We start from the raw sequence: 72089 nt of genomic DNA on the forward strand, positions 1-72089 counted from the left end.
CAATAGAATACAATATGGATAATGGATGGATGGATTCAATACAATTTATTTTTGTATGCCCAAAATCACACAAGAAGTGCCACAATGGGCTTTAACAAGCCCGGCCTCTTAACATCCCCCCAGCCTTGACTCTCTAGGAAGACAAGGAAAAACTCCCCGAAAATACCCTAGTAGGAAAAAAAAATGGAAGAAACCTTGGGAAAGGCAGTTCAAAGAGAGACCCCTTTCCAGGTAGGTTGGGTGTGCTGTGGGTGTCAAAAAGAAGGGGGTCAATACAATACAATACACAGAACAAAACACAAGTAATCCTCAATACAGTATAACAGTAAAATAAAATTATTACAAGTACAGAGCAGAACTTAACAGTAGATGATATCACATAATATGATTTGGATTTGTTTAGAGTCCTGGAGACCTCAGACATCAAGCTGCCTCCCCCAGTTGGCCATTCCACAGCTGGGATTGTGCTGGGCCAGCCAATCTGATGAAAGGACCCCTCTTCCCAATGATTCACTTGATCCTCCATCAGGGATGACTTTACCTTAGTAAAGCAACTTGGCAGGTTGGCCATGGCATCAAGTGACACATTTGAGTACCGAGAAAAGAAACAGAATAGGTGAGGGTTAGTAAAAAATTCTATTTTATTACTTATGTTTTAGTGCTAATGACCAGCAACAGAGATGCAGTCTGTACAGTTAATCAGCAGCTCTAGTTAGGATGTGCTAAACTGAAGTAGTGAGTCTTTAGCCGGGATTTGAAAGGCAATGCTGAAGGGACATCTCTTATAGTAGCAGGCAGACCATTTCACAATTTAGGGGCCCTGTAACTAAAAGCTCGACCTCCCATTGTTATTTTATTAATCCTTGGAATCATAAGCAGACCGACATCTTGAGATCTTAATGTGTGCTCTGGTTTGTAAATCATGATAAGTTCAGACAAGTAAGCCGGACCTTGGCCATTTAATGCTTTATATGTTAAAATGAGGATTTTGAAATTTGCCCTAAGCTTAACTGGGAACCAATGTAAGGATTTAAGAACTGGAGTTATGTGTTCATATTTTCTTGTTCTTGTAATAATTCTTGCAGCAGCATTTTGGATTAACTGGAGGCTGTATAAAGAACAATTTGAACATCCAGTGAACACAGCATTGCAGTAGTCAATCCTACTAGAAATGAATGCATGAATTAATTTCTCAGAATCCAGTTTATTTAGAAAAGCCTTAATTTCCTAATATCTTTAAGATGGAAGAAACATGATTTGGACAACTTTCTAATGTGCACTTTAAATGACATGATAGAGTCAAAGATAACTGGAGAAACTTCATTTGATCTAAAAGAAAGATATAACTGGGTGTCTTCTGCATACGTGTGAAAATTAACATTATGTTTCCTAATGATAAATCCCAGTGGAAGCATATAAAGTGAAAACAGTAAAGGTCCCAGTACTGAGCCTTACGGGACACCATATCTCACTTCTGTGTATAATGATGGAGTACTGTTAGCACATTTCTGTACGCATTGGAATCGATTTGATAAATAAGAACTAAACCAAGCGAGCACAGTGCCTGTAAGCCCAACATCATTTTCTAGCCTGTGCAGTAAAATAGAATGGTCAGTGGTGTCAAATGCTGAGCTTAAGTCTAACAACATAATTACAGTGAAGTTTCCTTCATCAGAGTATATCAGAATATCAGTTTACAACGTGCGTTGTGGCATTTCTGTACTATGACCAGTGTGGAAACCAGACTGGAATTCCTCAAATAAATTGTTATGCGTAAGATGTGACTAAAGCTGATTGGTGACTACTTGGTAAATTTGAAATGGGTCTATAGTTATTAAGAATGTGTGGGTCTAGGTATGCCTTTTTAAGTATTAGTTTAATGACTGACACTTTTAGTGCATCAGGTACTGTGTCATGCAATAATGAACTATCGATAATGTTAAGAATAGGCGCTTCAAGAACACCCATTTCACTTTTTATTAGTTTTGTTGCCACTGGATCTAGTGAACAAATAGTAGGTTTCATTTTAGAAATTAAAGTTAAGACTTCCTGCTCAGTTACAAGATTAAAATTTCAAAAGTGCTGAATGCAATGTGAGACAGGGTCTGCCTAGCTAGTATGTGGTTTGCACTGTGATGATCATGTTTCTAGAAAATCACATGATTATGTCTTGGGCTCACAGATTTAAATTATTCACAGGGATATGCAGAAAATATTTTTATCCTGAAACGGGAGGTTGGGAGCAAAGAATAAATCTTTTTAAAAATTAAATCTATGGGGCAGCAGGTTATTGCAATAGAAAGTATATTAGGACAGTGTTGGCAATATAGTGTCTCAAAATGCTTATCTGAATTTTAAAAATGTGTTGGACTTTTGGATATTATTTGTTCTTCCTGAGTCTTTGCTCCACACTCCAGCTCAGTAGGTGGCGGTAATGCAACTTTTACGTCGGTCAGCCAACTGCCATAATAATCCAGAAGAAGCCATCAATATTTAAACTCTATGGTACGGACATTTACCTCATCCGTGTCTTCCGCTTCCTTCTGCGCCATATTATAGTGAGACAGCAGATACACGGTCGCAGTGATTATTTCTTGTCAGTTTATCACAAAATTCTGTAACATCAAAGATCGCAATGCTGTCCAGTGCTTATTATGGTGAGAATGAGCGAATGAAGGAATTTCATTACGCTGGCCCCACTGAGCACAAGTTTTCACCCTATGCTTTTAACGGAGGGTAAGCATTACATTAATGTTTTCTTTTTAACTTAGTTTTAAATTAATTAAGCATCGTCATTTTTCTAATTATTTTTGTCAGTTTTAAATTCAGTAAGCCTCGTCATTTTTTCTGGTTAATTTTGTAAGTTTCGTTTTGTTTTAATTGTTCCATCTTAAAATTGACAAGTAGTTTCGATTTCCTTATTGCTTTAATCTAAATTGTCTTCTTTCAGTTTTTATTTAAATAAGTTGTGTTTTGCTATTAGGTTTTTTGTCCATTATTCAAGAGGGTTTCACTAGATTACTGCTATTTTCAGTATGAACATTTTAATTTCTTAATGTGTGTTGTATGTGCTCTCAGTTGTTGAAGTGTCAGGGTATACAGACAATCGCAAAACAAAAATAACGAAAATTTGAAGCAGTTTTAAAGTGTAATATTTGTGGCAGTCGGATGTTTATTATCTCCGGCATTCCTTACTTATATTTATGAAGAAAAATGTTTGTGTGCTTTCCTCCGAATCCCTAAAGACGTGTAGGTGCAATTACTAGTGATATGCGGAGTGAAGCCTCACGAAATCGTATCGAAGCTTCGAAGCATTTGACCTCCTGACCATTTTCATTAACGTTACACAAACTCATGATCGATCCACTTCAGTGACGTCTGTTAAAACTCTTACTGCTTTTACTTTTTCGCTGCTACAGACTGGCAACGAAGAGAAAGGGTTCGTCAGCAGCTTCTAGTGTGTGTGTGTGTGTGTGTGTATATGTATATATATATATATATATATATATATATATATATATATAATAACTAACTCCGACAGGCAGAATGTACTATACGATGGCAAGCGTTAAACAAAATAACACGCCACACTCTTGGATACCCGGCTCTTTCAATGAATATTCACTTTTGCACTGTATCATTATTATCGCTCCTGTTATTAGTATTATAATTAACCCTCATCTTTTCTTGACATCACATTTACCAGCCTTTAAATGTTTTCTTTGTTCTGACTTAATTAAAACGAAGTAGACGGAAAATAAAGGTTTATCCCAGCACTTTGCCATGATATAAGTAAGCACATTTGAGAAAGAAAGGGTTAAATCTTTAAATCACAGATGTTGTCATTCGATCAAGTATTAAGATATTTCATTTTCTAATACTGTACTTTACAATATTTTGTGGAGCACAAAAGTAACGAGTTTGCTACGAAGAAACGACGCCGTCATTGGCTCAATTGACTAAAGTGGTTGCTTTTCAAATTTTGAGCATAGTGCAAGCCCGAGTTCGATCTGAATTAAAGACTTCTCAAAATTAATAATAATAAAACGCTCAGAAGTGAAATCTTTATAACCAATTTGAACTAAATAATTTTGAGAGATACTGTGGAAGGATCGCATAAGAGAGTGGGAAATCATCCCCACTTAGAATAGCCATAAAAATGTGATGACTAATTGCGTAAGGCAGCACACATACTTACATTAATCCATGTTCTATTCATTGCCATTTGACGTCCATGAATCCTGCCATTGAATAAGGTGATGATAAACCCACTGTGGTAGATCAGGTTGAATTTGCTCTGCTGCACCAAATATTCAATCCGGAGCACATCAGAGTGGCTGAGAGACATGGTGCAGATCAGTCACCAGCACACTGACACACACAGGACACTCCAAGGTGAGCAGTGCATGTATCAAATGAGCATTGTATGTATCAAGGTCGGCATTAAAGATCCTCTTGAGTGCTGAGGCAACAAAAAGCAGCGGGATAAACACATCTGGACCTGAAATTGAAAAAGAATTTGCCTTTACCAGCAGCATCCCTCCCCTGTGAACACATTGTTCAAGGTCCTGATAGGCGATCAGTAAAAAGTTGTCTTAGTCACAGCACAGTGCAATAATGAAACATTTCCTAAAACACATATGATAGTTGTCCAGTCTGTATCATTCCTAAGCAATCTTCCAGTTAGAGAGGCACAATCCCAGTCAACTAACACATTTACCGTGTAGCCCTCCCCCCAACACTCAAAGTAAGAACACATTCCACCTGATTAGTTTAATAATTAAAAATTTAAACCGCTAAACCCGCCATCAACAACTACAATAACAGTTGAAATTGTCACTCAAATAATTTGTTTTGTTATAAACATAAAGCAAGATGCTCATTGATAGATATATATATATACACACGTTTGATATATCTTTACTAGGGTTGTGTGCAACTTGGCCGCCTGTGGCAATCCAACCCAACTTTGATAGCTCGCCTTGCTCGCTATCGGTCCACGGTGGAGTTTGCTGTTAAATGAAGAAAAAAAAAAAAAAGAGAGAGAAAGAAAAACAGACTCTTTTGGGTAACAACTCACACTGGGTGGATGTGGGACCCGAACCCATGTATGCTTATTATGGGGTGGCAACGCTACCGCTGCACCACCACTGTTTTTAGCAGAGTGGATGTATATAATGTATGTTTTTTTTATGTATGTATGTAATGAAGACGAAAACAATTATATGTAGATGTATACTATATAACGTACATTCAGTGTTGCATGAAAACATTGCATGAGGCAAAGAATGGATGAGAGTATTATAGTGAGAGAGGCGTTGTCACCTGTATTACTAAAGCTCTTCTTTGCAGCATTATGCATTCTACAAGTCGCCATTTGTATGATGTATAACGTATTTTTTGCACCATAAGACGCACCTGACCATTAGACGCACCTAGGTTTAGAGGAGGAAAACAAGAAAAAAAAATATTCTGAACCAAATGGTGCACTAATATGTTTAATAAAATATAGCAGAATAATATTTCAACCATGTAAATTCAACACTGGTATTAAGAAACATCATCACTGTCATTAACAAATAAGGAGAGACTTTAAGGTTCAAGCACTCTTCTAGTTTTATGGAAACCCCAAGAACTCCATCGCTAGTTTCAGAATTTCTGAAGCTCAGTTGCTCACAATCACTTTGCAGGAGCATGTACCTATCATCACCCGGCATAACCTGTCCAAAGCCACCAGGGGACAAAGCACGTTTGGACCAATGCTCCCTGAAGTTATATCACCAGTCTAGTCCCATCTATATTTGTAATTCCACAAAGCCCTTCATTTCGTATTTTGTTGTGGGTTTCCAGTTTGAAAAACGAGAATGCGGTGCAAGCACAGCCCTCGATTCAAAAAATTGCTCTGCATACCTGTTTGTCTCGTCTGACACTAGCTGAAAGGCAGCTTCAGGAAAGAACAGCCTGAAGTAGTCCAGCGGCTGGTAATCTGTCGAGTCCAGAGTCCGACTCAGTGATAATGCGCAAAACATCATCTGCTGAGTATTTTGTTTTCTGCACTCGCTTTGCTCCCTCATGAGATGTAGATGCTATCTTGCCTTTGTTTATATTTGTTTACATTTCGCAACTCACGCACACGCAAGGATTAGATGCCGAGTCAATGAGTCTAACATTCCTCCAAGCACAGAGGGAATGCCTGTAACGTAACAGTGAGTTTTGTCGCCCTCTACCCGTGGATGTCGACTTTTGTCAGGTAATACACATCATGGTCTGTGACGCAATATTCGCTCCATAAGACGCACAGACATTTCCAACCTTCTTTTGGGGGAAAAAAAGTGCGTCTTATGGTGCGAAAAATACGGTAATTTATAGTTTTATTTTTTGCCTCTAAGTATTATCGGGCACAATCATTTAAAATGTATTGATCATCCACAAACATTCATTTCACCTGGCAATTCTGTTGAGTTTTTGAACTCTGCTGATGCCATATGTACTTCAAATGGGAGCTCGATGAATAATGATTCAAAGCACTGGAATCGTCAAGCTTAGTTCGAAGCACTGAGCAGACATGCGCACTGGGATTGCATCATGAAGCGTGGTTCGTTTGAAGCACCGAGCAGACATGCGCACAGGGATTGCATCATCAGGACATGCGCTTCGAAGCACCGAGCAGACATGCGTACTGGTTACTGAATCGTCAAGGCAGTCGAAGCACTGAGTAGACATGAGCAGTTAAAGGAGGCTCTGGGAAGCCTCAACACACTCAAAGGCATTGACCTCTATATTTTTGAGAGTCTACAGTGGGGCAAAAAAGTATTTAGTCAGCCACCAATTGTGCAAGTTCTCCCACTTAAAAAGATGAGAGGCCTGTAATTTTCATCATAGGTATACCTCAACTATGAGAGACAAAATGAGAAAAAAAAAATCCAGAAAATCACATTGTCTGATTTTTGAAGAATTTATTTGCAAATTATGGTGGAAAAAAAGTATTTGGTCAATAATAAAAGTTCATCTCAATACTTTGTTATTAATCCTTTGTTGGCAATGACAGAGGTCAAACGTTTTCTGTAAGTCTTCACAAGGTTTTCACACACTGTTGCTGGTATTTTGGCCCATTCCTCCATGCAGATCTCCTCTAGAGCAGTGATGTTTTGGGGCTGTTGGAGGGAATTGAAAGTCCGTGTTGCCCAGCAAAGATTTTCTATGGGGTTGAGATCTGGAGACTGGCTAGGCCACTCCAGGACCTTGAAATGCTTCTTACAAAGGCACTCCTTTGTTACCCGGGCGGTGTATTTGGGATCATTGACATGCTGAAAGACCCAGCCACGTTTCATCTTCAATGCCCTTACTGATGGAAGGAGGTTTTCACTCAAAATCTGACGATACATGGCCCCATTCATTCTTTCCTTTACAGTAATCCCTCCTCCATCGCGGGGGTTGCGTTCCAGAGCCACCCGCGAAATAAGAAAATCCGCGAAGTAGAAACCATATGTTTATATGGTTATTTTTATATTGTCATGCTTGGGTCACAGATTTGCGCAGAAACACAGGAGGTTGTAGAGAGACAGGAACGTTATTCAAACACTGCAAACAAACATTTGTCTCTTTTTCAAAAGTTTAAACTGTGCTCCATGACAAGACAGAGATGACAGTTCCGTCTCACAAATAAAAGAATGCAAACATATTTTCCTCTTCAAAGGAGTGTGCGTCAGGAGCAGAGACTGTCAGAAAGACAGAGGAAAGCAAACAAATCAATAGGGCTGTTTGCTTTTAAGTATGCGAAGCACCGCGGCACAAAGCTGTTGAAGGCGGCAGCTCTCACCCCCTCCATCAGGAGCAGGAAGAGAGAGACAGAGTTTGTTTTTCAATCAAAAATCAGTACGTGCCCTTCGAGCTTTTAAGTATGCGAAGCACCGTGCAGCATGTCATTTCAGGAAGCAGCTGCACAAAACATAGCAACGTGATGATAATCTTTCAGCATTTTTAGACGAGCGTCCGTATCGTCTAGGTGTGCGAACAGCCCCCCTGCTCAATCCCCCTACGTCAGGATCAGAGAAAGTCAGTGCAAGAGAGACAGAAAAGTAAGCCAGGTAGCTTCTCAGCCATCTGCCAATAGCGTCCCTTGTATGAAATCAACTGGGCAAACCAACTGAGGAAGCATGTACCAGAAATTAAAAGACCCATTGTCCGCAGAAATCCGCGAACCAGCAAAAAATCTGCGATATATATTTAAATATGCTTACATATAAAATCCGCGATAGAGTGAAGCCGCGAAAGGCGAAGCGCGATATAGCGAGGGATTACTGTACACGGATCAGTCGTCCTGGTCCCTTTGCAGAAAAACGGCCCCAAAGCGTGATGTTTCCACCCCCATGCTTTACAGTAGGTATGGTGTTCTTTGGATGCAACTCAGCATTCTTTCTCCTCCAAACACGACGAGTAGAGTTTTTACCAAAACGTTCTATTTTGGTTTCATTCCTGTTCTGGATCATCCAAATGCTCTCTAGCAAACTTCAGACGGGCCTGCACATGTACTGGCTTAAGCAGGGGGACACGTCTGGCACTGCAGGATTTGAGTCCCTGGCGGCGTAGTGTGTTACTGATGGTAGCCTTTGTTACTTTGGTCCCAGCTCTCTGCAAGTCATTCATTAGGTCCCCCCGTGTGGTTCTGGGATTTTTGCTCACAGTTCTTGTGATTATTTTGAACCCACGGGGTGAGATCTTGTGTGGAGCCCCAGATCGAGGGAGATTATCAGTGGTCTTGTATGTCTTCCATTTTCTAATAATTGCTCCCACAGTTGATTTCTTCACACCAAGCTGCTTACCTATTGCAGATTCAGTCATTCCAGCCTGGTGCAGGTCTACAATTTTGTTTCTGGTGTCCTTTGACAGCTCTTTGGTCTTGGCCATAGTGGAGTTTGGAGTGTGACTGTTTGAGGTTGTGGACAGGTGTCTTTTATATTGATAACGAGTTCAAACAGGTGCCATTAATACACGTAACGAGTGGAGGACAGAGGAGCCTCTTACAGAAGTTGTTACAGGTCTGTGAGAGCCAGAAATCTTGCTTGTTTGTAGGTGACCAAATACTTATTTTCCACCATAATTTGCAAATAAATTCTTTAAAAATCAGACAATGTGATTTTTTTTTTTTTTTTTTTTTCTCATTTGTCTCTCAAAGTTGAGGTATACCTATGATGAAAATTACAGGCCTCTCTCATCTTTTTAAATGGGAGAACTTGCACAATTGGTGGCTGGGTGGCTGACTAAATACTTTTTTGCCCCACTGTATCTGACACTTAACTCTCCAGTTATATTTTGTAATTTGCATTGACACTACACACTTCAGTTGATATAGTTAAGTGACGGTCTGAAACGACAATTCAGGTAGTTGCTGAGAATTCATTATTGTTATTGCGGATTGCTGTGATTTCCTTTGTCTGATACATAGTGTCAAAGATATATTGTTATATATATATATATATGTATATATAGATATAGATATATAAATAAAAAGATTAGGTAAATTGTGCAACCTTTTTATGCAACGCTTAATTCAATTTTCAATTCAATTTTCTTGAAAACCATACGTCATATAGTATCCATATTACTAACCGAGAATGGTAAACCGGATATGGACGCAGGAGACATAGTGCGCAGGCGCCACACAAAAACGAGGAATCAGCCCCCCGCCCCAGAGTGAAACGGGACAGACTACGGAGTCCACAAAGGTTCACAAATCAAACCCGAGAGAGTACGGAAAGCAGTAACGACACAGCCACACAAAAAAGAGGATACAGCCCCCCGCCCCAGAGTAAAACGGGACAGACTACAGAGTCCACAAAGGTCCACAACACACAGCATAATCAAACCTGAGATGGTACGGAAAGCACAGGCGCCTACAACGCGCTATACACCGCCAACAACGAAAGAGCTCAACTAACAGAAATAAAGCAACAAGCCCAGAGAATACGGAACCCTAAACGTTCACACCACACAGCAGAGGCAAACCTGACATAGTACGGAAGGTGCAGGCGCCTACATACGAAAGGCAAAGGCGCCTACACAGCATAGTGAAACCCGGCATAGTACGGAAGGCGCAGGCGTCACCGCCATATTGTGAGTGGCACTACTGCGGAGTGAAGGCACAGGCGTCACCGCCATATTGTGAGTGGCACTACTGTGGAGTGAAGTTAGGAATAATGTGCTGCTTGGGATTGTACAAACTGCTGAATGCTTTACACCAAATTCAAACACAATACAGCTCAACGATACAAACACGAGCCCACCTGGATAAGATCAATGAACGCAGGCGCCTACAATGCACGTCTGAAACTGCGGAAGCAAAGCAGGCATGGGTTCAAAACGAACAAGCTCGACTGACGGATATACAAACATGAGCCTGGCTGGATAAACTCAATGAACGCAGGCGCCTACAACGCGCGTCTGAAATGCCGCGGGCAAAGCGGGCACGGCTCCAAAACGAACGAGCTCGACTAATGTATTTCAGGATACCCAATGCCGGGGGTAGGCGAGCGAAGCGAGCAGGGGACGGAGCCCCCTTGTACATCTATAAATATTTTTTCATCTTCATTAGGAGAATACAACAATGATACTCTCGTGTCAATTAAACCAATTTAACGTGCATATATCAAACAACATATATTGTCTACATCTGTTGCGTAAGAACAGTAGTAGTAGTTCAGTTGTGCAGAGCTCGTTAATTATCCCAATTAGGTAGATCAATGGTATTGCAACTGACTGTCAGTAAAAACACCAGGGGTTCGCATCGTTGATTCTCCTCTTGTGAAAAGCTTTTTTTTTTTTCAATTCCTCCATTTAACAAAAATTTCCAACTTGGACGGATAGCGAGCAAATTGAGCTGTCAAGGGAAGGTTGGGCCTCTGTAGTCGGCCAGGGGGTACACGTCCCTAATTCTATTGTGTATGTAAAGAGTTTCACTGTAAAACATAATAAGCTTCATATTTGTGTGTTTGGAGACCCTGGTGTCGTACTGAATTTGTATTGTAGAAAAACAAACTATTGTCCAGCATACCTAAATGTGTCTTCATTTCTGATCGCTATACGGCACTTCCAACTTGGGACAATTCACTATAAGCAGTTTCAGCCAATCGGCGCCTTATAAACATGCAGAATGACAGTGCGAACCTTTATTGTTGCGGCGCAAGCATCTTCGTTTCAGTCAGTCATTTTCTTGTTAGACTATTTCCTGTTAAGTCCTGCTTGAGCTACCATTTACAGTAATCCCTCCTCCATCGCGGGGGTTGCGTTCCAGAGCCACCCGCGAAATAAGAAAATCCGTGAAGTAGAAACCATATGTTTATATGGTTATTTTTATATTGTCATGCTTGGGTCACAGAGTTGCGCAGAAACACAGGAGGTTGTAGAGAGACAGGAACGTTATTCAAACACTGCAAACAAACATTTGTCTCTTTTTCAAAAGTTTAAACTGTGCTCCATGACAAGACAGAGATGACAGTTCTGTCTCACAATTAAAAGAATGCAAACATATCTTCCTCTTCAAAGGAGTGCGTGTCAGGAGCACAGAATGTCACATAGATAGAGAAAACAATCTCTAGCAAACAGATCAATAGGGCTGTTTGGCTTTTAATTATGCGAAGCACCGCGGCACAAAGCTGTTGAAGGCGGCAGCTCACAACCCCTCCGTCAGGAGCAGAGAGAGAGAGTGAGAGACAGAGTTTGTTTTTCAGTGAAAAATCAATACGTGCCCTTCGAGCTTTTAAGTATGCGAAGCACCGTGCAGCATGTCGTTTCAGGAAGCAGCTGCACAAAAAGTTGGCAACGTGAAGATAATCTTTCAGCATTTTTAGACGAGCGTCCGTATCGTCTAGGTGTGTGAACAGCCCCCCTGCTCAATCCCCCTACATCAGGATCAGAGAAAGTCAGCGCAAGACAGAGAGAAAAGTAAGCAATCTAGCTTCTCAGCCATCTGCCAATAGCGTCCCTTGTATGAAATCAACTGGGCAAACCAACTGAGGAAGCATGTACCAGAAATTAAAAGACCCATTGTCCGCAGAAATCCGCGAACCAGCAAAAAATCTGCGATATATATTTAAATATGCTTACATATAAAATCCGCGATGGAGTGAAGCCGCGAAAGGCGAAGCGCAATATAGCGAGGAATCACTGTATAGTACAACAGGTGGCCTACCTAGTTCTGAAATCGATATTGAAATGCACACACAAGCCTCCTAAATTATTTATTGAAATGCCTATGTTTACAGTGTCTGTTTTAGGAAATCGTAGTTTCTACTTGTTCCTGTTATTAGGAATTATAATTTTTCTGTGTCACATATTATTCGTAACCACTCGCAAGTCCCGCATCATTGAAATTCTGTTTTATATTCTGTATATGCAACCTTTTTAAAAGGAGCGTTAAATTGAACTGACTATAGCAGAATTGTCATCTTCTTAAAATTACTTTATTTATTTGATATTGACAATTAATCATAAGATCAAAAATCAAGGAGGATATGAGTTTGTATGGACTGTGCTGTTTCTTTTTTTTTTCGTGATGTCATGTCAGTAGAGAGTGAGTGACGTTAACAATGCATTCTGTCCTAAATGACAGTGCACACGCTTTTTTTTATATTTCCTAAAGGCCAAAGTGTCTCAATTTGCTTATTAATATAATTTGACAGTGTATTTTAATGAGTGAATATAAACATATTACCCATGTTAATTTCCCATGTAGATATGTAACATTTGGTGAGAATAAATAAAAAAGTAACAACACATATAATAGTTATGTTGCATTGTTTATGATTAACAAAACTCATTGTTTACCTGAAATGTTCTACTTATACAGTCTATTTATTCCACTTCTGAAGGTGTACATTGTCAGTATTCTCCTTTGCATTTGCCCCAAGTGTAACGTGTTCCAGTGCAACTGAGGGGCGGCAGACAAGCTCACGTAATGGGAGACACAGCACCTCCTCACCCTGATGCCCAGGCTCTTGTCATGAATATTCCCATCTTGTGCTTTTTCTCATTCCTGCCAGTTTACAATAATTATTGGACATGTATGTAGAGGAAATGTGTGTCTTATTTTATGTATATGAAAGGAAGGACGGTAAAACCTTGAATGAAACTGAGTGTTGATGCTTTGGGTAACAACAGGTTAAGGAGCAGGGAACGTTAAATGTGACAGTGACTGCGGGGGATTGTGTAACTTGAAGATGGTGTAAGAATACAGAAACGACAAAAGCTTAGTCTTTCAATAATTCTATTTACATCAGTGATTTACTGTATTGTGCTGCAGTTCAGAAGATTACTTATTTACCCCCCACCGCAGCCTTTGATAAGATGCCTTCACAAGGAAAGGATGTTGCTGACAAAGTCAGGTGCTTTTTTGAAAGTTTGGCTCCAGATGTGCATATCCAGCTGTTCATTCTTGTCGGTACTTGAGTGATCTTTAAGTCCACCTCTGGATGAATTCGCAAAGTTTCTTTACAACTTTTTTGTCTCATTAATGCAGAAATCCCAAGGCTTTCCTTAAATTGCAGAAGACACCGTTGATGGCGCTGATTCTGTTTTAAAGACAGTTGTGATTAGTTATGCAGCACACGCTTTTACTGACATTGCTTTTTGGAAATCAATAATATATATCAGCTACAGATCTGGGAATCACTGAATAGTAAAAACATTTAATGAAGAGTTTCTTGCGCATATACTGTCTCATTAATGCAGAAATCCCAAGGCTTTCCTTAAATTGCAGAAGACACCGTTGATGGCGCTGATTCTGTTTTAAAGACAGTTGTGATTAGTTATGCAGCACACGCTTTTACTGACATTGCTTTTTGGAAATCAATAATATATATCAGCTACAGATCTGGGAATCACTGAATAGTAAAAACATTTAATGATGAGTTTCTTGCGCATATACTGGTGTAATGACCACGTCTGCTTTAGTGAAGCGTTTCTTAGCCTATCTGATATGATCGACATGGGGTAGAATAGATTCTGAATTGTTATAATATGTGCTACCTTGCGCAAAATATGCTCATCAATTTGTTAAAGATTCTAGGTGGACACGATTCCACACCAAGGAAAAAGGTGCCCCATGTAAATCGTTCATAATGTCTCCAAAATATATTTGTTAACTTACAGACTAGTACTACATAACTGTTTTTTTTTTTTACAAAGGCCTTATTTTAACTTCAGGCAATAACCATATGCGAGCCCCAATTAGGATTGGAACTCGTGTCAGCACACCTTACCGCTGCAGTAGGGACAACTGCTTTTACACTTTACGCCAAAGCAGATCAGCAGACGAGTGAGTGACCAAATTGGCTGCTGACTGCACAGATATCAATGATGTAATTACGCTAGCGCGCCTCAAAATCATGTGACGGGTGCATTTGAAACAAGCCTCGAAGCGGCACATTGAGCTCCAGTGCTTCAAAAGCTCGACACAGTGTCGAAACCTCAGTATCGAGCAGCCCATCACTAGCAATTAATTACATTGTGAACTTGAGAGGATCTTGCAATGAACTTGTCAGCATCCGGGCTGAATACGTTTTGGTTTGACAATACTGTATTATGTTGTAAATAAATGTCTTCTAAACTGAATTAGTTCTGTGGTAGCTTTTAAAAGATGCAGACATTTTGACTGCAATTGTGAAAATTTTCAGTCTTGTGTTATTATTAATGTCCTTGTCTGCCCTAGAAGTTTACACTATAAAATTACATACAAGGTAGGTAGAAGAAATGGCATGGATTAATAAATCATTCAGTTACCCAAGGTTGCATTGTTGCAATGATATGATTTTGGTAAGGCTAGTAGGGTATTTTTTTGATTTACATCTGATATAAAAAGTCTACACACCACTGCCAAAATCACAGATTTTGTGTAATAATAAACCAAGATTAATCCTGTCCAAACTTATTCCACCTCTATTACAAAATTGCAGTCAATACAAAGAAGGTGAAAACAAATCAGAATCTGTTTAGTGTAAAAAAAACCAAAAAAAAACCTTGTTGCATTAGTGTGCACAATGCCTAAACTAATATTTAGTTGAAGCACCTTTTAATTTTTATTACAGCACTCTGTCTTTTTGAATAAGTCTTATCAGTTTGCTCATCTGGACTTAGCGACTTTAGCCCACTCATCCTTGCAAAAAAAATTCTAGATCTGTCAAATTATGAGGGCATCTCCTGTGTACAGCTCTCTTCAGGTCACTCCACAGACTATCAGTTTGATTAAGGTCTTGGCTCAGGCTGGACCATTCCAGAACATTGATCCTCCTTTGATGAAGCCATTGCTTTATTGATTTTGATGTATGCTTTGGGTTGTTGTCTTCCTGAAAGGTGAAGTTCCTGTTCATCTTCACCTTCCTAGCAGATGCTTGAAGGTTTTGTGCTAAAATAGACTGATACTTGGAGCTATTCATGATTCTATCCACTGAAAGCATGATGCTGCCTCCACCATGCTTCACTCTGGGTATGGTGTTTTTTTTAATGGTGTGCTCTGTTGTTTTTGCGCCAAACTTGCCTTTTGGAATTATTTTATTACATTCTGTAGTTCAACCTTGGTTTCACCGGACCATAGTACATTTTCTACATGGTTGTGGGAGACTGGGTATACCTTTTTGCAAAGTCTAGTCAGGATTGAATGTTTTTCTTTGTGAGAAAGGGCTTTCATCTTGCTACCCTTCCCCATAACCCACACATATGAAGATATATATGCATATATTTGAAACAGTGGGTTTTTTACAGATTACTTAGTCTTTCATAGAGAACATTAATATAATGTGACAAATTTCAGTAGCACTTTATTTGAAAGGTGTCAAGCATGGAATGACATTTAAGAAGATATAGCTTAATTAGAAATGAACACTTTACATCCGTACTTACAAGATGTGTATCAAAATACAATTGGTCTTTTTTTAAACTTTTTCACAGCACTGCACACATTCAGAATTCACCATAATTTCACTAACATATGTATTGCCACATCAGAGTCCACACATATTATTGGGGGCTCCTTGTTTTAATACAATACAATGGCATATACTTTATAAAACATCTATACAGTAGACCCCCACGAAGCTGCAGTTCAGAGTTCGCGGCCTCAGTCATTCGCATATTTTTCCTTATAACCTAATCTAATTGTTTGCGGAAACCGCAAATATCTTCTGCGATTTTTATGGCTTTTTTTGTGGAAATACTGTACTGTAGAGTGAACAGGAAGAAACTGTAGAGGAAAACGCACCTTGGGATGGTGAAAGTAGCCAATAGAATTTGAAACTCCCAGCAGTGGCTCTGATTGGTCTTGTGCTGAGGGTGCTGGGGCTGTTGGGGTCAAAGGATGTCAGCGTGGCTTTTAAAAAGGGGGCCAGTGACCAAAAGCAAAAAAAAAGTTTTTGTAATGTGTGTTTCAAGGTCCTGTCTGTCTGCCTTCTGTTGGGTTACCTGTACTTATTCGTTTTGTCCTGGATCGTTTTGTTTTTGCCGTCTGGATTTTCTGCCGTCTGCCTGTGTACATGAGGACTGTTAGTGGATTCATGGCCATCCTGCAAAGAAAGGAGCGCTCCTGAACCTGTTCACCCGTCTTCACCATTTCAGGAATCAGCGGTAGGACTATCTTTACATTCCCATTCAACGTACGGATCTCTGGACTATCTATTTTCATCATTACATTTCATGTGTTGCCGTTTTTTCATGATTGTTTTTCACGATTTACTGTGTGTGTTTTGTTTGTGCATTGTTGTATTTAATGTGTAATCGCCGTAAAGGGAACAGAGGTGGTATCGTTCATTTATTTCATTTGTTTTCATTACATTCTTTATTTGCTGTTTGATTACTGGTTTGCTTTGTTTTTGTCTCTGTTTGTGAGTGCGTGTGGGTCGGGCCAAGGCTGGATGGGTCCCTTGAATCTTCACCATAAAAATAAATAAATTGCCATCTTCTCAATGGTGTAAATCTTAGCGGCACCGAACCGCTACAGCGTTATTCATTTCTCTTTGCTGCTGATTGGCTGTGATGCATCTCCAGCTGAGTGTTCTTTTATTTTCCGTTTGGTTCCTCTTAACCCTTAAATCGCCACAACTGGCTATAGTCTGATCAGCTCCTGCGTGCACTGGGAAACGTCAGTGCCGTACATTCGTTGAGCAGCCAGCTCATGACCACTGCCTGCCCCCTGTGAGCAGGGGGGCTGAAAGGACCCCTAGAAGATACGGACGCTCCTCAAAAAACCCCTCTTAAAAAAACGCTGATAAGACTACTTTCACATTGCTCCCTTACTTGCTGGGTTTACTTGTGGCTGCTCTGTCGCGTGATATGCTTCTCTCGCGACGTTACACATACTTAAAATCCTGAACATCACCTGTCCTTTTTTGGCTGATTGCTTTGTTTCTCTCTACTCCCCCAGACATCTTCGTTCCTGTTGGGGGTCTCTCTCCCCTATGATGTTTGTCTATTCTTTAATTGAGAACTAACTGCATGCTGAGCTCGTTTTAACTTCTGAAAGAGACATGTTTGTTTGAAGGGTTTGAATAAAGTTCCTGTCTGTACAGTCTCCTGTGTTTCTGTGCAATTCTGTGACCCAAGTGTGACACCCTGCAGCACTGCAGCCTCACTGTTTCTGAGATTGAGCCGCTGCACTAGACTAGCCTGCAAGCAACAGCGCTTACCTCTGTGTGCTTGAGTGCAGCCAGTTCAAGTGCAGTTGGCTCGGTGATTTACTGAATTTCATCCATTGCATCAGTTGCACCTTGTACATATTGTTCCAGTAGTTTTTTAAATAGTTTTTACAGTTCATTAGCAGTGTGTAAAATGATAAGTGTTGCTGTAATTGTGATGCTCTTTGCATGAAAAAAAGTGTTCCATTAAAATTTCACTTTTTCTTTATTAATTGTGACGTTTACTTAAAGTACAGCAAAAAAGTATTTGGCATCCAGGGATGCATTAACCCCCAAGTATGTGGCAGTTTAAGAGTTAAATCCCCAAGATGCCGCTGAAAGGCCCTGCCTGCACCTTCTAAGGCTTCTGGCAATGAAAACGCACTTGCATGAATTACAGTACATCTAGCGGTAACATCGGTATTTTACATTCTATCACTCCGGGAGACATAGCAGTACAGTATACAGGTTTACCTTTACATTCTCTATTTTTAGATAATGTATTAAGCTGCGTTTGAAATTAAAGTGTTTTGGGGGCATATTTAGGATTTAAATTATAAATAAGCATTTTTTTAACCATATCCAAAATTCGCTGTTTTTCACAATTTGCAGGTGCTTTAGGAACGTAACCCCCGCGAATTTTGGGGGTGTATTGTATATTCTTGTGCATACTATTATAAAAAATCTAAATATTGTTTCCTAAATAATGTTATTCAATAACCTATTCATGTGTTATGACTGTCCATGTCGTCATCTTTCAACTAAACTGTTTCCCAAATTTATTCCTCTATTGGGCATTTAAAATCCTGAATTAGTCAAAATTAAAGATACAGCGGGAAGGCTTGTATCTTTCTATAATTCTACAAATTAAATATTTTTAGTAGCTCATGTCACAATTCCTCCTTGGACTAAAAGTAAGCATTTTAAAACAAGGATCTAGAGCTGGTGATTGTTGACAGCAGGTTTAGATGAATCTAATGTGACTGATAACGGCGGTAATATGATTCGTACGGTGCAATTTATGCACTTACTTCACGTCGAGTGCTTTTTGCACAAGTTTACAGTATACTCTCCTCGATTGCGGGGGTTGCGTTCCAGAACCCCCCGCGAAAGTTGAAAATCCGCGAAGTAAAAACCATATGTTCATATGGTTATTTTTATATATTTTAAGCCCTTATAAACTCTCCCACACTCATAAACATTTCTCGCACAGTTATACAGCATAAACCCTTCGTAATCTCTTAGATATTAGGTAAGATTCGTTGAAATTATGTATGTAAACACAGTTTATATACAGTAAAACCTAAATATTATTTTAAAGATATCGAGCATCTCCGATATCACATATGTTACAGCCATTACGATAGACAGGCCACCAGCAATAAATACATACAATGCAAGAAAAATTGTATACAGTACAGTAAAATGTGTGTACAGTGACACTAAACATACGTACATGTACTAAGTACTGTACATAGAAAATTAATTATGGTTACTCACCAATAATGACATGATGACTTGTCCGATAATGATGAGTTTAATTTTACTGCACAACAAAGGACAGCGTTACAGCTCTTCTAAAGGAGCCTCTTCAGGCGACTGTGTAGCACTGCCGTTGTTCTTCTTCCAGCAGTCTTCAATCCAAATCCCTAAAGCAGATTCTGTACGGACTACTGCCTTATTATGTCCACTTACAACTCATTTTGCGCCCTGGTTAAAGGACACTGCGGCCGTAGATCTTATATTCTTTTCCTCCTTTTTTAATAAAAAGAATCGTGGACTCATTGATGCCGTAATGGTGTCCTACAGCGGTGTAGCTGTTCCCTTCCTTCAACATATCCAAAACTTTTACCTTTTTGGCAATTGTTAGCATCTTCCATTGCTGCTTGGGCACGGCCCCTGAAGCAGTAGCAGGAGCAGATCGATTTGGAGCCATAATGAAGGGCTTGACTATGCACAATGATAAATACAAAAGAACACAGAAGTTAACTCTTTACACAGCGTAACACGTTGATGCTGAATGAGCGAGACGAGACTTCCTGGTTAACGCAGCGGAATCGAATTTGGCGCTCCGTCGCTGAGCCAATCAGCACACAGGAACTTAACTGCGTGCTCTGATTGGGTAGCTTCTCTCCGTAGAAAGCTTTAACAGGGGTATTAGTGACATCTACTGGATCGGATGCAAAAAATGAATTTAAGCAAAAATCTATGTATATTAACTGAACAGGATAGAGATTCACAATATTGATCTTGATATTGAATCATTTAAATGAATAATAGCAATTAATTGGAAAATCGATATTTTTACCATGTCCTAGTGTGCACACATTTGCAACCAGGGTTTTGTGTGTGTATTTTTTCCTTATTTTTCACTATACAGTTTGTGGTTTGTTTTCAATTTTTTTGTATAAATTGCAGTTTTGCACTAAAGGTGGAAATGATAGGTTTTATAACAGTTTCATTTTTTTATTACAGAAAATCTGTGATTTTTGTGGGATTCTGTAGACTTTTTATATATTACTGTAGCTACATTAACATTTTGCTTTGCTTAAGTCATCAACCCTTGGCTAAAATTATGGAATTGCTACTCTTGGAGGATGTTCATTCAGCTGTTTTACTTTGTTGCAAAAAACAAATCCAGATATGACACAAAACTATTTTATTTAATAGTTGAAAATTATGGCATTGTAAAAAAAAAAAAAATTTAATAATTGTTGTAATTAATGGTACATTTTTAGTTCAGACCAAGTGGAGGAAAAAATATTGGATCACCTGGTAATTTGCATTTCTAAAGCAAATTACCTGCACAAGTCTAAATAGGCCAGTTACTCTGTAGTTGTAGTGTAGACAGGAAACATGGCCCCAAGAAGAGAACTGTCAAGTGAAACAATGGAAAGGATTATAAAACTCTTTTAACACTACAATTACCAAAACCTATGAAAAAAACTCGTAAACCCGGCCCACCTTAAATCCGATTATAAAACTCTTTTAACACTACAATTACCAAAACCTATGAAAAAACTCGTAAACCCGGCCCACCTTAAATCCGTTCACACCTCTCCATTCAGCGTCTTTTGTCTTGTAAATGTGTCAGTAAGCTCAAGCAGCCTGCAATACCATCCTCCCACCGCCGCAGAAACAGCAAAAAGCTGTCCCAGCTCATGCCTTATCAGGGAGTGAGGTAATACCCAGAGCTGTATAGGTTAACAAATATACATATAGTTATTTGGAACTCGTGCCTTTCATGTGTGTTCCGTGTCTACAAAGATCTATGTAAGTGTAGGATGACAGGAAATGCAAGAAATGTTGAACACATACCTAACTGTGCCTTAAAACTCGTTGAAGACTGGTTGAAGTACATTCTTGTGTTCAAATCAATACACAAATTCAGCAAATTGATTTTGATTGTTTAGTGAATTCATATTCAGTTTTGCTGCTTTTTATTTGAACTGACTTGCTGCTAATTGATGGCTGCATTGTGCTTAAATTTGCAGACACTAGTAATCAGCTTTTCTTGAAAATGTCTGTGGTGTACTGACTGCCCTTAAACCGCAGTCAGAAAAGTAAAATCGGTGACACACACAAAGATGCACAATGCTCAAGGATAATAAAAAAAAAAAAAAAAAAAAAGACTTTGGTATCGGCTACCATCTCTCCATCTCTGAAAAGAAGGACATTACAGAATAAAAGTGAGAACCTTTTATAGGATGCTTTATCTTATGATAATACAATTCACCTTTACATTCTTTTATGGTCTTTTATAAATGACCTGCACTAGCAAATGAATAAAGACAGTCATTCTGAAACCTGCTTACTCCAATTTAGATATCCTATTTTGCCAGTACTGGATACAATGTAGGAAAAGGTCTTGGACAGGATACCTGTCCATCCCTGTTATGAACACACTTGCACTCATGGTTGGGACTATTTTACCAAACATACAAGGCTTTGAGATTGTGCAAGGAAAACTAAAGAAAGAAAGAAAGAATTCAACTCCAGACAGATAATCAGGTGCTGGATTTGAACCAAGTATGCTGGATTTGCAAAGTGGCAGTACTAATCAGTCTGCAGTACTGTGCAACCAAAGCTAAAGATATACTAACTATATTTTAACTAAATACAGTATCTGTGTTTTCTTAAATTAACAATATTCACATTTCCAGCCTTAAGTTGACAGCACAACCAATTTAAAGCTGCAGAAAATGGTATTCTGACAGGAGAAACACAACAGTATTTTGGGATGTACTGTATTTTACATTGTTTAGAAATAGTTTGAAAGTCTGAATTTTTGTCTATCAATTCAAATAGTAGAAATAAAAAAAACTACTTGAAAAACTATTTGAAAGACTGGCTAATAACTTTATCTACTCAAAATTGTATTAATTTATATAAATTTTAGAATGTTTTCATCAAGACATTTTACAAAGTGTATGTGTGTATATCCACTATAATATAGTAATCCGGATTACTGAAATCAGTGAATTTGTCATCTTTTCTGCTTTCTCAGTACTGTATTAGCTCTCGCTGGTGATGATTTTGCCATTGTTGCCTCTGACACACGTCTAAGTGAAGGATACTCCATCCATAGCAGAGAGTCTCCAAAATGCTACAAACTGTAAGTTGTATTTAATAATGCTTAATGTAATGAAAAGAAACAGGAGTGCTGTTGCATGAAAAATCTTGTCTTTGTGGTTAAGCTCTTAGATAATTGATTTTATCACTTTATGGTAACACTAAAATATACAAATATACAGCATGACATGTTTCAATCACACAGTCTTAATCAATTTAAAGAAATGTTCCTTTTTACGTAAAGTGGTGATTGTTGAGTAAAATCATAAAACAATTTAGTAAAAAAAAAAAAGTGCTGATTTTATATGGTTTAAAAATATCCTACTTGTTGTGTATTTTGTTTTCTGTCCTAATGGTAGATGAATTTATATCAAACCTTGAAGTAAACAAATTTGCCAAATATTTGGTCAAAGCCACTTAGTTCTAAGCAAGTTCCTTAGACTTCAATATGTAAATAAGGAAAGTAATAAAATTTTCAATACCCAATACAGTATACACTGCAACTCAATAAAAATGTATTTAAATAATTTTTCAGTTCTATATGTATTAAAATCATTATATTGATGAGATCAAATAAGGTAAAGTTTCAATCATTATAATTAAATACTTCAAGTAGTGCAGTCTTTTGTAAAATGTAAGAGTAAAATTCTGCACTTAAAGTAAATAAGTTTAAAGCCTATTATATGAGCACATGGAGCAGTGCCACCGTTTATGCAATTGAGCACTTAAGTTATAGCAACTTGCATTATACTGTAAATGTGATGACATATGGTTTTTAAATTGCATGTCGTCTTCTTCTTTCGGCTCATCCTGTTAGGGGTTGCCACAGCCGATCATCATCTTCCATATCTTTCTGTCCTCTGCATCTTGCTCTGTTACACCCATCACCTGCATGGCCTCTCTCACCACATGCTTAAGCCTTCCTCTTTTCCTCTTCCCTGGCAGCTCTGTCCTTAGCATCCTTCTCCCAATATACCCAGCATCTCTCCGCTGCACAAGTCCAAACGCAATCTCATCTCTCTGACTTTGTCTCCCAACCGTCCAACTTGAGCTGACCCTCTAATGTACTCATTTCTAATCCTATCCATCCTCGTCACACCCACTGCAAATCTTAGCATCTTTAACTCTGCTACCTCCAGCTCTGTCTCCTGCTTTCTGGTCAGTGCCACCGTCTCCAACCCATATAACATAGCTACTGGTAACTTAACTGTCCTGTAGACCTTCCCTTTCACTCTTGCTGATACCCGTCTGTCACAAATTACTCCTGACACTCTTCTCCACCCATTCCACCCTGCCTGCACTCTCTTTTTCACCTCTCTTCTACAATCCCCATTACTCTGTACTGTTGATCCCAAGTATTTAAACTCATCCACCTTCACCAACTCTACTCCCTGCATCCTCACCATTCCACTGACCTCCTTCTCATTTATACGCATGTATTCCGTCTTGTTCCTACTGACCTTCATTTCTCTCCTCTCTAGAGCATATCTCCACCTCTCCAGGGTCTCCTCAACCTGCTCCCTACTATCGCTACAGATCACAATGTCATCAGCGAACATCATAGTCCAAGGGGACTCCTGTCTAATCTCCTCTGTCAACCTGTCCATCACCATTGCAAATAAGAAAGGGCTCAGAGCCGATCCCTGATGTAATCCCACCTCCAACTTGAATGCATCCGTCACTCCTACCGCAGACCTCACCACTGTCACATTCCCTTGTACATATCCTGTACAACTCTTACGTACTTCTCTGCCACTCCCGACTTCCTCATACAATACCACAGTTCCTCTCGAGGCACCCTGTCATATGCTTCTCACATCATCCAATCTCTTCTCTCTCTCGTTCTCTTCATTCATCTGCCTCTCAAAGTTCTCTTTCCATCTGCTCAACACACTCTCCTCACTTGTGAGTACGTTTCCATCTTTATCCTTTATCACCCTAACCTACTGCACATCTTTCCCAGCTCGGTCCCTCTGTCTAGCCAATCAGTACAGGTCCTTTTTTCCCTCCTTAGTGTCCAACCTCTCATACAACTCATCATACACCTTTTCTTTAGCCTTCGCCACCTCTCTCTTCACCTTGTGCCTTCTCTCCTTGTACTCTTGTCTACTTTCTGCATCTCTCTGACTATCCCACTTGTTCTTTGCCATCCTCTTCCTCTGTGTACTCTACTGTATTTCCTCATTCCACCACCAGGTTTCCTTTTCCTCCTTCCTCTTTTCAGATGTCACGCCAAGCACCCTTCTTGCTGTCACCCTTACTACATCTGCTGTAGTTTCCCAGCTGTCTGGTAACTCTTCACTGCCACCCAGTGCCTGTCTCACCTCCTCCCTAAACTCAACCTTGCAGTCTTCCTTTTTCAACTTCCACCATTTGATCCTTGGCTCTGCCCCCACTCTTCCTCTTCTTGATTTCCAACGTCATCCTAAATACCACCATCCTATTCTGCTTAACTACACTTTCCCCTGCCACCACTTTTCAGTCTTCAATCTCTCTCAGATCAACTCTTCTGCATAGGATGTAATCTACCTGTGTGCATCTTCCTCCACTCTTGTACGTAACCCTATGTTCCTCCCTCTTCTTAAAATACGTATTCACCACAGCGATGTCCATCCTTTTCGCAAAATCCACTATCCTCTGACCTTCTTCATTCCTCTTCTTGACACCATACCTACCCACCTCCTCCTCGTCTCCACTGTTCCTGTCACCAAACATGCCCATTGAAATCCGCTCCAATCACCACTTTCTGTCCCTTGGGTACACTATTCATCACTTCATCCACCTCACTCTCTAAAAATCTTTTTTTCTCACCCATTGCACCTCCAACTTGCGGTGCATATGCACTAACAACATTCATCACACCTCTAATTTCCAGCTTCATAATCATTACTCTGCCTGACACTCTTTTCACCTCCAAAACACTCTTGACATACTGTTCCTTCAGAATAACTCCTACCCCATTTCTCCTCCCATCCACACCATGATAGAACAATTTGAATCCACCTCCAATCCACCTGGCCTTACTCCCCTTCCATTTAGTCTCTTGCACGCCCAATGTATCAGCCTTCCTTCTCTCCATCATATCTGCTAACTCTCTCTCCTTACCAGTCATACTGCCAACATTCAAAGTTCCTACCCTCAGTTCCACTCTCTTTACTTTCCTCCTCCCTCTGGACACATCTCCCCACCTCTTCTTCGGCCAACAATAGCCCAATTTCAGCCAGCACCCTGTTGGCTAACAATACTAGTGGCGGTCGTTGTTAAAATCTCTTTTTAATGCAGTTAACAGACTTTGTCAACCTGCTGTTAAAAATCCTTATTTCTCTGTTGAGCACTGTAATCTATTTTTAGACTATTTTCAGTCAAAAATTATGACCATATATCAAAGTTTCTGTACTAACCATTCCTCATCTCTGTCGAATGATTATACTTCTAAATCTACAGTTTATTTATCTAAATTTAACCCCACTACACCAAATTATATTGCTGAAGTAATATCTAAATTTAAATAAATCTACCTGCCACCTAGATCCTGCTCCTACTTTACTGATTAAGGCTTGCACTGACAAACTTTCTGCCCCCATTTCTCACTTTATCAATTGTAGTTTCCGCACCTGTGTTGTTCCAAGTGATTTAAAAACTGCTGATGTAACCCCTGTTTTAAAAAAACCTGGCTCAGATCCCTTACAGCTAAAATTTTATCGCCCAATTGCTAATCTTCCATTTATGACTAAGATCTTAGAAAAGGTTGTTGCTGCTCAACTCAATGATTATTTAAGTTTGCATAACCTGCTTGAGCCTTGTCAATCGTGATTCAGAGCCCTACATACCACTGAAACTCCTTTACGTAAGGTAGCCAACGACTTACTTATAACCGCAGATTCAGCGATGGCCTCTATTCTAGTTCTTCTTGACTTGAGCACAGCGTTTGATACAGTTAACCATAACATTTTATTGTCCCGACTTTCAGCTATTGGTATGTCTGGTGCCGCTCTTTCTTGGTTCACATCATACCTCAGTGATCGCCAGTATTACGTCTTCATTAGGGAATACAAATCTGCCATTACTTCATTCACACAAGATATCCCTCAAGGGTCAGTTCTCTGTCCAGTCCTCTTCAACATCTATATGCTACGATTAGGTGAGATTATTCATCGGCATGGTCTGAGCTTCCACTGCTATGCTGATGACACACAACTTTATGTAAGCGTTGATGCAACTGCAACATCTTCACCTGTTTTTTCAATCCTGATAAAACAGAAATCTTATTAGTTGGTACCAAATCTGTCCTCTCTACCCTTCGTGGGATACAAATTGACATTGATGGGATCCTGATTCAACCCTCAGCATCAGTCTGCAATTTGGGTGTCATCTTCTTAGTTGTCTTCTTCTTCTTAGATAGATAGATAGATACTTTATTAATCCCAATGGGAAATTCACAGTCAGCTTCTTACTTTTCAATCACACATTAGCTCAATAGTACAGACAGCCTTTTTTCATCTTTGCAACATTGCTTATCTGCATTCTTTCATCAGTGTGAAAGATACTGAGACACTCATTCACGCCTTCATCACTACCCATCTGGACTATTGTAACGCATTGTTTTATGGCTTTCCGACTAAATATATTAATAGATTACAATATGTTCAGAATTCTGCTGCTCGTTTACTAATGCACACTAAAAAAATCTGCTCACATCACTCCTGTCCTCTATGATTAGTTATGATTGGTTACCAGTTTCTTTAAGAATCAAATATAAAATTATCCTTCTCACCTTTTAAAGCCCTTCATGTGTTAGCCCCTCATTATCTGCCGGAGCTGCTGCTTCCTTACACTCCTGCCCGTGCATTACAATCATCGGACGTTAAGTTACTCACTGTACCTAAACACAGGTTAATAACTATAGGTAACAGAGCTTTCAGAGTGATAGCCCCTAAAATTTGGAATTTCTCTCCCTCTCAGCCTTCGCGAGGAAAAATCTATTATTAATTTCAAACTTCTGTTAAAAACGCATCTTTTCAATGAGTATTATAGTTTTTCGTGTATGTAATTTCTACTGTCATGTTAATGTGTGTATTGAATTGTAAAGTGTTCGAGTGTATGAAAGGCGTTACATAAATAAAACTTATTATTATTATTAACCTGAGGCTTGACCGATACGGTATGGAAATTTGTATTTTTGAAGTTCTATCTATCTAATGTGTCTCTGTAGCAAATTTTTCAGTGATGGTTTGTAAATTGCCTTTTTCTCATCCAGACTGGACTATTGTAATGCACTCCTCATCCGGATACCCAACAAGAGCCTTCAAAAGCTCCAACAAATTCAAAATAGTGCTGCAAGAATCCTGATGAGGGTGCGGAAATATGAACATATCTCACCAATCCTTCGGTCACTTCATTGGCTCCCTATCTATCTCCGTATCGAATACAAACTCTGTTTACTCACCAGTGTATCCACAGAAATGCTTCACAATATCTTAAAGAATAATCCACTACAAGAAACCTCCGTTTTACAAATACCCACCGCGTTTGCCCCCCTGTGACCAAACTTCATACAATGGGCGACTGAGCCTTTGCAGCCGCTGCTCCACGGCTCTGGAATGCCCTACCAGAGCGCCTGAGAACACAGCAGATTGTGGGCTGTTTTAAAAAACAGCTAAAGACTTTTCTATTTATCCATCCATCCATTTTCTAACCCGCTGAATCCGAACACAGGGTCACGGGGGTCTGCTGGAGCCAATCCCAGCCAACACACGGCACAAGGCAGGAAACAATCCTGGGCAGGGTGCCAACCCACTGCAGGACACACACAAGCACACCCACACACCAAGCACACACTAGGGCCAATTTAGAATCGCCAGTCCACCTAACCTGCATGTCTTTGGACTGTGGGAGGAAACCAGAGCGCCCGGAGGAAACCCACGCAGACACGGGGAGAACATGCAAACTCCACGCAGGGAGGACCTGGGAAGCGAACCCGGGTCTCCTAACTGCGAGGCAGCAGCGCTACCACTGCACCACCGTGCCGCCCTTTTTTTTTTCTATTTAGGAAAGTATATTAACAAGAATGCTATAATTATTGTTGTTAAATCTGTGTTTTTATCTTGCCTTGCCTTTGTTTAATCTTTTATGTTGCACTTTTGAGATTTACTGCTAATGTAAAGTGCCCCCAATAAATAAAATGAATTATTATTATACATCAAAGGAGGGTCAGAGCCCTAATGCTAAAGAGTGCTGCCCTTGAATAAACAGCGGAGAATAAAACTGGCCCACTGGTAAAAATGATTACAGACTCCTATCTTAGTGTGTCAAACATTTAATGTACTTCAATATGTGTTTAAACTAGCAGAAAAAAAAAAAAAAATGTCACACCCCTACTTCGTACACAACAGTTTACAGGCTTATACTGATTGTTTGCCGTCACTACTCAGGCTGCCCTCTTTGTCAATTAAAGAGTATCGGTGAAGGATTCAATGCTAATGATTTGCTATATTAACACCTGTCCGTAGTTGGAAACAGGGCTGCAACTGTAGCCCTGGCCATTGGTTGCCTGCAAGGCTCAAATGTCAAAGGCCAAAGTGAACTGGAAGTATATTCATAATGTAGGCTACAGAATCAATTCCATTAAAAATGAGTTTTCAGATAGTTAAAAAACGTTACAATCTGTACTTACCAATATTTTGATAACTTTTGACAATCATATACTATACAAACTATTAGCAGTCTTGACTGTTTGTTGTTCTGCGGTTACACATTGCCTTTGTTCATATATGTAATAAAGTACACACAGCTACTTGGATGCAGATAATTCAGCTGAAATATCCTTGGGATTATTTGCAGACAAATTCTGTGTGTGAGAGCATTATTGATGTCACTATGCTATGTCCTAACCTGACTGCATGTAAAGATTTTTTTTTTTTATATATATATATATAGAACTGACACTACTGTGATTGGCTGCAGTGGATTTCATGGAGATTGTCTGACACTGACCAAAATAATTGATGCTCGATTAAAGGTATTATTTTTTTTTTTTTTTCTTTTGAGTGCAGTTGTCTGAACAATTTACAAAAATTGAGTGGTGCTGAATTTCCATCTGTTAATATTCAGATTGTATAAGAGTAAACTGGTTGTATTATGAAGGTTTCTATAAAGAAACAATAAATGTTTGTTCTGTGTGTATTTTTAAAGCTAGCATAAAATTTTGGTTAAGCAGCCTACTATTCCATCCCCCCATCGCCACAGAATGGCCACAAAGTTCTCCCTGTTCCAGCCTGCGTTATCTTGGAGTGACATCATGGACCATAAGGCGCATATTAATTCAGCGTAAGCAGGAACACTCAATAAAATTGAATAAAAAGGTTTGGTAGTATGTATTGTGATCGTGACTGAGAGAATAAAAGTGGGGGAAAAAAAACGGTAACTTTTACAAATACTATACATTTACAGCAGCTGTTACAGACACAAATCAAATGTATGTGTTTATTGTATAATATTAACAATAAGAGCAGCTCACTATTCAAAACGGTAAATATACGAGGCAGTGAGGATCGAACCGGGGGACTCTTGATTATAAGTCAGCAATTGTTACCACTGTGCCATGGAAGTTGTTGCAAAATCCTTGAACCTTTTGTGAAGGTGTTTATTTGATCTTTGCACTTCAGGCTTTACACATTGTATAGTTTATGTCTACATGTTGTCATTTATTACTATCCATCCATTATCCAACCCACTATATCCTAACTACAGGGTCACAGGGGGGTCTGCTGGAGCCAATCCCAGCCAACACAGGGCGCAAGGCAGGAAACTAACCCCGGGCAGGGCGCCAGCCCACCGAAGCATTTATTACTAAAATATGAAAAATGTTCGCTTTAACAATGTGTTTACACAGGTTATTGTAGAAACAGAACACACATAAAATGCATGTGTTCCAAATAACGATCTATTTCCATTCTAAAACTCCAGCACTTTTCTCCCAGTTCCAGCCTTAATTATCTGGGAGTGCTTTGTTTCTGTTCTGTGGCGGTTGGGTGATGGAATAGTAGGCTGCTTGTCTTGATCGGCACATTTACAAGACAAAACATGCTGACTGAGAAGTGCGAAGGGATTTATGAGTTTTTTCATAGGCTTTGGTAATTCTAGTGTTAAATAGAAGAGCTGAAAGTTAATAAACACAACACTAATTAAGATAAATTGCTGTTGACCTGTTAATAAAATATATTGCAGTACTGGGTAAAGCTAAATTTGAAGCTTATAATATGATTCCGAACCAGAATGTATTTATCAAAACGTACAGTGTTTACTTGCTTCTGTATGTGGAATTTGTGGTTTCACACCAATTAGCTCTGTGTAAAGATGCTTGTCAGTAAGAATGGGCCTGTTTTGTAACATGAAATTGAATTTTGAAACTATGAAATTGAATACGCTCTGAATGACCTATAGCTATATAAGCGGAAATGATGGATAGAAAGAAAGTTTAGCCTTTAGAATGGATAAGTCTTAACATAATATGCTTTTACACACAAAAATCAAGGGTTATGATTAAAATCTAAACATTTTCACCTACGAACAGGAAGCAATTACAGTTTCTCAACCAGAAATGAACTTGCTAGTGTATGTATGTATGTATGTATGTATGTCTGTGATATAGAAGCCAAAAGTACCACATTTCTCAAGGTCATTGCGTGAGGTAGAGGCAGCCGAGTGGGTTGGGATGGGGGTCCTGTGATAGACGATCCCTTGTAGTTTTCAGTTGCCAACATGCCTTGGTCTGGTGCACACCGTGCTTTTGCTGTTGAAGCGTTCTTCAAAAACAACAAATCCTTCATTACTATGTAATGTGCCTTCCAAATGCACTTCAGCATTTATCCTAATGGTGATGTTCCAAATTGGAAAACAATTCTTCAGTCGGTGGCTAAATTTAGATAGACAGGTACTGTATGACTGTATGAATGACTGAAAACATTAAAGCTGTAAGGGCATCAGTTTCATAGTGTCCTAGATGTTCAGAGCACAAACATGCTTCTGCCTTGGGCATTTCCAACACATCTTTTAGGAGGATTTTGCATGAGGACCTTAATTTCCATCCATACAAAATGATGATAGTGCAGGTACTCGCTGAGAGAGTCTGGGAGAGACGTAGAGAGTTGTGCGCGAATATTCTGGAAACCATTATTTGAGATGACATTGTCATATGCATTAATAAGGCACATTTCCATTTGAATGGCTGCAGAAAGAAGCAAATATTTCGCTATTGGGCTGAAACCATCAGATGTGAACTTAATCAGAGACACCTACACAGTGAGTGTGTTATAGTTTGGTGCAGAATTTGACATTGTAGACCCTAACTTAGTGTTTCCCAACCTCAGTCCTGTGGCCGCAGGTTTTTGTTCCAACCAGCTTCTGTTTTTAATTGGACTCCTAGGCTAATTAAGTGATGTTATTTCCCAAGTTCTGTGTTTTGAGAACAATATAGAAATTAGAAAACTAAGTTTGGTGTGTATATTATATATATTAAAATGTACCAAGCAGTTATATGGGAATAATGTATTTTTTTCTTTTTAACAATATTTTCATCTTGATTTTCATTCAATGTTTTAATTGTTTGTTTAATCTATTATTTACCAATTAGTGGGTCTGATGCTAAAGTACTTGCAGCCTTTTATTATTCAGTGTTGTTTGCCAGCATGTCTGCTCTGCATATTTTTAATTGTCATTAGTAAGATACAACGAAGGGGAAAAACTGCACAGAGAAAGGGCAAAATATAATGAAATCATCAAAAGAGAGTTAATCATTTAAATCTGTAGCAAAAGCATAAGTATTTCTAAATGTCTTATAAATGTAAAAATCATGCTGCTGTGCTTTTCTGAATGTAGAATAAAAGAAAAATAACAGCTAATTAAATGAGATCAGTGCTATCAGGTGTTGTCACTGATTAGGAATCTGGTTGGAACAAAAACCTGCAGTCACAGGGGGGGCCACAGGACCGAGGTTGGGAAACACTGCCCTAACTTTTTTGAGGAGGTCGGAGTGTGATGATGCGGGTTCTGCTCCATGCTCCCAGCTGGCTTCTGGGATCTCTTGAACCCAACACCGTCGGTAATGTAACCAGATGACCTGGACAGTGAAGACATCAATGACGAAGCAAGGGGATGGTGCAAAAAGGTGTAAAGTGCTTTTATTTAAAAACCAAACCAAAAACAGTGTCCAAAAAATAGTACAGTGCTACAAAGAGTTATTAAATAAAGAATCCATTAAAAGCAAGTGAAATTGTGGAGGTTAAAATCCAATAAATAAATCCTTTTAAAACGGGGTTAAAAACAATGGCTGGAAGCAGTCCTTTTTTAAAACATAAAGCCTGGTACCTTCTTCCTACTGGTGACTTCCCTGCTTCTCCCATCCAGGCTATGCACCAGGGGAGTCACCCTACCTGCAACTAACCTTCTCTTACTTTCACTGGTCTGGTGGCCTACCGATCCCTGGCTTCGTTCAGCCCCTCTGCCAGACTAAGACTTGGTTTCCAACAATGGACAGGGCGCTCATGCTGTGGTTCCACTCCAAATCTCAGACTCCCGCTGCCTTCTCGGCCTTATGCGGCAAGCCAACCTTCTTCCGGTCACTGCTGCTCCTCCTCTCAAGTGCTCAGCAGGACTGAACACTACCGTTGGCCCCCGGGTGTTGGCCAAACACCCCCGCTAGGGCTTGCCTCTCCCAGCTGCCTGCTTATATCCGCGAGTCTTCGCTCGCTGACTCGTTCTCTCTCGTTTTCACACACTGGCTCTCCCTTGTTTGCAGCTGCCTTCTTCCTTAACCTCCGTTCCCTTCCCCCACACTCGCGTTCCTATTATATATAACAGGGACGTGGATCAGGTGTGGTGATTAGCAGCTCCCGGCATCAGTTACGGATGCGGACAACTTCTCACCTGTGCACTTAAGTGTGAACCGCCCGCAATCACAAAGCGCCCGGGAACTGCACCGCACTACCAAGCCGCCTCTTTAAGCCGCTAGTGCGGCAATTATCTATTTAAAAAAACTGGCCTTTTCAATCTGAGCTGTGGACTCCCAACACCACAGGGAGCAACGATCACTGTCACTTCAGAACGTTTCATTGAAATGCTAGAGAACTTTTTGCACCCCTATCTGAAAGAAATGGATCTGGTGGATGCCTGGTTTCAACAGGATAGAGCAACAGCTCATACGGTATGGAGATCCATGCAAGTTTTGAGAGAGAATTTTCCAGGGAAGCTGATCTCCCTGCGTGGCAATGTCAGGTGGCCTTCACGTCCATGTGTTATCGCTCCATGCAATTTCTTCTTGTGGGGCTATCTCATGTTGAAGGTATACACACACCAACCTCAGAACCTTGAAGCCCTCAAGGATGCTGTTCGCCATGAAATCGCCGCTAATCCCCTTGAAATGGTTGAGCGAGTCATGCTGCCACACCTTGCATTTCAAATCTTGTGCATAGTGACCTCAACAAAATATTTAATTTTTTTTTCCATTAAGCATATTTTTATTAATTTTAATGATTTAGTTACTGAAACCTACTAGGTTTAATTGGATGTGCAATATATAAATTGAAATTTAAATCCTTGTGTAAAACTGCCTACTTATTGGCCAGATATGCATCTTTTAGCATAGGTAATGGAGAGTCATATTTCATTCCAGAATAACATTTGTTTCAGTATTATATTGAGAAAATATAAAACAAAATTCTCTTAAGATAGGACTATATCAACAACCCATGCATAAAATTAAAGCAGTATAAAGTAGCTACATTTGGCTGGTTCCTTTAACTTGTGCAAGTAATTTTTAAGATATCTGACCCCGACATTTACCAGTAAATTATCATGTCAGATTTCATGTGCTCTACTAATGTATAATGAAAACCATATTAATAATAAAGAAAATGTCATGAACACCTTAATTAATGCAGAGTGTCACTGATTGGATTGAACCCACTCTTGGAGCCTGGTGTCTGGCCAGTGCTCCCTAATGACTAACTTGTGACTGCAAGATGCATGAAGCCCAATTAGTGGAGTTGGCATTTGTGCTCACCAGTCATAAACTATGATGGGTGACAGGCAGGGGTTGTGATGAGGCAGGACATACTTAATTTAATGAATAAAAAATTAAAATGTTATTTAGAGTATCATAAAATATGATATAGTGAAATTAAGTTTTCCACATATTTTCTGATTTCAGATGTACAAGCATGCAAACAACAAGACAATGACAAGTGGAGCAATTGCTGCTATGCTCTCTACCATTCTGTACTCACGACGTTTTTTCCCATACTATGTTTATAATATCATTGGTGGACTGGATGAAGAAGGTATGCATTCAATGAGTTATATTAAAGACATGAACAAGCATGTGAAGAGGTGTTTGTGCTAAACAGAGTATAAATGCTGAAGTGATTAACATTTTGATAAACAATACAAACTCCAGCAGATTCATTTTCAAAATGTTTTACTTCATTACAAAGAGAATTCTCTACAGCTAGAAATTTGCACAGAAGTCAAAACTGCTTACTTTTGTAGTTTCACATGATCTGTGTAAAATCTGGGATTGTGCATTTTCCTAGAAAATAAAAAAATAAAATAAAAATTGTAAAAAATGAATTGCTTTGAAAGAGTAATTATGATTTCAGTTTTAATTCAGGTTGCTACCAATAGAAAACTATTGCATTTAGAGGGTGTATGTAGAGAAAAGCAGGAAAACTGGACTTTTTAGAATTAGTTTTACGTAAGTTAGGTGTTTATGAAAACAATATGGATATGTACTTTTTTGTGCACTATCTCAAAACATGAATCGGTTTGTAGGTGCGTTCACGGCTTTGATGTTGATGTATTCAGGAAATTTTAAGGCTTTTTCTTTGTTCTGGAGTTCTGTTGGTTTCAATTGTAGGCTTTATTTAATGTGTTTATAAACGGTTTCATTCAGTGCGTGTGTCTGGTGGGGAAGCTGTGTTGCAGTCTTGAAAAAGCCTCTCACCATATTAAAACATTTCCATCAACTTGCATTGTAAGCAAGTTTCCTGAAATAATTTAAATTTCAAGTTTGATATTTTAAATTGTTTTTTAAGTGAAAGTAATACATTGGCAGTAAGGAGACTGTTTCAATGAGGAAGTTGAATAAAACATACCTACCTGTTGACTTAAAATATATACATTGTTTCATATATGTTGATTTGTGTTAAAATGAGTTGTCAAAAAATGTTTTTCTTCCTTAATTTTTCTTTTAAACAGGAAAGGGAGCAGTGTATAGTTTTGACCCTGTTGGCTCATATCAAAGAGACCAGTACAAAGCTGGAGGCTCTGCAAGTGCCATGCTACAACCCCTTCTTGACAATCAGGTACAGCCAGTTCATATTACTTTTGCTTTTCCACATGTGTAATATGTAATATGTTGGCCAACTCATTGATTGAGAAAGTAAAATTTCTGTTAAAGCAGCTAAAAGACATACAAAGCAATTTTTCCAAAGAGGATATATTTTTATGATGCCCATATATGAATGCAGGAATACTATGTTGTGGATATGATGAGGAATTGATATTGCCACCTAGAATAATACACATCAAGGTGAAAGCCAAAAAAAATATGAATACAAATAAGATTAAAAATGTATTATCATTCTTTAAATATGAAGTAAGTAAAACATTAATGATCCTGCGCAGATCTATGACGGAAAGTGGAATGCGCAAGCACACACGTATATGAACATCTTTTACTTTGTACCAACTGATAGTTGGACTTCAGCAACATGTTAGTTAAGCAATTTACTTTTCTTTGGTTTTATTCTTCAATACCAGCATACTTGTTTTGTTACACCTTTTGTGAAAGTGTTTCTTGAAATTTTGGGCTTCAGTCTTCACACATCCTACACTTGATGTCAAAATTATGTTATTACTATAACATATGACAACCTTTTCTGTTTTAGCCCTTTTCCTCTGTCATTCTATGTTTACACATATTGTTATAGACACCAAACACATATGAAATGTATGTATTTGAAATCATGGTATTTCATTACCTTTATAAGTCGTTACAAACACATTGCCAGATGAATACTTCAACACATACTTCAGCTATGAGGATTGCAGCAGGGTGATGCTTTCATCTGACTGAATGGGGGTGTGAGGGGTGTAGCAGGCTGTTTTGGTAATCCACAAAAGCGGGCTGTTAGTACAGTAATTAGGATCTATGAGCTTCTTGGCGTATGTCAGGAAAATTTAAGCAGGTGTGGGACAATGGGAAAAAAATTGTAAACTTCAGGGATTGTAGTGTTAAGGGTTTGTTGGCATTATTGTGCCAGAATTACATACTAGAAAATAAACTGCTATTACTGTCTATGTAATAAAAAAGCTGCAAACTGCTAAAAAGAATTGTGAGTACAATACTGGAAATTTTTAGAAGAAAGTGTTTATATGATTACAAAACTTATTTTCACCAACATCAACTAAATAAAACACAAAAAATAGTGCATTAGGAATTTCTCTCCAAAAAGCAGGATTTTACAGTATATACTGTATCTAAGACATTTTATGATGCACAACCCTGGAATCAAGTTTCCTTTGTGCCTCTATCTGTCAACTATCATTGTGCCAAGTTTAAATGTCATTTCCCATAGTATTGCAAAGTTTCACTGTTTGGAAACCTAGTGGCCCTTTTTGGAAACATTTAGTCTCCTGCACAAAACAAGTACTGCAGTAACAGTTTTTTTATATACAGGGGTGGGCAAAAATGTAGGTTTACAGTTGTGGGTATGCAAGGCCAGCAATGTGAGCACTTATGAGATTGTACCTAAGTGCAGTGAGCCACTGTGACACTCTTGAGTTAATAAAGCTATAATAAATGATCGAAATGACTATTGACTTTCAATGCACTGCTGAAGACCGATTTAAATTGAAAGAATAAGCATCTCTTAAATGGGCATACATTAAAACTTGTGTTAAATCTCCTTTAATACTCTCTTCAGTTGTTCATCACCATCAGTGACTTGATGATTATACTGTACACGAGGGTTTTTCAGCTGGTGCACCATGTAAATAACTGTGTAGTCCCTCTTGGTCCTTACTTGAGAGACATGTTCCTCAGGTGGTAGAGACCTAGCACTGCACTTATGTCAGTATGAATAAATCAAGAGAATGAACACCAGAGTTACATATTGACGTGTGGCGTATCATTGTGAACTTCTTAATAATAAATGTTAAACCTTTATATGAAAACTTTTTTTTAATACATTTTTAAAGGTAATATATAAATATGGTACTGGATGAGTATACTGTATAGTTCTTTAGGTACACACTTATTTGTATTATTGTTTCATAATGTTTATATTAAAAAAAAAAAAAAATGCATGAAAATGCTGCCCTGACCAAAGCACTACTTGAGGCATTTGCCTTGTTGCCAGCCCTGGATGAAACAATACTTTTTTTAATTTGTTAAATAGGCAACATTAATATAAAAAATTAATGCATTAAATTTCCCAGGCCTAACTGATATAACATCCAAGAGGTTCTTATCTTAATTGGATTCAAGTCTGGGAAATGTGTGGGCCAGTCCATGGCATCAAAGCCTTCATCATCCAGAAGCTGCCTATGCACTCTGGCCACAAGAGGCCAGGCATTATCCTGCACCAGGAGGAACCCAGGGCCCGCTGCACCAGCATAAGGTCTGACAACGGCTCTGAGCATTTCATCCTAGTACCTAACAGTCTGGGTACCATTGCCTAGCATCCAAGGTATGCCTCCCCAGATCATCACTGACCCACCATCAAACTGGTAGTTCTAGATAATGTTGCAGACTGCATAACTTACACCATAGTGACTGTAGGCTCTTTCATGCCTGTCACATGTGTACTGTTTGAACTGGATCTCATCTGTGAAGAGAATGGGGCACCAATGACGGAGCTGTGAATTTTAGTATTCTCTGGCGAATGCCCTTGGAGCTGCACAATGTTGAGCTGTGAGCACAGATCCTAATAGGGGATGTCAGGCCCTCATGTCACCCTCACAGAGTCGATTTCTGGCAGTTTGGTCAGAAACATGCATACCACAAGCTAGCTGGAGGTCATTCTGTAGGGCTCTGGCAGTTCTCCTGTTCCTCCTCTCATTAAGGAGCAGATTCTGGTCCTTCTGCTGGGTTGATACCCTTCTATAGCCCGTCTCCTGGTAATCCTCCTCCATGGTGGGGCGGGGGCTAATTATATTGCCACTAGCTGAAATGCTTTTTATATTTCTATCGTTGCTTATATTACAGTGAGGTTATTAGCATGATAGTCATATTTATTCAGGGGGGAGTAGGGGGTGGCGTTGCTCTCATGAAGCAGGCACAGTGTATAACAGTACTCCCAGGTATGCTAGGAAACCTACTTTTAACTTGAAATTGAAAGACCACTGCTCAGTAAACTTACAAAGTAAGAATACGAAGCAGACAGCATCTGGATATATAGTGATTAAACCCATAACACTTGAACTGTAAAACTGCACACCACAATGCCTCAACATTATACTTTAAAGTAGTACTTAAAGGACTTGATGCTATGCTTGATATTTATCAAATGTGTTGTTCTCAATAGTCAATATTGTTATCAGAATCTAACTCAAGCTTTGTGCGTAGAGATGAACTGTTGCAGAAGCCATTTATTTCCTGTTTTATATGCACAGCTGTGAACATGTAATATGAATGGACAATCCTAGACAACTATACATCATTAGAATGGCAATGAGACTTTCACTCTGTGTGGCTTTAAGTAGATGAAATCTTTACTAAATGCAGATACACTTGGTTGTGACACGCTACTAGCCTTGGGATTTCTGTGCAAATCACATTTTAATAATGAAAGAAAATAGAAAACATAGACCCTTATGACTTGTTTGACAGAAAACACCCTTGGGTAAAACAAAATACCATTATTGCTTTTGGTGAATTGTGGGTTGGTTGCAACAAATAACTTTGAAATGTGGGCATATCTCACCAGCGGGACACCACATGCATAAGTGGCTACGTTTTGTTTTATTTGGTGCTAAAAGATAAACTCTTATTTTTTAACAATAAATACTTTAAAATGAACTAATTTCAGTTGTGGAAAGCACAACCCAAAATGCAACGGTTATCTGTTCAACAGTTGCATCTTCCACATGAACCCAAAGAAAACCTGGGCCCTGATACATGACAGAGATTCGCTCCAGAAAATACCTCCTGAAGATGACTTGGAGTGTTAATTTATCTTTGAGCGAACAGCAACATTTATGTAGTGTCCCCTTCAAAACGATTGGCAATTAAATTTTCTTAAACCACAAATTATGCTTCATACCTCTTTGAATTCTTTAGCCAAGGGATGCAAAGTTCAAGGCTAATGAATTGATCCTTTACGCCCTATTAGAACTAGAGCTCAAGATTGGCTAAGTCTCATTCAGAACTGGTGGCTTGAACACCCTGTAGAACGTATAATAGAGAAGTTTGCCATTAATATGATTTTAAACAGAACAAGTAAAGAACTGCTCACAGGTGACATTCTTTTAATTTGTTTTATAAGGAGGGTCTTAACTTGGAAACAGAAGGGGGTAGTCTGGATTGGAACAGAGTTTAAAACCTCCTCTTCATCCTCCGGTTTCCACACAACAAGCTCAGAGCCCTGTTGTACAGGTAACTCCTTTGTATAGGGAGACTGATTTGGATAAATAATTCAATTGGAGAATATCTCTGGGGCAACACTGTGTTCAACTTAATTACATCACTCAAATGTTGTGTCTCACTGACAATCAATGCATGGCAATTTTTGCATACAGGTGGTATTACCAAGACAAGAATAATAATAATACATTTTATTTATATAGCTTCTTTCCCATGCTCAAGGCACTTCACAAAGTTTAAGATAGAACGGCAGGGTATACAGTATATAGCATTGTACTAAACCAGGTAAATAAATAAAGAAGATTAAGACAGTAAATTCAGAGAAAAAAAAGCCCAACAGACAACATAATTGATGGTATAGCACACACACACAAATTACATGAGCATCTTGACATAGAGGTAAACTGAGAGAAGGGTAATAGTCAGGTAGAGCTAAAAGCCTTCCTGAACAGATGTGTTTTGAGGAGTTTTTTTAAAAGAATTCATGGAGTCAGCTGACCTGATTAATTTTGGTAGGTCATTCCAGAGTCTGGGTGCTATACAGCTGAAGGCCCTGTCACCCATGGAGTGTACATTAGTGTGGGGCACAACAAAATTGCCAGAATAAGAGGACCTTAGTGGGTGGACAGGCACATAGTGATGGAGAAGCTCACTGAGTAGTTTGGTGCAAGGTCATTTAAGGCTTTGTAGGTTATTAGTAGGATTTTATTTTCTGTAAGACACAGGGAGCCAGTGAAGGCGGAGCAGGATGGGTGTTATGTGCTCGCTGCTGCTGGTTCATGTAAGGACTCTTGCAGCCGAGCTTTGAATAAGCTAGAGCTGTGATATAAGATTAGAAGGGGCACCTGCCAGCAGCAAGTTACAATAATCGATGTGGGATGTGATAAAAGCATGGACAAGTTTCTCAGCATTAGAAAAGGAGAGGAAGGAGCAAACACAGGATATGTTACGGAGGTGAAAGTAAGAGTTTCTTAATGTGGTTTATGTGGGCGGAATAAGAAAGGGAGGAATCAAAAATGATACCAAGATTCTTTGCAGTAGAGGCAGGTCTGATGAGATAACCGCCAAGATGGACTGGGAAGGAGCTCATTTTATTAAGTTGCACTTTAGTCCCAATTTGCAGGAGATCAGTTTTGTTGCAGTTCAATTTTAAAGAGTTCTGCTCATCCAGGTATTCATTTCACTGAGGCAGGTTGTGGGCTGAGAGAGCTCTGATGAAGTTCCACTTTTAACATTGAAATAAAGTTGAGTATCGTCTGCATAAAAATGATAACCCAGTCCATAGCTACTAATAATATGACCAAGGGGAAGCATATAAATACAGAAGAGAAGAGGGCCGAGGACAGAGCCCTGAGGAATTCCTTGTGTGACTGGCGCTGAGCTGGATCTGCTGTTGCCAAGACTAACAAACTCTTGCCTATGAGTCAGATAGGACTTGAACCAATGGAGGGCAGTGCCAGAGATACCCAGCATGTTCTCCATTCTTGACAGTAGAATGTCATGTCTCATAGTGTCAAATGCTGCACTGAGGTCTAATAGAATGAATATGTTGGTTTGTCCAGAGTCTGCTGCCATAAGCAAATCATTGGTTACCTGTAGCAGTGCAGTTTCACAGCTGTGCTGCGCTCTGAAACCAGACTGAAAGGGTTCCATCAAATTATTAGAAGTTAAGTAGTTAGTGAGTTGGGAAGCTACATCACGCTCAAGATCTTTTTACAGGAATGGTAAGTGGGAGATACGCTGAAAGTTGTTAAGATTGTCAGCATCAAGGCCAGACTTTGTTAACATTGGGGTTACAGAAGCGATTTCAAAGTGATCGGCACAGAGCCTGTGTCAATGGATGAGTTTATCATTGTTGTAACAGTTGGGATTATGGCATGAAAGCAGGATTTAAGTAGTGTGATGGGGATGGGGTCCAGTACACAAGTAATCAGTCTCATCTTACAAAGCAAGTTATTAACAAATGTAGATGTGACTGGTGAGAACTTAGAGAAGGAGCTGGATGGAGTGGGAAAACAGGGAGAGATATAAACAGATGATGTATTTGTTAGTTGAATTATTTAGATCTTTAATTTTGTTACGGAAAAAGTGGAGGAATTCCTCAGATTTCAGTAGAAGAGGTAGTTGGGCCAGATGCAGGTTCGATTAGTTTATTAACTACAGAAAACAAAACCCTTGGGTTATTGTGGCCACTTTCTATTATTCAGCCGTAATGAGTGTTCTTGGCAGCAGTTAGTGCTTCTCTGTAAGCTCTTTGGTGGTCGGAGAAAGCCTGGATGTGCACGGTGAGGCCAGTCTTATGTGACATTCTCTCAAGGTGTCGGCCAGCTGCTTTCATAGATCGCAATTCTGAATTATACCAAGGAGCTGAACGATTAAAGGAAACCTTATGTTTTAAAGATGCTGTTTTATCTAATGCTGAATGAAGGGCTTTGTTATAGTGGTGGTCAAGACTTTCTAGTGTTGATGGAATAGGTGCAGACAGTAAAAGATCAGAAATGGATACAGAAAGGATAGAGGAACAGCTATTTTTAAGGTTTCTGTTAAGAAATTTGTCATTTACAGGTAAGAGGAGGGAGAGATAATGAGACAGTGAAAAGCACTGCTTTATGGTCAGAGTCCCAAATCAGTGCTGTAAATGTTGGCAACAGATAATCCAGAAGTACAGATCAGATCCAATATATGAACACCAGAGTGGGTTGGAAAATCAACATGTTGTGTCAAGTCAAAACAGTCCAATAAGGATAGGAATTAATTTCTCAGTTTAGATGTGGGGTTGTCAATATGGATGTTGAAATCACCAGGAAGGATAATTCTTTGAGAGTGAGAGCTTAGGTGGGTCAAAAGTTCAATCAGATCAGATAAGAAGGATGCATTGTATTTTGGAGGACGATAAAGAACAATGAGTGAGATGGGACCTGATTCTGTTATTAGGTTAAGAGCCAGGCACTCAAAAGACAGTGGACAATCAATTGGGATTCGTTTGATGTTTAAGTCCACTCTTACAATTACTGCAAGTCCACCTCCTTGTCTTGAGCTGCGGGGCTCTGTGTGGAAAGTGAATCCAGATGGAGTCACCTCCATGAGAGACGTAAATTCGTTCGGTTTTTGCCAAGTGTCCGTTAAACACAGCATATGAAGTTTGGTGTCTGTGATGAATTCTGACAGCACCAATGCTTTGCCATTAAGAGATCTCGAATTAAACAGTGCAATATTAGTTAATGAGGCTTCTTTTTGCACAGAGCCGTGATCAGAGTTTATTTTCACATAATGTAAATTCGGCACACTGACACTTCTGTTTCTAGGGCCATGAGAAGGATGGCGTATTCCTGAGCAAAAGCCACCGGTGGTCTTTTTATTCGCAGCCCGGCGGTGGTGGCGACCTGACCCGCGATGTTCATATTTCGGGCGCCGTAAAATCCCAGCGTCTTTTAGGATGTTCCAGTCAGACCATTTGCTCTGGACAAACTGTTTAATAAGAAGGAGTTTGTCATGAGAGTATTTTAGCATGATAGTGAGTGATACTTAACTGATAGCAGTGGAGAAGCAGCACAGCACAGCGGAGCCGTGCTTAAATAAATACTCTCTTTCTTGGACTCTGGCAGTGAACTTGGTGTGATCGAGAGAGAATGGCTTTGAAAGTTAAACTGTAAGAGATTAGAGCAGGTAGACATGTAGTGTGTCCATGGTGACTTTGAAAAAATAATACTGCACTACTTTGCGTAAAGTTCGTGGTGGGGGGAATATTATAAAACATTGACAGCAGGTTCAGAAATTTGTCTGTGCCAATGGCACTAGGCAAATGAAATTGTCTTCGTTCTTTAGAAATCTTAAGGACCTGGGGATCAATTTTTCTTCACTCCCGAGCAGACTGAAAATGTTGCTAAATGAAGAATGTTTTACGGCTATGCAAAAATGTTCAAAAGAATTTAGAAATAATAACTTAAGTAGCAAGAATGGATTGGTGTCTTTCTCTTGGGGAGAAAGCAGAACTGTTTGGCAGCCATTTAGAGCATACATCTGAACCTGTTGATTCTGTATCGTCAACTAATATTTTTTTAGATTAATTCACAAAAAGTATTAAAGCACTTATTGCACCTCATCCAAGACCCACCTTCTATGTTTCACTGACTATTTGCTGTTTCATTGGTGGTTGTAGTGTCTAGGGTGACAAAAATCGATAAATTTGATTATTAAATTTGTTGCCAATGATTTTCATTGTCGATTAGTTCAATCGGTGACATCAAATGCATTACATTACGTCATCACATTTGCCAGTATTGCATTTCAGTATGGCAGAGACGGAGGGAAATGGAAGTCCAAAATTACAACCTAAATGTCTAAAGTATGGGAACACTTTTTGTTTAGGTCTTCCAAAAAATGGTTGGTTGTAAAATGTGCAATGCAGAACTGGCATGGCACGGGAGTAAGACTGTTATGCATGAGCACCTGAACAGGAAACACATGGGAGTTGTGAAGATGTGTTTTCAGCACTGTAAGCTAACAGCCCACTGTTCATTAGGGCAGTTTCACACTTAGTTTAGTGGATCAGAGAATGCTCCCGAGTTTGTCCTCTGCTCCCCCCCATGCAACTTAGTTTAGTGGACCAGAGAATGCTCCCGAGTTTGTCCTCTGCTCCATCCCCACTTCTCTTGTTTGTTTTTGGACTTTTTGTGATTCAGTCATACTCGGGCGTACAGTCCCCAGAGTACGAACGAGATCTGTTTTGAAGACTGTCTTTAAGTTGAATTTGTATGTAAGTAGGAACAGATACATTTTGTTTCTTATTTAGCGTCAGTTAGTCAAATGTTTGTCATAGTAGTATATAAGATATTTACCTTTCTTTGCATACACCCTCAACTCAGTGTTAAGCGTAATGTGATCTGACTAAAAGCAGCTCATTCTTCAAGCTGATAAACTGCTGAAGCTGTGCAATGCTTTCATGCAAGGGTATGCTAAAGTACATCAGTCAGTGACTATCCTTCCTCCAGAACTGTATCCAGCCTTGTGCGTGCATCAACTGTGTGCATATCAGCTATGCGCGCTAGACAAGAAAACATCCACTCATTGAAGGAGTGTTTGTCTGAAGTGTCGCTCCTTGTACGTACACAATCCGACATTTAAAAGCACACAGTGATAGCCAAATGTACACAGATTCATTGCGAAAAATTGTCCAGACCCAGGGCAAAGATGAAAATTTGTGTAGGCAGAACTGGAATACGGCTAAATGAGAACTGCTCCACATGGCTAATTTGTAATGCATTCAGCTCATTCCGCCTCAATTACAGTGGTATTTCTCAGCAGTGTATGGTCTCATAACCCAGTTTTGCCCCCTTTTTTTTTTTTTTTTTAATTCCAATTAATTGAAAAAATAATCAACAGATTAATTGATTACCAAAATAATTGTTAATTTCAGCCCTAGTAGTGTCTGATAAATATCATCTTGCACTTATGTTAGAAACACTGTTCAGTTCAGGCTTGTTAGGAAATATGGCCTTTAAAAGGGATAGTCATATAATCCCATTGTAGTGTAATTGAAATAGAATTCAGCAAAGATCCTTATTGAAAAGGGTGAGCTTTATGATTTTTTTATTATTATTAAATTAGGTGTTGCACTTTTTTTGTACAGTGCTAACTTGAGGGCATTCCTTTCTTTAACTGTTGATTATATAGATAAACATTTAATGGAACAAGTTGGTAAAATTCAGACGGTACTGAATTAGGCAGATTAGCAAACAACATTATTAAAATTTTTAATGCCTTTTCACTTTGGAAAAAGTTGGAATAATTCTGTACTTTGTAATTACAATTGTTAACATTTTGTAACAACGAATGTGCAGGTATTGGTGAAGAATATGTATGTTTGTCAACTATGCTGACTTTGAATTCTTTCATAAATAAGCATGTTCATAAGTACTTAACATTGTTAGTTAATGGGGAATTATCTCTGGTGTGTGAAAATTTTGATTTGTGTAGTAATAAAGTGTCAAGCCTAAAAGTTGTTGTCCATCCATAAATAGTACAGTAGATTGTCAGTTTATCTCTCAATAGCAGCTGCACCTTCAACTCTTAAGAATAAGTTTTTGGGCTTGTTGAATAAAACAGACATGTTAATTAATTACAAGGAGAATGGATCATTCCAAAATAATCTATATTGTACCAAGAGTAAGGGAAGGATTTTTGCTATAAAGAAATCTGCTGATTCTTGATGTTCATTTTAAATGTGTTGTTTAAAATATTATTGTATTTATTTTCTGTTTAATGTAGTAAGTATAGTAAGGCTTTGTGGGTTAATTATCTGTTTGTTTATAGATTGGATTCAAGAACATGGAAAATGTGCAGCAAGTACCATTGACAAAAGAGAAGGCCATTCAGCTAGTTAAGGATGTCTTCATTTCTGCTGCAGAAAGAGATGTCTACACAGGTGATGCCCTAAAAATCTGCATTGTCACAAAGGATGGTATCACAGAAGAAACCATTCCTCTTCGGAAAGATTGATTCCCCCCACCCCTCATTATATGCTTTTTCAGTTATTTTTGAGTTTTCGTAAATAAATTTTATAACAAACATGGTCAGAACTGACTTGAAATGTGAGTGTTTTTTAGTTGTAATTACATCTACAGTACATTTGTTATATGAACGTATTAAAGGGAATATAAACATGCCAAAAGCTGATGTCTGTTAAGTTGGCCGAGCAAATACAGAATTGTCAGATCACTTTCACACATATATGTGAACAAAGCCTGTTTAATAAGTACTATAAATCTATTTTCATTTCAAATAATTTAAGATGAGATGTGTCCACACTGCTAGAAAACTGAGTGCCCTTCATATTTGACATGACACTGAATCAGTCAAAGACTTTTTCATGATGTTTAGCAAAGATGGTTGCCTTAATTAGCTTTTTAGAAATGTGTATGATATTGGAAATTAGTGGGGCTCCTCTCAATCTAAGTGGAGGGTATTGTTTAAACTCACTACCAATTACAGCCAAGAACTGTCTTCACAGACTAAGTCTGCTGTAATTAAAGAGAAACATGCATTTGTGAAGCTGTGAAGGTAAGGGAGCAGGGTGTGTCGTGCTCAGTAAACATCTTGTTTAAACTTTGCTTAATGCAGACTTCTGGAAAGTTAAAAAAGCAGGGTCATGCATCTGTGTACTCATTGTTTCATGTTCACCTTGTTTTCAGTTTCTGGTCATTATATTTTGGGAATTTTGTTGTCTTGGTAATTTAGATAGATCATGTAAAATTACGTAAAGCTTTGCACTTGACTGTTGCTTCTTGACCGATGCATTTTATTTTTTGTCAAAAATGAAACTGCAGTTAGTTGCTAATCTGTTGTATACCTATTAGGGCTTCTGTCCTTTCACTGGGGATGAGATGATTGCGTGAATGCTACTGAATCAATGAATTGTTGGGTTATCATGGTATGTGTTCATGAGAAAGTCAAAGTCCATTCCTGGCATGGCAAACCATGGAATTTTCCAGGATACATGCACAAAGTGGCTGTGAAATAATGGAGAAAATTAAAGTACCATTTCCTTGAGTTTGGTGTTTTATACAGTACATCTGGATACTACAAATTTTTCTTAATTATTTGATCAAAAAGTGAAAGTATATTGTTACTGCTTCCATATCAGTTAAGAAGAAATTACATACACATGTTGCCAATTAAGGGTTCTTGATTAGTTCATTGTCTGTCATATAGAAATGAGTAGGAAGACCTTAGGCATTACAGTTAGCAGCATTCAATTTTTTAGTAAAACAATGCCAAAGACAAAGAACATTTGAAGTGATCTCAAAAATCAATCATTGCTGCTCATGATTCTTCAATGGGTTGTCTATATAAGTCATATATTTTAAAATGCAATTATTATCTTACTAGAAATTAGTCTTCTGATTATGAATTTGGGAACCCTTTACATACAAGAATAATGTACATTTTAGCTTCTATATAATTTCAGAGGTAAAATCTACTGAATAAAGTATGCAAAAAAAATGAAAATACGTACAGGGTGTTTACTAGTATTATCTTGTGTTCACAAAAATACTTTGATTTTGGTTTTTTAACTCTCACTAATGTGCATTTTCTGAGCTAATTTAAATTTAGAGGTATCTTATATCAAACGTCATTCACGTTTATAGATAATCATGTTTATGTTAAAATCCATATTACTAACCGAGAATGCTAAACCGGATGATGGACGCAGGCACATCCGGCAATGGGCCGTAGCTGCAAAAAGACGTACTGCGCAGGCGCTAAAAACAGTCCGCGAGAGTCGGCTGAGGAGCCGAGAAAGGCGGACAAAAGAGGGCGAGAGAGGCGGATGAGGGGCCGCGAGAGGCGGACAAGACCACAGAAAAAAGGAGTGAGCACAGGAAAAATGGAGAAATGTCTCGGACAAAAGAGGGCGAGAGAGGCGGATGAGGGGTCGCGAGAGGCGGACAAGACCACAGAAAAAAGGAGTGAGCACAGGAAAAATGGAGAAATGTCTCGGACAAAAGAGGGCGAGAGAGGCGGATGAGGGGTCGCGAGAGGCGGACAAGACCACAGAAAAAAGGAGTGAGCACAGGAAAAATGGAGAAATGAGGAAACGCAGGCAAAGCACGAAACACATTGCACACGAGACTAGACCCAAAAAAAAAAAAAATAGAGGCTCGCGCACAACAGCAAGGCACCCCCCCCCCTACAGGCACCGGACGGGACACACACCAAGAGGGGGATTCAACAAGCCCATGGAACACAAAAAAAAGAACACAAAACCACCCCACAGACCCTACAAGCAAGGGACGGGACACACACAAACAGGGGGATTCAACAAGACACAGGAACACAAAAAGAAAGAAGACGCTCGCGCGACAACAATCCTCAACCCAACCCACACACACAGACACATCCATAAGAAGTGACACCCAAAGCCACATATTCTAAAGTGAACATCAACACCTTCACACTAGACAGCATAGGTGTCAGCATTGGTGGATCTCCTTACAATAAAGCACTATTAACCGTTCAACTGCAGAAAAGGAAACATATTAACAGTGACTGCGATCCTCCATATTACTTATCCATATTTCGCATGCTGAGAAAGAAACAAGTCATGAATACACGGTCACGGGTACAAAACGAAAAGGAAAGGATAACAGGAACAAACACACGAACACGAAAGAAACAACAAAATAGACGGCTATGCAGCATAGGTGGATCTCATTACAATAAGGCACTATTAACCGTTCAACCGCAGAAAAGGCTCCATATTAACAGTGAGTGCAATACTCCTTATTACTTATCCATATTTCTAAAAGAAAAAATGACTCGACTCCAAATACGCAAAGCTCAACTAAAGCTTCTAACTAACGATGTACCTAAAAGTAAAAACTTTATGAACTGCATTAGATCCTACAATAGTTCATTTAATATGCACAAATCTACATCCTAGATCCACATGACGCAAACTATCAATCAAAGTGCTGCATCGCAACAGGCACGGATTCAAAACGAAACACCTCCCGTCTCAGACATACGTTAATGGCAGCGAAGGCTACAACGGGCTTCTCACACAGCACAGGCAAATCGATTACAGCTCCAAAACAACACGTCCCAAATACTACACATGCAACAACGTGCCTCTCAAACGGCACAAGCAAAACATACACCAGGAAAATTCATTCGGATTAATGAATGTCATTTGCAATCATTGTCATTCAGTTCACTTCCCTGAAGAAACAACTGGCAATACAAGTTATACATTTACACGTTGTTGTCAAAAGGGTCAAATTAGACTGCCTTCTTTACATTCATATACTGAATATCTACAGAAGCTTATAACTGACGATGTACCTGAAAGTGAAATCTTTATCAACTACATTAGATCCTACAAATCGGAATCCACTATGAACATTGAGGGTGGCACTGCACGTGACATCCGTCTTGAAAAAATGTTGTTTATTGATGAATGTTCAATGGCATGAACAAACGTTTATGAATAATAATATTCGATTTGGAGGAAAGGTACTTTTATGAGGAGGAGATTTTAGACAGTGATTAGCTATTCTTCCAGATGCCATGCACTCAGCTATTGTTCAGTGCACCTTAAAATACGCAGACAATTGGCATTGCTTTCAAAAGATACAGTTAGTAAAAAAGATACGATGTCCAGAAACAGATCATAACAATTGCTTATTACAACTGAGAGATGGTACACTCACCAATACAGATGGACTTCACCCACATATTATTACAATTCCTCAAGCCTTTATCTGCGACAACTTAGTTACAGAGAGATTTGGAACAACAATCTCATTAGACCAAATGCCCCTTTTAACACAACGCACTATATTATGTCCAAAAAATATTAATGTGGAAAACATAAATACCCAAGTCATTCCATTACTTCCTGGAAAGACACAACTCTTTCTAAGCTCTGACAAACTTGACTCTGATCACAACAATAACCATCTTAAATGACCTTACAAGTTCTGAGCTGGAATTACCTTTTACACTTAAACGGCGTGTACAAAGAAATTTTCAAATAAACCTTTATACTGTGCCACACACTTTATTGTTTGCTTTCTATTTGCATCATCTACACCGTCACACTATTCTATATCTCATTCATACATCACGCTCTTTGTCATTCCCAACACCAGGGGTTGGCGAGCAGGGGGCGGAGCCCCCTAGTGTCTTCTGATCTATGCCTTCCATTTATCAGAGTAACATGTTGGCTTTTTATTTATTTATTTTTGCATGTCTTATGATTTCCAGAGTTTCTTTGTAAATAACTCTGCCTTTCAAAAGGAGACATTTGAATGTATAATTCATTTTTGCTTTAGGAATATGTTTTAACACAAACAAATTACAGTAGATTTCTATTTGAAGAGAAAGATAGTGAAAGTTTTAACATTTATTTCTATAGCACATTTTCATACAAAGGATGTTGCTCAGTTTTTTTATGTCAAAGAAATAGTTAAAGAAAAGACAAATTAAAATTAGATAAGAATAATAAATTATGCAAAGAGTAATTTCTTTCTTCTAGGCATGTGCCTACAGCCATTGTAATGTGCAGAAGCAGCTACAGCTATAACCTGATTTGCATCTCCCTACATGGCCATTTTGATTAAGATTTAAACTTGTGGTGGTAGTAGTAGTATCATCACATGTTTTGAGAGTACAGTGAAATTCCCAACATGCATCTCTCTCTCTCTCTCTCTCTCTCTTTCTGTGTCTGTCTGTCTGTCATTAAACTGTTAATCTTGCTGACCTCTTGCCCAGACATTTTTGTTTCATTACACTCTCAAACACTGCAGCAATTGTATGTGTTCCCTCCCCCCCCCCCCCCCCCCCCATACAGTTAAAGGAGAAATAGAAACCGTTCAGAAATGACTTCAGTTTTATTTTTTTTGTACTTGAAGGAACAAAAAAAAATTGGCATCAATTTAATGTATTTATGTAATGCCATAACAGACACTTGGACATGAACCCAGCATATGCAGGCCTAAAAAGTACCTCAAATAATAAAAAAAGACTTTAAATCCATCTAAACCCTCCCTTACTAATCCACCTCTTTTACACCCCTCCCCAGCTTCGTCATTTGCTATATATTGCCTTTGATTCCTATATGTCTAATCATTTTCCTCTGATGATGATGATACCTGATAGGTACAGAAGCGTATTAGGGCCACAGAGAAGGGGGGGGGGGGGGGGGGGAGTCTTAATGATTAAAGTCGAATCACGACATAAACTACGAGATTAAAGTCACAGTTTCAACCTTTAAATGAAGTTAACAATTTATCTGTAAAATTGTATAAACTTATATGCATACTTTAATGCATTTCATCATGAAAATGATATCAAGTATAAATTTTATTAGTATTCTAAATGTTCTGAGAGTTGTAACATCATGATGTTCATGCATTCTGTGTGGCGATTACTGTCTTCCTCTCCATGCAACAGGAAGCCTATTTTAGAAGCCCATAGCGGTTAACAACTGGGTCAGGGAACACTTAAAATATGAAGCTTTTAACATGCTACTTTAGTTACAATGAGGTTTGTTAAACTCTTGTAAATTAAACATCCATTTTAAGATGAAGTTTCTAACATTCTACTTTAATGATGTAATAAACTGCAAGATTAAAGTTGAAATTTCGTCTTTAATAATGAAATAATCTATGAGGTTAAAGTCACGCTTTCAACTTTAATCACAAAATAGGTCTTTTTTTCCTTAAATGTGTCCCTAGGTTTTGTTTTTTCCTTCTTTGTGGCCCAAATGCACTTCCATAGATAGGTGTCGAAACCTCAGGAGTAAAAGACAAGATACATTATGATAAATTTTTTCCTTTTGTGGATTTCTATCTACATACATATATGTGAGTGTGTGTGTGTCTGTGTGTATACAGTGGAATCTCGGTTTGCGAGTAACTTGGTTTACGAGTATTGCAAGACGAACTAAAATTTTTTAATAAATTTTGACTTGATAAGTGAGCGAGGTCTTGCAGTACGAGTAGTATGTATACGCTTTGTCTGCTGAGCGTCATGTGATCACAACTGACCTGATGGTTCTCTCTCGCTGTGGGATTGTGGGCAATTGTCTCCTATTCATCTGAGTCAGCGTGCCTCATTCATATAGTCAACATCCATACGAGTGTATACTGTTTACTACAGCATTGTGAGTGTGTGTGTGCTGTGACGTGTGAGTCCCCGTCTTGCACCCCAAAACATGAAGCTGAGTCTCAGTACTTTAGCAACACCAGCTTTATTTAGCTTGAAACAGCAACAGCGCGGTTACTTATTGTAGCGGGATTTGCCACTCTCCTATACAGACACGGCAGTCAGGCAGGGTCGTGGCCAAGTAATACTGTGCCCTGCGCATTTATAATGTTCCTTGTATCACCCATCGACGGCAGGCGCTTATAGCATGTCCACGATCTTTTTGGATTAACTTTTACGGCGAACTACTACAGCCCTGGGAGACTGAGATTGCTTTGGGACGCTCTTCCGCGTGTCGTCCTGTTGGGTGGAATCCCACAAGAGTTTAGAAACTCACTCACACCAGCAATGATTCTTTTCAAAGGTAAAGTGCAGGTTAATTTATTTTTTATGGATTTTTACTTTAAATTTTGTATTAATCATTTTTATATGAATAGTTTTGGGTTGTGGAACAAATCATCTCAGTTTCCATTATTTCTTATGGGGAAATTCGCTTTGATATACGAGTGCTTTGGACTGAGAGCACGTTTCCGGAATGAATTATGCTCGCAAACCGAGGTTCCACTGTATGTATAATATATTTGTATATATACATACAGTGTGTGTGTGTATATATATATATATATATATATATGTATATATATATATGTATATATAATATAAATGTATATGCACATTTCAGTCACACCATATACACACACACACATATATTATATATAATATACAAATGTGTGTGTGTATATGGTGTGACTGAAATGTGCACATCTGGATTGTTTGATTTGTACTTTTAAACTGTGGAGCAGAGTGGTAAATCAAGGAAAAATGTGTCTTTGTCTCAAACATTGTGGAGGGCACTTTATGTTTGAGTGTTTGTATTGGGATGTGTGGGTTGCAGATTTTCACAAGTGAGAAGGAGGTGAGTCCAGGTTCCAAGAAAAAAAAAATCAGCTTTGTTGTTAAGATACGAACATCTTCAAAGCATTTTTTCAAATGGGAGCTGTCACTCAAACACACTCATCATGCAAGCAGGGATGATGATGATGATGATATTCTATATTTGCTCCCTTATCGGATCAAAAGAACAGATTGTCTTCCTGCACAAGCAAGGTGACAGAAAGTGCCCATGTGGCCGGTTTTTAAATGTTACCTGCATCAACCAGCGGGTGACAGATGTGTTAAACAGGGAACCTGCAAGCTTGCATTTGCAACGGCAGTAGACAACCAGTCCCTGCTTGTGTTAATAGAGTGTCGGTGTACAGCACAGTTGAGTTGTCAGGGTCTCAAATTATACAGTATGTGTCTGTATATATAAATGTATTCAGTATATATAACATTTTAGAAAAAAATAATCCTAAGGATTGTCTGTCACGCAAAAAACTTGTGAACTACTGGGCTTTGAACATTGATCTTGGTCCTAAATGAAGGCTTATGGCATGATAACTGTAATATACCCAAGAATTTGAGATGTGGGCTACCTTGCCCATATACTTGGGATTCAGGTTGATTTGATGGAAAGTGGTGGCCTGGCCACGTCTTGGCTTACAGGAAAATAAATTGGTGACAGCTGCGGACAGTGGTAAACATTGCATAGGTCGCTGGATCATTTTCATGAATCATACACTCTGAGAGCAACGGAAAGTCATACATAACCAAAGAATTGGATGTGTGGGCATTCTCTGCCCCGTTGTTGGGCTTCAGGTCCTCCTTCCAGCAAATGGTAGTGCACCCATGCAAAATGGCTTCCAGGAAAAGAACTGCGGCGACATATGATGACAGTGAATTACATTGCACAGGTCAACTGATTATTTTCATTGCTAATGCAGGTCATAATCACTGAGTACAGAAGACAGTCAACCAAACTTTTAGAGCACGCCAAAAATGGTGCCAACCTTTGACAGAGCGACCTGGGGTGCTGTGTTTCATGAAAAACACTTGAACCACCTTTCTTTGAGGACTGAAGGTTCAAGTTTTTCCTAGTATAATAACATTTTGTGAATCATCTTTTATTATGCTTGTCTTATTCAAATATTTATTATTTCTTCAAATAACAGGTATAGAATTACTGTAGTTGATTGTCATTTATTAAAATGGATGTATTTGTTTTGGTAACAGATGAATGAATGGCATTAAACTTGTATATGGTATATACTGTGTGAAGGCAAATCACCTTTGTACATGATTTGAGTTAATTTGTTACATTAGAAGACATCTATTACAACTCCCCATAATAAAGTGTCCACGCTTACACAATCAAGACATTGAAATAAGTAAACAATGGGCTTCATCACTGTTCATCAGCTAAAGAACAAAAATACAGGTAAAATTTACATTTATGTTGAAAATAATAAAAAGAAACAAAGTTAGAGACAGTGTTTTGTCTGGTATTGTTCTTAAAGAGGATTCTTTTGTATTTCACTTAAATATTCTTGTTTACAACATTGCATCAAAGATCAAAAATGGACTGACATGATTAATCTTTTCCAGTCTACATAAAGAGAAGTACAAGAATGTTTAAAAATATGTGCCCAGAGTATTTTCATGCTCCACTGACATTGCCAAAATGTAAGGCAGGCCTCACAAAGTAGCCATCTTATTAAAGGGAAAACATTGCATGTAGTTTAATTGGTTTAAAGATAAGCATTGATGTATTGCTTTAAGCACCATCACTCCTGTCTCTAAGCCATAGTTTCTTTAACTATGGGTCTTAGGTTGCCTGCTTTTGGATCATGACTCACTATTGTATTCACTGCAAAAGAGACACATATGGTTTGTGTCCCCAAATGCAGGTTAAGCAATCAACATTGCTATGACTGTTGCCGGTGATTCTCCAAGGGGGACAGCATATCTCATGGTTGTCCTGGATTGGGTCTGTGGACGGAAAAGGCACACTGAAAAGCAGGCAGATAATATTTTCTCAATTCTCCTGTTTATTCATTCGGAGTCACAGTAAGTAAAGATTCAAAAGAGTATAACTTATTGCCGCAAAGCTCAATTGAACCCCGAGGAAAAAATTAGGAGGGGTTTTATAATTAAGCATTTCATGATTAACCAGACAGAAAGAACATCCTTATCAAAACAGTAAAGTTAAACAATAGGTCTGTTGAGCTAAGCATTATCTGTGTTTTCAAAGCTAAGCATAGGAGAGACGCCTTTGCATAAACTGCATGTACTTTCTGCAGCCTTGTGACCTTGTCCGTGAAACATTCACTCTGAGAAGGGGAAAACAAGACACAGCTTAGATTTTATTCATGTGGACACTATTTCTCCTGAACCCTGGAATAACCTATTTTTGTTAGTTCATAATCCAAAGCGTCTCTCACTGGCAAGTTACAAAATAGTTATTATAAAAATTCTAATTTACTAAACACACAAAATACATGGTGCTGAGGAGAACATTCTTCTTCTACAGGTCTCAAAGGTGCTAATAAGGGCAAAGGGGTGTCGCATGTATAAAGTTTAAAAAAACATTACTCTAAGCTTCATCTAAGAGACTTCTTCCTAGCTGACCACTAATTGTAAATGCAGGGAGTGACCCTTTAATTTAGAACTGATGAATTAGGTTGATTCACATGTAAGTCAAATGAAACAGATGGCTCAATGTTTAATATGTGAAATGCACAGGAGTTGCTAGTGATATGCTACTGTGATGCATCACTTTTAATGGACCTTTCAGTATACTCGTTGCCAGAACAGGCTCCAGTACTCTTTAACCCTGAATTAGAATAAGCGGGTTTAGGAATTGTGATAGTCCAACAGTGACCCTGTCTTTGGGAAATGGGTGGAATAAGAGACCCAAAACAGAGTGATGTGAATCTCAAATTTAAGTAATCAGTAGCAGGAGGGAAGCACTGTTAATGTGGTAAATGTTTCCTAAAATATTAGGATGAAGAGTACAGTAACACTGCAGTATGTTTGGACTCCCATGTGTGCCTGGGGTGGACATTTGGGGCATACCCTATCTTGAGTATGGACATACTGGAGCACTGGGGGTTCATAAAGGCAAATGTGAGTGTACAACTGGACTCTGAAGGTTATTCTTGGAGCTTAGCCAGAAGAGGTCCATTACCTGTGTGCTTAAAAGCCCCATTCACCCAGTATGGAGTTAAGCTTGGAATTGGGAGGTGAACATTTGGTGAGCGCTCAATTGTGAAGAAGACCAGAGTGTGTAGAGATTGATGTGATTATATGGGATCATGGGGTGTATTGGAACAGCCACCCCATGTAATAATAAGTGCATAAGAAGGCCTGTGGGGTTGTAGGTCATTTATTACTTTACATTTTTGCTTTTCTTTGTGGTTTACCAGAATATTATGCTAAATGTTTGCATTATTTGTCCTTCTTATACTGTGTTCATTTATGTTCCATTAGAGGGCACTGTAGCATATCCGCAAGCAGGCTAGATGTAACATGAGGTTGGTATCTTCCAGAATGTGAATGGAATGCATTATGTTTCTTATTTAAGCTATTAATCTTTTTATGCATGCCCTGGACACATCAAATTAGGTAGTAAGGTCAGCAGCTTCAGGATTCAGTTTTGTGATAAATTTTTTTTATTGAAATACACTTAAATAAGCCATTCTGACAGGAATTACAATAAGGTAAAACTTCATGCTCGGTGCCCCCGCCCAATCCAACCGTACTACATTGAAACAGCAATAAGAAAAGAACAAAGGAGCCAATAAGGAGCAACAATTGAGGGAACAGCACAGCACTTGACCCCTTTAAAAACAAGATGTGGTAATGATAATATGTCCATTTATCAATATCAAGGCCAGATGCACCATTGATCATCACCACTGCAACTCCTAAAGGATCAGATTGAGAAAGGAAGACTTCCCGACAGGAAGAGAAAAAGAATCAGGAGATTTCTACCGAGGGGCGAGGGCAGTTTTCGCAGCAATTGTCCCTAATGCAAATAGGCTCTGTTGAATAACATACATGAAGCGAGGAAAAGTCTAAAAGAAGAAAAATGTGGGGAAGCAGGGCAATACTAATACAGAGTATGGAAGTTAGAAAATCAGACACTCCAGACCAAAAGGTTATACATAAATGTACCTGAATTGTTCAGAGAGCAAAAAGTGACAGTTTGGGTCAGATGACAATCTCCAAGCATATTATTTAATGGGAGAGCAACATATAATCGGTGGACAACTTTAAATTGAGTTTGATTCCTTGATACCAGTGAAACACGTTTAAGAACTAAATTCCATTAAATAGAAGGAGTGGGAAAAATCTCTCTGAATCACACTGACTTAATTGATAGTTGCCTTACAAAGCTTTGCATATAAGAATGAGCAATTATCCTTTTTGTCTGTCTTCTACCAGGTTTGGATAAGTATTGCATACAACAGTGCTTACCAGGTTCAGTCCAACCAATTTCATAATCAGTACATTATTTCTTATTTGTAATATATCTTACTGTTACTGTGAGTTGTCCTTTTTTTATTCCTGTATTGTATGAAACCCTGTAATATTTGTATTTTTGCTAAAGACTTAAATGTTTAACTTCCTTTGGTATTTTTCTATATATTTGATTCCTAAATTTCATCCAGATACTGACTACATTAAAAGCTAAGGGGGTCAGTTACATCAGTGCCATATTTACTTGTCAGTTAATTTGTACAAAACATTTAATAAGTAGGCAAGTGAAAATGGCAATGAAGTAACTGCTCCCCTTAGGTGTTACTTGCCCCTGTGTTTTTTTCTGTATGAGTAGCAATGAACAGTGCAGAGTGACTTAAAAAGAGAATGGGAAAAGAAACATAAGCATTTAAAAGGTACAGAAAGATACAGTTATGAATTTCTTAGACTAAACGTGAGATTAATTAAAAGTTATGATGAGCGGATTGTGAAATTATTTTGAATAAAAAAAACTGAAGCCAAGTCCCATCCCTCCCAAAGGTTTGAACTTGAAACCACTGGCATCAAGCAAAATATAAAATCTAGGCCTAGAGAGTAAATCAGAGAACAGGAATTAAACCCTGGACCTGTAAAGCAGCATCACTACCCACTACACCAACATGCTGCCCACCAGTGAACAATACACCCTAATATGTCATCTGTACCAAACACTTCACACAATAATTTAATAAATGTTAATTCTATTCACAGTAATAGAAATATAAGCTTTGTAAGGAAACTCGGGTTCCACATTAAGCATGGGAATAGAGATGTTCCTGTCAGAGATCATTTCAAAAGCCACAGACACTGTGAGAAGGACTTTAAAGTCACAGTGCTTATGGGCAACTTCAAGACACAGCAGGAGAGAAGAGAATGGGAAGTTAAACTTATGCTAAAATTTGACACATTACAACATGGCTTAAATCAAGACAAGACCAGATATGAGTACTATTTTCGTCTCTCTGGCTGACCCAGATGATTTGACTACAAATCCACATTGTAAGGAAAATTCATCAAAAATGTCAAAATACTTTGCTGGACAGTTATCTTATCAAAAGATCTTAACTATACATTGTTCTCTTCTCTTGTAAAATAAATCTTATGTTGGAGATGTCTGTTAATTTTTAACATTGAAGATGGGCCACTCTTTTTTAGTGCTCTGTATATACAAACACAGGGAACTCCAGTTTCTGTACTACAACTTGCCTGAAGAAGGAGCCTGCGCTGTCTGAAAAGCTTGCATATTGTAATTAGCCAATAAAAGGTGTCATTTTTGCTTGACTTCTCATTGCATCCATACTGGACAACACGGTACAACTCCCTTTACCCGATGAATGGTTGTGGCAAAGCAGATCACATTAAGAAGCTAGTGACATTTGAACTGGAATGAGTCATTAAATGTTATTATGAGAATTTTCCTTTATACTGCATTCCACTAATCCTGAGACCTCAATCATAATTTGGGAGAAGGTTTTAACTTAAAGTCACACCCCATTACAAAATTTTGGAGTGCTTATGTTTCCCAAGTTAGAGCTGCAATTTTGAGATCAACAGGTAGTTCCCCTACCCAATGAGTGTGAGTCAGTGTGTGCTACAAAGCACTTTTGCTCTGCATTGGTTTGGTTCCTGTTTCATGCCTGATGACACCAGCATGGACTCCATCTCATTGCAAACCTGTTAACGGAGTAAGCGTGTCACAGGAAATGGATAGACTGACATTTTTTTCTTCTTTGCCATTCATCCATTTTCTGAACCCACTTAATCAACAACAACAACATTTATTTATATAGCACATTTTCATACAAAAAGTAGCTCAAAGCGCAAAGTAATCAGGCCTTAGGATTACAGTGGAGACAACAAGCAGCTCAGAATAGGATACAAATGTTAAAAGAAATACCATTTAGCCTGGTTTTCATTTCTTGGAGCAGCTAAAGAAGAATCCAAGTAGGCAGAAGGTGGATATGTAAAGTATGCAGGGTTTGAGCACAGTCTCCTGAAACAGTGAGGACACAGAGATGACAATTGGAACACCTTGTAGGTCACATAATTTAAAATATATTGTTGTATTTAGCCTACAGAAAAAAAAAGAAACATTAAACGGTATGCAACATAGGAAGACATCAATTTATGCTCAATTCATCAAATAAAGAAAACTACTACTCACTGTGGAATATGACCCGGACACAGACGGGCAGACACATTTAAATCACCCCACACACGTTTATTTTGGGTCTCCATTATACAGTCCATCAATACTCACAAGCCCCACCGTCCAGGCCTTATCACAATGCCTTCTCTCTTTGTCTCTTCAGAACGCCTCCTTCTCTCCTTCAGCAACCTTGTCCTCTCTTCCACCCGACTCAAGTCCATCTCTGAAGGGAGGCGGCCCCGGATGTGCTCCAGGTGTGTTCCCGGCAATCTCCCACCGACACACCCCAGGGTGGCGGAAGTGCCAGCTGTCTCCGTGGAAGCACTCCGGGTGTCCCTGTTCCTCTTCCCCCCAGCACTTCCTGGTGCGGCGGAAGTGCTGCGGTCCAGGGTTCTCCAGGTATTGGGGTCCCCCTGGCGGTGACCACGGGCCCCTACAGGGTCGAGCTTCCCAGCTCTGTACCCGTGGCCCCCAATACAACCAGGGTGGACGCCCTCTCGCGTTCTGGAGGAGGAATGAGCCCTCCTCCTGTCCTCCTGGGCATCCTGGCCGGGCATGGACGGCCACCGGGCACCACATCACCTACTAAATTTGTAGTCTCACAGCAGTTTACAAATATGTTTACATTTTTGATATGGTGAGTGGAATCCAGCGCCAGAGCAGTTACCTACATTTTAAGCTGGTTTGCAAAATATTCTGTTGAGTACACAATATTTATTAAATTACATGTTTTACGGAGTTACAGTACTTTTTACACCATTTAATTTTATTATGGAGATTTGGTGGCTCTGTAACTCTGACAGACGAGATTAGACAGGAGTCCCAGTGGACTATGATGTTTGCTGATGACATTGTGATCTGTAGCGATAGTAGGAAGCAGGTTGAGGAGACCCTGGTGAGGTGGAGATATGAAGGAGAGGAATGAAGGTCAGTAGGAACAAGACAGAATACATGTGTGTAAATGAGAGGGAGGTCAGTGGAATGGTGAGGATGCAGGGAGTAGAGTTGGGGAAGGTGGATGAGTTTAAATACTTGGGATCAACAGTACAGAGTAATGGGGATTGTGGAAGAGAAGTGAAAAAGAGAGTGCAGGCAGGGTGGAATGGGTGGAGAAGAGTGTCAGGAGTGATCTGTGACAGATGGGCATCAGCAAGAGTGAAAGGGAAGGTCCACAGGACAGTAGTGAGACCAGCTATATTATATGGGTTGGAGATGGTGGCACTGACCAGAAAGCAGGAGACAGAGCTGGAGGTAGCAGAGTTAAAGATGCTAAGATTTGCATTGGGTGTGATGAGGATGGACAGGATTAGAAATGAGTACATTAGAGGGTCATCTCAAGTTGGACGGTTGAGAGACAAAGTCAGAGAGGCGAGATTGCGTTGGTTTTGACTTGTGCAGAGGAGAGATGCTGAGTATATTGGGAGAAGGATGCTAAGGATAGAGCTGCCAGGGAAGAGGAAAAGAGGAAGGCCTACGAGAAGGTTTATGTATGTGGTGAGAGGACATGCAGGTGATGGGTGTAACAGAACAAGATGCGGAGGACAGAAAGATATGGAAGAAGATGATCCGCTGTGGCGATCCCTAAAGGGAGCAGCCGAAAGAAGAAGAAGAAGATGGAGATTTGGAGGCACAGAAGATCGTGCAATGTATTCATGTTGAAAAAATTAATTTAGTATAACGGTGTCTTCCAAGTTTATGATTTAAAACATACTGGATTGTCTGTGTTACCGCATTTAACTTGTTTGCCTTCACATAGTCAATGCACATGCATAAATTAACGTTAGGATATTATTTAACAAAATGCAATATACAGTATATGTGGCAGAACAAAAAAATACACTAACAAAAGAGTTGTTGCAGAACTTGTTTTATTAAAAGTCATATGACACCCATTTAGCCATCTACTTATCAAAGTGTTTTGTCAAGTTTTAGGGTAACAAAACACCAAGGCCTACAAGCACAAAACAGCCACTAATCTGGATGGCAGAAATTATATGGCTTCCCAAAACGTATGACTAAATTCATACGCTATGGGCGCTATAAGTTCACTAATGGATATCAAATGCTTAAATACAATAAGTACAGAACCACAAGCATATCCCTCCAGGTGGCTTTCTACTCTTTGATAATAAAATGCTGTCTCAGTCACCAATCTAGTATATTCACCTGCATGCCCATTTTGATATCTGGTGCAGACGGAGCAGGTCTCACTGACTTTTTTCCCTGATAGGTATTTTGTTACAAACCACAAACATCAGTCTTTATTATGACAGTAAACGACCTAGGGGGAATTTGGCACAAATGCCAACTGTCAGATTTGATGAGAGGGTACAATTAGTTCATAACATGGAAAATTTCAGAATCTGGAACATAAGAGGTAAGTCTTCAAAAGGTGTTGAAGTTTGTAGCCAGTTTCTAACTTTCTCGCCATATATACATAAATATTATTAAGTCATGATTTGCAGTTGGTGGATGAGACCACTTTGTTATGCATAGACAAAAATGTATTTGCAGCAGTAATATACAGGCATAAAACATAATTCCTCAGATAAGCTAACGTAATTTAAGAAACAAAGACAGAATTTATCACCACAATCTATTTACACAAATGGGATTTCCACTGATAAGAACACAGAACTCCAACAAAAGAGTTTAGAGGGTTATTATTGCCCTATGTGCAGAATACAGTGAAATTCTTACTTAATTGTCCTAATCGCATGCAGCAAATGACTACTCTCCAGTACCATTAGGGTCCATCTCTCACCTTCACACACTTTGTAATTTAGTTTTCAAAATCTTAATAGAAATGGGAACGAACTGGTTCCTAAATCACTCTTCATTTTTTTACAACTGAAACTGTTAATGAGAGGGTTGCTCCTGTCTGCCAGTTCAGAGATTACCTTCTCGCTAATGTGTCAGTACTACAGTTCAGTGAGGGAGGACTGTTGCTAACCAATAATTACTGTATGTGGTAGTCATCCCATAGGGCTTTGCAGGTACTGTACTGTATATAGGTGCAGTACAATTACTAGCATATATTTTCTTAGCTGAAACACAAACAGGTGAAGTGATTCACCCACTGAGGTGGGATTAAACAAAGTATCATAAGTCTCAGCCGCTAGGCCACACCAATATAACCTACAAGTGTCTTACTCAGAATTATACAGTGAATCAGAAGTGGGGTTTGAAACAGTGGCCTTGTGATTTAAAATCCTGTGCCCTTACCTTTACTATTCACAACTGCTAAAAGTTATACAGTAATAATTAATGTCCTTTTTATGAAGTTTTCTACAGAGCTCAATCATCCCATTTTTCTGATCTTGAATTGCTGTATAGAGAAAAGGAGTCAGTTAGTCAGTCATTGTCCAACCCACTATTTCCTAACACTGGGTCACGGGCGTCTGCTGGACCCAATCCCAGCTAGCACAGGGTGCAAGAGAAAAGGAGTGAAATGCCTAAAATCCATAACTGTATCCTTTATTATACATGGTGGCTTCGCCCCCTGCTTGCTTCGCTCGCCAACCCCCGTGTTTGGTTTTCCGGATACACACTTTTAAGATTTTTTTTTCTTTGAATTGTTGCTGTTTCATTAGTTTCACTTTTATTTCAGAACTTCTGTAAAAACAACATTTGTAATCTTGCGAGTCCCAATATGCTAAATCTTGTTAATGAGGTCAGGATAGGTTTCTCTGTTTGGAATTTCAGCACAAACAAAATGATCTACATCATCAGTAGTTAATAATTTTTTTTTTACAAAGTAAAAAAGTAAGTAGAGTTCTGCATTGGACTCCTGTCTGTAAAGTCGTGCTACTTTCCTCTCACAGTTCCAAAGTACATGGGGTTACCAAGGTGATACCCCAGCTTTTGTCTAGGTTTTTGTACAAGGGCTAGACAGAATGTTTTTGACTCCTGGGGTAAATGTAGCTTTTTAAATAAGCAGACAGATAAATATATATACACTAACAAAGTAACCAATACATGCATGTGCGGTAAACTCTGTTTTTGAAATTCTCAAGATTCTTTATTTGTCACATGCATCTTTATACAGGACAACACGCAGTGAAATGCATCCTGATCCGCTTATCAAAAACTGTGCAAAGTTAGAAGAATATCAGTTAAATTAACAAAAAGTCATAGATTGAAAGATAACAGTATAGTAGAACATAATAATAAGTAAAATTATGTGAATAAAGTAGAATTAAGTGTTAAGGTGCAATAGTGTAGTAATTATTGTGCAAAACCAAAGTTAGACTGGTGCATAGTTAAATGAGGCAGTTTGTTTGTTTGCGCTACTACGATCTTTACTTTCTTTTTTTATATTTTCTAATTTTCCTACTTTCATATCCTTTAACTTTCTCCACATGTGTATAGCGCCGTTTTTTTGTTTTGTTTTTTGAGCCTTTCTAATTTCACTGGTTTCATAATCTCTAACCTGCTCTGCATGTGTTTAGCGTCAACGTTTGTAAACGTCATTATGAAGTTCTACTTTGTCATTTTACTCATTGTCTTTTAATTCTGAGCCGTACAGTACAATACATAGAACAGAATAAATCCTCAATACAATATAAAAATAAAAATTCTAGAAGTACGGAGTAGAATTTCACATTAGATGATATCACATAATATGATTTGGATTTGTTTTAAGTCCTGGAGACCTCATTCATCAAGCTGCCTCCCCCATTTTGCCATTCCACATCTGAAATAGCGCTACGCTAATCCGATGAAAGGACCCCTCATTCCCACGTCCCCATTCATCAGGGATGACTTTACCTTAGGCAGGCAGTCTACAATTTAAAGAGATTGTTATTTTCTTGTGAATTGTTACATATGCATTATTTTCACTTTTACTTTAAAAACTTTTGTAAAAACAATACTTGTCCTTTATTTTCGGCCACGTGCGTGGTTACATCTCTTTCTTCCCAGACGTATAATACTGCTCGTGTTGTGAAGGGTGTTGTGGCTGAACGTACGCTAAGGATATGCCTTTGGATCATTTGCTGTCTTTTTGCTGCTTGCTAGCTGCCTCTTCTGCCTGTCGCATGTCATTGTTTTAAGAGCTGTGAACACATGATGCTTGCCTGCCAAAAGCAATCCAACTACTGCTAGCTTAGAGGTCTGTTGACTTGTTTTAAATCATGGCTCACTGCCTGGTCTCGCGTGACGTTGTAAAAGCAATACTGTACCTGTCTTTTATTTCTGGCCACAATTCTTTCTTGCAGGATGTGTAGCGCTGCTCGCGTTCGGTTGGGGTAGCTGCTGTCGCAGCTTTCTCCACATGTGTATAGCGCCATTTTTTTTTTGAGCCTTTCTAATTTCACTGGTTTCATAGTCTCTAACCTGCTCTGCATGTGTTTAGCGTCAACGTTTGTAAATGTCTTTATGAAGTTCTGCTTTCTTTTACTCATTGTCTTTTAATTCTGAGCCAGATTGGACGTGCTTTTTTTCAATTCCACTTGTTCCGGGCTGATAATTACTTTCCTTATTTTCTGAATTTGCACCTCGATTATTCTTTTTTGCTCTTTTTTTCTGTCCAACGCATTTGAGTCTCTTTTCTCCGCGCCCGATTGGATGTGCTTTTTTTTCCATTCCACTTGTTCCGGACTGATCATCACGTTCCTTATTATCTAAATTTGCACCTAGATTATTGTTTTTCTTTTTAGCATTTTTTTCTCTCCATCGCTTTCGGGGCGCTTTTCTTTCTTCTTCATTTAATCATCGACGTTTCATTTCTACCCAATTCATCTTATACACTTTATACGCACTGAGAGCCCTGGCGCTGTGTGTGCTGCATGACTGCCTTTACACTACTGATTTATTTTTTTTTGATATTGCTTGTAAGTAGGGTGTGTCTTGCAAGACTCTCGTTCTATGTTCCCGTGAGACGCACCGTGGCAGGTCTCTTTAGTCTCGCGGGTCTTTAAATTATCTTCCGAGAAGATCACGTATCGTAGACTATCAGGACAGGGGACAGGATTTCTTTTTATAATAGAGAGACAGATTTTGAGCTGTAAAATGGAATATTCATACTACCTAATATAATCATCAACAAAATGTCCATGGTTGTTGTACTTTTCTGTTTGAAGGACTGACAGTGACAAAGTTATGTGCAGATTTTACAAAATCCCTGTTCGTATGTGAACTTCAATAGACACCATGGGAGATTCAATAAAGGCACTCTGTTAGAGCACTGTGTTCTCTGTTAGATAAGAAACTGGGGAGCCACTATGTCATATCTAATTATCAATAGGATGTTCAACTGAAACTCTAAACTAGATAGTACAAAAGGCCAGATATGTAAATAAAAAAAGAACTAGGATTTTTGTCCTTAACAACCATCCAAATACTTTTATGGTATAAGCATCCATTAGTCCTATCAATTTGTAAAATAAGATAAAAGTAAAAACAGGTAAAAAACATGATTTTACTTTGTCAAATTTTAAAAATTAAGTTTTTCACATAACTTTCAGTGGACTCTGAAATTGTAACAATAAGATCTGACAATATATATGTCATAGATCAGCTGGGATTTTATCCCTGGCTCTAATTTTGTTCTTTAAATGTAATCTTTTTATTGTCTTTTAAACATTCGTAATTTGGATTATTTGTTATTTTTGCATTCATTGCCTTTGTGTTTTGTTTATTGAGTATTTATTTGTTTATCATTTTGCTGTTTCTGTCTTATTATGTTAATGTAGGTATTAATTTTCTGTGTTTTCTTCCCCGCCCTATTTAAGTTAATGTGTTGAAATGCATTATAGATGATGTCTGGTAAAAAAAAAAAATGCTTAAACTGTAAGTTCACTTTTTCTTTAGTTGACACTTGATCTCTGTGAAAGCAGCAAGTTCAAAACACAAAAAGAGGAGACAGAAGGCTAAACTAGCAAAAATGAAAAATTACCACTGTAAAATGGGCTGCCTAGCAAAATAAAAAGGTTAGGACTTTAAATTGTAAAATGGCCATTTGCCAGTTGTGTAACTCTCGAATCATTAGTTTTCTTCATACATACAGACCTCATGAACATGTAGTGATGTGGTCCATCAGTATAACATTGAACAGAGAGGGGCTAGGATTGCTCACTGCCAAACTTTAAAATAGTCATCAGCTTAAAGTGAAAGTATTCCGTTGAAGAGAGGGAAAGCCATGGTCACCAAGAAAATACAGCAATGAAACCTTAGGAGACCGAACACCACAGACATTGGGTGAGGTGGCCAGCATCGTCTATGACAACTCCTGAAATAGTGTACTACCTGCTGCCCTTGCTTGCATTTATCATTTGCCCTGTCCTGCCACCTGGGGTATGAATGAATAAAGAGAAGTGTAAGAGGGATCAACATCTTTTGCAGTTTTTTTTTTTGGATTGCTATTTTGTAATTTGGTTCACTTTTGAATTTATTGGTTATGACCTCAGCTTCATCTGAAAGATACTATTTAAATTTGTGCACTTTACTCTGATTTGTTAATTTAGATTTTGTGTTTATAGGATAGCCTATATTTGCTGTTTGTTCTTTCATTCCTTTTAATTTGTCTCTTGAATCCTTTTTCAAATTGATAAATATTCAAGAAACTTTCTTTGATTTAATTTGGAAGAAGGTTTTTATGCTTTTTTCTTTTCTCATTTTCATATTTTTAGACTTTTTAAACTTTTAAAACCTTAGCCCTATTTTGGGCTTATGTAGGCCAAAAAAATCTGACTTTTTTAGTTTGGTGCTAGGCAACTTGGGGGTGAGACCTCTCTGGTAGGTCCTTTTTAAGTCCTTCTCCCTCTTTTGTGCTTCTTTTGGAATGAAAATTCTTTTGGGGCTTAGTGTTTGCAAATAGTTGGAATGGACACAGCCATCCTGAGGAGCCAGCCATTAAGAGTCTTGCAGATGGTGCACGTTTGTGTGTGTGTGGAAGTATGAGTGTGAGGGTGAGTGTGAACATGAGCAAGAGAGAGCACAACTAAGAGATATGATTAAGCAGTTAAAGAGCAATACTTATGACTCTTATGAGATCTGTACGTCTGTGAGTCTCAAAAGGCATCTTGACTTGGATAGACACACAGAGTCAGAGATTTTGAGTACAGTTGGTGTTGCCTCTGACATGAAGTGAGTAGTGTGGGGTGGAATGAGCAGTGTGAACGTGCAGGAAGTTAGAGAAAATATCATTGGAGCATGATGTAAGGAGTTGTAAAAGATCGGGGCAGTGTTGGTGGGTGGACGAACAATGAGGTGGCTTCCAGTAAACTTCACAAGAAGATATGAGAGGCACCATGTTTCACAATGAAATAGGCTACTAGCATTAAAAATGATAAAATATCAGCCATATGATACCACAAGAAAAAACATTACACAAAATGAAGATCTATTAACATATATATTTATATGTTACATCCACCAATGGACAGTATTAAAATATAGTTCAACATAGATCAAAAAGTCAACACTGAAAGCAGAAACACAAATGAATATCCATTCAGTAAATGGCGCACGTCACTGCTATTACATAAAAGTCAACACTCAATACATTCACAATTTCAATGCAAGAACTTCTAAGATAATTTTGGAGGTTGATGTGGTCCCTAACATTTAATATCCAGTTTATGTTCAATCGGCAAAGTGCTAAATTATATTGTACTTAAATAACCAATATGATTTCTGATCAATTTGATGACAACTATTCCAGTGCAGCAAGATGAATTCATTTATGCCTCCCTTAAACTGTGTCACAGAAAATTAAAACAATGGGTGCCTTAAAGAGCTAAATTCTTCAAACCCCAAGGCAGACCTGAAAGTTCAAGCTGCAAATGCACAAAGGTATGCCAAAACACTGTAGGCTCAAATCAACTTAGAAGCACAAGCAGTGCCAGGCACGAAAAAACTTCATACTGTATAAAGAAGTACTTTTATAGATAATAATTAATATTAAGCATATCATGGAAATGGAAAAAATATATTATGATGACTAAGTTGAGTTTGTTAATAAACATTTTAACAATATGTCCAAATATTTTATTTTTGTAGAATTTTTCACATCTTCTATAACTCTGTGATGGCCAGTGCAATTTTGTACACTGCTGTGTGCTGGACTAGTAACATCACTTCAAGAGAGGCTCACAGAATCAACAAACTAATTAACAGGGCAAGCTCAGTTATTGGATGCACACTGTACTCCCTGGAGATAGTAGAAAAGGAGAGAATTAAAACAAATCTAAGTGCCATTATGAACAATGCTGCACATCCTCTCCATGACACACCAACACTGAATACTTTCAGCCAACTAATTATTTAGTAGAAGTGTGTCAAGAAATGTTACTGGGTCTTCTTTTCACCAACAGCAATACATCTGCATAATGCATCACTGTGACTGTGAGAGCCAAGTTATTTTTTTTCTTCTTTTTTTTCTTCTTTATTCAGACCAAAGTGTGTCTGTATATATTTATTTATTTATTTGCTTACTTATATACCTATTTAAGTATATACAGTATTTATTTAAAAAGCTTCTATAAAAAAAGCCAAATTTCCCCATTGGAATAAATAAAGTTCTATTTATCTGTCTATAATCTATCTATGGAATAGACAAATAGTCATAAAAAGGGTTGGGGTATCAGCTGGTAACCCTGTATAACTGGAGTTGGAAATGAACAAATCAAATGACACAAGAGGGTGCATAAAGGTCTAGCACAGTAAACTTCACATTTTATGTGTTTCCATTGAGAGCTATCATTGCAAAACATAACATTAATTTTCAGTCATACACAGATGACATCCAGTTACTTTTAGACCAAATGGTCTAAAAGTCAAAGGTTTCTTTTAGACCAAATGACATTTCTCAGATTTTGTCTGTAATTAGATATGTTAGTGAATTAAAGGAGTGGATGGATGAGAACTACTTGTCTTTGGACACAGATAAATCACAAATGTTAATTATTTGTAAGGGAATGATGCTAATCACAATCATCATTATTTAACTCAGTTGGAATCACCATTAGTTTTACTGAATCAGCTCACAATCAAGGCATTATCTTTGACACTAGCATATTGTTTAAAACATATATTACAAAACTATCCAATGCATGTTTTTTCCTTCTTAAAAATACTGGAAAATTAAGGTGTTTTCTAAATATGCAGCAAATTGAGAAATATATTCATGCATTTATTTCTAGTAGAATTGACTATTGCAATGCAGTGTTCACTAGCTATTCAAATACTTCTTTATACTGCTATCAGGTAATTCAAAATGCTGCTGCAAGAATTGTTACAAGAAAAAGAAAACTGCAGTTCTTAAGTCCTTCCACTGGTTCCCAGTTAAGTTTAGGGCAGATTTCAAAATCTCCCTTTTAACATATAAAGCCTTAGATGGCTAAGGTCCTGCTTACTTAACTGAACTTGTCATTACTTAAAAACTAGTATGCAAATTAAGATCTCAAGATGCGGGACTCTTATGATTCCAAGATTTAATAAAATAACAAAATAACAGTGGGAGGTTGAGCTTTTAGCTACAAGTCCCGGAAGCTGTGGTATGGTCTGCCATCTATGATAAGAGGTGCTCCTTTAGTCTCAGCTTTTAAATCCCAGCTGACTCACTATATCAGTTTAGCATACCCATAGTAGAACTGCTGATTAGCTGTGCATACTGCATACAGTATCTTTTGTTAGTCTTTAGTCATAAAATATAAGTAATATGATATTTATAAACTGTTACTAACCCTCACCTGTTCTGTGTTTCATCTCGGACTCTCATGTGGCATTTGGTGCCACTGCTCTACTGACAAGTTGTTTGCCTGTCTATGGAAAAGTCATCTGTGGTAAAGGAGCAGTGGAATCATTGGGTAGAAGGCTCCTTTGATCAGATTGGCTGGCCCAGCACTGACTCAGCTGTACAATGGTCAGTAAAGGGGAGGTGGCTTGTTAGCTGAGATCTCCAGGACTCTGAATGGCTTGTGGGACTCCTTTCCTGCAATCTGATTGCAGTTCTACAACTAGCTGATAGATATTGTTGTTTTTCATTTATCTTAATTAGTTTCTACCTTGTGTTTGATGTATTTTAACAAATCTATATCCTTATATATGTGATTGTTCTCTATATTAGTGAGTGGTATAAATCTATTCTTCCATTTTGCCTAGAGAGATGTCAGGGTGATGATCTGTACCTGCACTTGATGAAGAGCGCTGTGCAAGAACAAAGTACTTCGTTTTTTATTTTCGAGGTGCCAATGATATATTGGTCATCTAGCTCTGTGAAGAGGATTACTTATATTTTGTTTTGTGTGTTGTGTTTACCTCATTATATGACACCCACTACACACCCAACCTACCTGGAAGGGGGTCTCTCTCTCAATTGTCCATTCCAAGACTTCTTATATTTTTTATCCTACAAGATTATTTTTTGAGCTTCTTCTTACCTTCTTAGAGGGTCAAGACTTGGTAGGGGTTGGGTTATAAAAAAAAAAAACAGGCCGCACCGTACTTTTGAGGAATTCCTGTTGTTATTTTGGGCAGTACAACAAATAAATTATTATTGTTGTTGTAGCACATACTCAGGCAAAAAGAAACTAGAATGAGAAATTGATCTATCCAGTCTATTTAGTCATTTTAACATTTTTGACTAATATGAACTCTCATATTTGTCTCTGTGGGGTGCTGCTGCCTTGCAGTTAGGAGACCTGGGTTCGCTTCCCCAGTCCTCCCTGCATGGAGTTTTCATGTTCTCCCCGTGTCTGCATGGGTTTCCTCCAGGTGCTCCAGTTTCCTCCCACAGTCCAAAGACATGCAGGTTAGGTGTATTGGTGTTCCTAAATTGTGCTTGGTGTGTGTGTGTGTGTGTGTGTGTGTGTGTGTGTGTGTGTGTGTGTGTGTGTGCCCTGCAGTGGGCTGGTGCCCTGTCCGGGATTTGTTCCTGCCTTGTGCCCTGTGTTGGCTGGGATTGGCTCCAGTAGACCCCCGTGACCCTATGTTAGGATATAGCGGGTTGGATAATGAA

The 72089-nt window shown here is 38.7% G+C and overlaps 1 protein-coding gene across 1 annotated transcript; it reads left to right on the forward strand.

Moving 5' to 3' along the window:
- Positions 1 to 2522: 2522 nt before the first annotated feature.
- psmb1 (proteasome 20S subunit beta 1) lies at positions 2523 to 46452 on the forward strand. Its single transcript, XM_028797316.2, has 6 exons — positions 2523 to 2736; positions 22165 to 22272; positions 29166 to 29247; positions 34435 to 34564; positions 35481 to 35587; positions 46183 to 46452. Exons 1-6 carry the CDS (start codon positions 2636 to 2638, stop codon positions 46366 to 46368), a joined length of 714 nt encoding a protein of 237 aa, XP_028653149.1. The 5' UTR covers positions 2523 to 2635; the 3' UTR covers positions 46369 to 46452.
- Positions 46453 to 72089: the final 25637 nt, after the last annotated feature.

Source organism: Erpetoichthys calabaricus, chromosome 3 (genome assembly GCF_900747795.2).
Source record: "Erpetoichthys calabaricus chromosome 3, fErpCal1.3, whole genome shotgun sequence".
NCBI lineage: Eukaryota > Metazoa > Chordata > Cladistia > Polypteriformes > Polypteridae > Erpetoichthys > Erpetoichthys calabaricus.

Bases quoted from the DNA above. Each gene is read 5' to 3' on its own strand.
- psmb1 (XM_028797316.2), top strand. From the start codon at position 2,636: ATGCTGTCCAGTGCTTATTATGGTGAGAATGAGCGAATGAAGGAATTT. The intron at 29,248-34,434 runs GTATTATTTTTT...TTCTGATTTCAG, and splicing joins TAATTGATGCTCGATTAAAG to ATGTACAAGCATGCAAACAA. The intron at 35,588-46,182 runs GTACAGCCAGTT...GTTTGTTTATAG, and splicing joins AACCCCTTCTTGACAATCAG to ATTGGATTCAAGAACATGGA.